The sequence below is a fragment of the Sorex fumeus genome, unplaced genomic scaffold (assembly GCF_029834395.1).
Source record: "Sorex fumeus unplaced genomic scaffold, SorFum_2.1 ptg000035l, whole genome shotgun sequence".
Classification (NCBI taxonomy): domain Eukaryota; kingdom Metazoa; phylum Chordata; class Mammalia; order Eulipotyphla; family Soricidae; genus Sorex; species Sorex fumeus.
Window position 1 is genome coordinate 11,413,309 of NW_026606092.1, and position 72,089 is coordinate 11,485,397.

General features: G+C 39.7%; 1 protein-coding gene, 1 non-coding gene and 1 pseudogene across 2 annotated transcripts; 2 read left to right on the plus strand and 1 right to left on the minus strand.

Annotated features, from left to right (window-relative positions):
- Positions 1-39,325: 39,325 nt before the first annotated feature.
- Positions 39,326-43,383, minus strand: LOC130026840 (transmembrane protein 39A-like; the record flags this gene model as incomplete). The annotated part of the gene is made up of 2 exons (XM_056117549.1): positions 39,326-39,406; positions 42,394-43,383. Coding segments are annotated over 2 exons (1,071 nt in total), but the record flags the coding sequence as incomplete, so codon positions are not given.
- Positions 43,384-45,302: 1,919 nt separating this feature from the next.
- On the plus strand, positions 45,303-45,895 carry LOC130026841 (40S ribosomal protein S3a-like; annotated as a pseudogene).
- A 4,033-nt stretch (positions 45,896-49,928) lies between these two features.
- Positions 49,929-50,037, plus strand: LOC130027065 (U6 spliceosomal RNA). The gene has a single exon (XR_008793003.1). It is a non-coding gene; the product is annotated as a U6 spliceosomal RNA (small nuclear RNA).
- The last annotated feature ends 22,052 nt before the right edge of the window (positions 50,038-72,089 follow it).

Sequence of the window (72,089 nt, forward strand, 5' to 3'; positions counted from 1 at the left end):
AGTACTATGTAGCTGTTAGAAAAGATGAAGTCATGAAATTTACATACAAGTGGTACAATATGGAAAGTATCATGCTAAGCGAAATGAGTCAGAAAGAGAGGGATAGACATAGAAAGATTACATTCATCTGGGGGATATAAAATAACAAAATATGAGATTAATACCCAAGAATAGCTGAGATCAACACCAGGTGGATTACTCCATAGCTTAGAGGCCAGCCGAGTATTCTAGGGGAAAGCGCAGTTCAGATAGAGAAGGGAGCACCAAATAAAGGGTGTTTGGAGGATCCTCCCAGGAGGGGAGATGCATGTAGAAAGTAGATTATGGACCGAACATGATTGCCACTCAATGCCTCTTTTGTAGACCACAACACCCAAAAGGAGAGAGAGAACAGAGGGGATTGCCCTGCCACAGTGGCAGGGTGGGATGGGGGGATGGGTGGGAGGGATATTATCCATGGTGGTGGAAAATGGGCACTGGTGGAGGGATGGGCATTTGATCATTGTATAAACGAAACCCAAGCACAAAGATTTGTAAATCTACAACTGTACCTCATGGTGTTTCACTAATAAAAAAAATAAAAAAATAAGAAAATATAATGCTTGTCCCTTTTAAAAATTTGCTATGCACCTATTAGTCATGGCCTTAATTACTGGTTTCCCTGTACTTATGGTGTCTTATCACAACTTTTTAAGAGAGGCAGTTACGTCAGTGAAGTTCCAATCATGAATACAGAAACCTTTAAAACTCTAAAACAAATGTCATTTAATGCAAGAATGAGGATGGGGAGGGAAATCAACAAAGCAACAAATTATGAGAAACTGTGACCAGACTAAAGTAAAAAGCAGAGAGGTGTGGAGAACTAGAACCTAAGGTCTGCAGTAATTCTGGAAGAAACTGGGCTCATCCTAGTACTCCCCAGGGATAGTGGGGTCAGAAGAAGCAAGAGGAAATAGAGTTGCCACCAAAGGGCAGAAAAGGAGGAGAAATAGTCGGCATCTGGATTTATCCGACACTCCAAAGCTTTCAATTTGGCCTAATTCTAAACAGAAGCACCCTGCGTGGTCAGTTCTTCAGTCAAAGAGAAAGACTCAGACTAGAGAAGGATCCAAGAAGGAATCACAGTGCAAACATCAACATAGTACTACCCCTCCCTCCACTTCTCTTCAGTTGGAGAACCATTCCTCATCTACTCACTAGATGAATTATGTGCACATGAAATAAATTTGCACTCTTTCCTTCCATAATACATAGAGCTAGGATCTGGCTCAACGATAAAGCACATATTAACCATGTGCGAAGTCCTGAATTCAATCTTCACACACACACACACACACACACACACACACACACACACACACACATACACACACACACACACACATTGCATATAATTTTAAAAGACCATTTTGAGCTGCCCGGAGTTTCAAGTCTCACCTATACCAGAATTTAATATGAAAAATTCTTTTAAAGATATATACATTAATTTTGTCCAAAAAGACTCAGATCTAAAATTTAGGATAAGAATAAGTGAAACTGTCTAATTCTTGAGTGTATGGGTCCTTTCAATACAATAAAATTAGCACGAAAAATTCCAGATGCTTTTGTTATAGTCATTCATTTAACTATCACAGTAGGGACGCTTCTCTTTTTAGCTGTAGTTTCTGACCCATGCTCTGTTGTCCACCTCTCCTAGCGGGGGCTTGTGGCTCTTTGTCCCTTTGGCTTTCCTTTGGTTTCTGGCTATACTCACATGGTTGAGAACCACAGGTCCATCCATATAAGAGCAAAGGGTCAATGAGGAAGCTCCCTGAGCTGTGCCCCCTTTATGTGTTCTTCATCCCCACCACATTGCAATCTCTTTACAGATTTGACTGACTACACCTCATGCATATGAGATTTTTTGAATGACCAATTGTACTTTGATAACCTGGTGCTCCTCCCTTCCCTTTCTACTTCCCCATAATCCTGAGTTAGAATAAATTTGACATCATGTCTTCCTTTTGAATGAAAACAATTTAGCACTTGGTATTCAATAGCAGCAAAGGCAATGGGCATAACAAATCTTAATCACATCAACCCTTTTAGTTAATAACATGTAGGTAATTTTTATCTTAAAATTGCTGGAATGATTTTTATATGGAGTCTATAGATTCCTTCCTTCCTTCTTTTCTTCCTCTGCCACACCAAACTGTGCTGGATCGTTTTTGCAGTATGTCTTCAGTGCTTGGGGCACTGCTATAATTGAGTGCCAGATTGAACCAGGGTCAGCTGTGTGCAAGGCAAGCACCATACCCCTGCACTCTGCCTCTGTATAGAATAAATGTAATTCTTAAAACAATAATAGATGCTCAGATACTATTTTTAAATTATTAGTATACTAATTAAATATTTATTTTCTGGCTTTTCCCCTTTGCCTTTAACACAGCACAACAAAGTCTGGGCCTGGAATGTGACTCAAATGTTCAAGAAAAGGCCTGGCGTGGTATTAAGACCTAGGTTGGATCTGTTATGTTGTATATCCCATTTAGCACTGCTAGATGTAACGTGAGTGCCCCCCCTTCTGACCTCCAAAAGTGTCTCTGGTCCCCCAGAACACTACCATGTCTGATCCTGCACAAATACTAACAACAAAAAAGTATATGACTAAGCCTGCCAGAATTCAAGAAGCATGAGAATAATTTTCCCTAGCTAATTGACAATCTCAGAAAAGGTACAAATCAATTTTACTAATCCTCAGCAAACTATAAATTAGGAAATAAGGCTATGACAAGCTTATTGATTGCCTGAAAGCAGTTTTCTCTAATGTGCTGCTTCTATTCTGCAAATGAAGACAAGTCCACAGAAGGAAAAAAAGGAAAGAAAGAAAGAAAGAAAGGAAGGAAGGAAGGAAGGAAGGAAGGAAGGAAGGAAGGAAGGAAGGAAGGAGAAAGAATAAAATTTTAAAACAAATAGATACTTTTCAGGGGCTGGAGCAATGGCACAGTGGGTAGGGCATTTGCCTTGCACGCAGCCAATCCGGGTTAGAATTCCAGCATCCTATATGGCCCCCCAAGCACTGCCAGGAGTAATTCCTGAGTGCAGAGCCAGGAGTAACCACTGAGCATCACCAGATGTGACCCAAAAAGCAAATATATACTTTTCATTAAATGTCCTTTCCCCCCAATAATGCATTCATTTCGTCTGTTTTTACTTTTGCTTTTGTGTTTGGACAACACCCTATGGTGCAGTGCTTGAGAACCCATGCCATGCTGAGCACCAAACCAGGACCTCCTCATGTGAAACATGTGTTCCAAGCAGCTGATCAAGCCCACTTCACTATGAATCTGACACAGATTCATTATTCTCATAAGTTAAAGTCCTAGCACTATGTTCCCATCTCTGTGCAGAGGTGCCCCAGAATGCCTAAGTAAAATTAAAGGGGAACCACAAGCAATTTCAAATGTCATGGAAAATACCAACAAATTGCAACTGTCATGAAAACTATTACTTGGAGGTTCAGACTGCTGACAATTGACAACGATAATATTTTTTGCACAAATGTCCTGTCTTTGTGAAGTGGGCTTTCCAACAGTGATGATGATAAAAAGGAGGTATTCTTGGAAGTTAGTGTGCAGCAGATATTCTCAGAGAAGCAAACCCAATTAGATTCAGAGTTTAAGAGAGGTGCACAGTCCAAGCAGTACAAATTTGTTCGGGCAAAAACACTTATTAAGTCAGTTGTACTAATTACTTAGTATGCAAAATTGTTACGTATTCCCTTGGGCCTAGAGCACCTGTGACAAAATCCTAAGAAAGTAGTGGAACCTAGAAAGTTTAGGAATTCTATTCTTGCTAATTGTTAATTTTCTTTAAGAGCATTCTCTACCCTTATGTTTATCTTTTTATATTTCCATTCAAAATGTTGTCATAGCTTCTTGCAGTTTGTTTTTTTCTGCTAACCATAACTACATCAGTTTCCTGACAATTCTTTTTTGCCTGAATTCTATAATAAATTCTCTCCCTGCTATTCTGTAATGATTTCTAAATCTCTCTGTTATAATTCCTTTTGTGTTACTTTATGATATTACATGGTAAATAAAATTTATTTTAAAAATTGTGCAAATGAAAAATTTCTATTTATGTTGGTGTGTGCATGTATTAAAAGTGAATCATATGCTTCCGTCTTCTCTGAAAGAAGGTGTTCTAGTGACTTGATTGCACAATTGTGGAAATTGGTGGCCTGGCTTGATATTTGGTGTCGAAGTTCACAAGGCAGGCAGACAAAAAGGAAGATGGACATACAATGAAGGAAGCATGAGAAAAGCTGGAATTCACAAGGACACAATAAACCTATGCTTGTCTCTCCTCTTTCCTTTGGTCTTAATGCTTAAAGTCTTGCAAAAGCTGGTCCCTTTATCCTGAAGTCAAACATAGAAATTTACCCTACCCTCCCAAAAAAGGGATCAGAATATGGTGTAGTTGCAGATCTAATCAGCCCCCTCACAGTAATCAGTGAAGGGAGCAGATCAGCTACAGTCTATTTGAGCTGCAAATTGAGGTCACTTTAGATTTCTTTTACCAAATCTTCTTTTACTATCTCATGTGATTCGCTAACTGGAACCACATGACAAAAGGAATTCTGGGAAATTTAGTTCATTCAGCTAACTCAATGGGAACATAATAAACATACAAAAGTGTGATACCTAGTTCCTTTACCAAAGAAGCTTATAATAAAATAGGCACAAATATATGTACACTAAAACATAAGTCTCTTAACTTCAATACATAACAAATGTTAAATGACTAGATGCAGAAGAGGTGAGGAGATTCAGCACTAGTTAATAGGCCTGGTGCAAAGGAAAGGTTTCATGGAGATAACAAAGTAGGATTCCAATGAGGGACAATGACAATGTCCCATTACTAGATAATGAGAAATCAATTTAACAATGGCAAAATGTCTGTGAAGAAGAATGTTCATAAATAAACTCAGAACTGAAGGCTGGATCCAGACCAGATAGCCAAAGATTAACCTGTTTCCAGTATTAGGAGAAATTCTATGATTTTTCCTCTTCACTACTGTTAGTTCTGATTATTTCTTTCCTATTTATATCTTAGTTACTCTTCATTCTATCCTGCAAAATGATTCTTCATCTTTATATTGATATCATGTGTTTGTTGCAGTCAGACATGATATTACATAGAAAAATTAATTGGTTATGGATCATCTGTAAAGGCCTATGAATTGTGGAATGTAGGTAGGACTTTAAGATGACAACTCTGCTGAGATGATACAGAAGGACAGAGAAGGCAGAAGGAAACTGAAGACATAACCTTTTCTCTTAATGTCATTTCCCACAAATGAAAACTGGAGACTGGATTATTAGGAGATCTTGACTGAAACTCAGGATTTCAGACCTCTGCATATACTCAGACATATAGTTATTCCTTCTATTCAGAAGATGGTTCTCACCTCCATCCCCATTGGCCTATCATGACTATCTAAGGCTAAAATGTTAATCTCAAAAGATTGATGCTGGATTGAACAGGAATTGTAGCAGTAGAATTGTGGGATTCAACCAAGCCTGTTTTTTGTTTTGTTTTGTTTTGTTTTTCACCTCCATGTTATCTTCTTAGGAGTTTCTGGAACTAGGTCAGTTAACTCCTCTGGTAGGCATCTTGACAGCATCTCTATGGACAGAAGCATCTCCAGGAAACTGCATTCAGTAATTGCTCCTCTGGGTGCAATCGGCCACTAATAGTTGTTCCTTGGACAAATTTCCACTGTCTCTCCACAGTCTTTTGCTCCAGTGCCTCCAGTAAGAAAAATGAAGTAGGGACCCCTGCTAGCATACTTAATTGGGAAAACCCTGGGCTGGAATCCAAGAAAACTGGATTGTAATCCCTGTTCTGCAGTATACTAGCTCTGAAATCTTGGGTCCAACCCAAGATAAAGTCTCTGTGAGCTTTGTGAAATGAGCTGGTTAAATTAGATGCTCTCTAGAGTTTCGCCTAGATTTAATATTTTTCTTATTCAAAGACATAGTAATTAAAATGAGATCCAAATTTTACTTATCAAATTGGCAAAAATGAAGATTTTTACTATTCACTGCTGGCAATGCCTTTTACACTACAGATGAGAGAGCAAATTAAAAGGAAAGTACAGGCAAACATTTGCCATTATATAGAAAAATTATTAAAATATACATACTGAGGAATCCCCTTATCATGCTCCCTGAATGATTTATTTCAAGGATATATCCACTAAGGATATACAGCACTAGCATAACTACACCAAAGTATATCATAAGATCATTTGTAATAATGAAATCTTAAAATATCACAAATATCTTCTAACAGGAACTGACTAAAGAAATTATGGGAAAGTCATGCAATGGTATATTGCATAAAGCAACTTCAAAAGATACTTAGAAAAATATTTAATTAAATTAAAAATTAATATTGACACCTAAATTAGTAATATGCATAATATTTCATTGAAAGTCAGTATTTTCTCAATTCAGTTATATACACTACCTATTAGCATAATTTCTCAGCTATAACCTGCCTGTGCCTCCTAACTAAAGCTACACTGTCTTTTTTTTAAATTAAATCACTGTGAGATAGTTACAAAAATCATTGTTAATGGTTGGGTTTTAGTCACACAATGTTTCATCATCTGTCCCTTCACAGCGTACATTTCCCACTACCAATGTTCCCAGTTTCCCTCTCCCCATCCCCTGCCAGACTCTATGAAAAGCACTTTTCCTTCTCTCTCCTTTTCTGTCCCTCCCTCCCTTTCTCCCTCCTTCCCTCACTCATTCCCTTTCCCCCTCCCTCTCTCTCTCCCTCGCTCTCCTTTTAGGCAATTTTTTATTGGACCCCATGGTGTTTTACAGTACGCCCAAAGCTTACACTGAGAAACCTACATACTACTACAGAAAAATATTACTGTTACTGACCCTGATCATTACACATTCTTTACTCCAGAGTTGGTGAATCTTTTTACTCTCCCACAAAACATTTCCACAAAAATATAGAGCATTTTGAGCCATAAGACAGCATAAATCTACATAACATAGAAAACAAACATTCTTATTCTAAAGCAACCAATTCCATCAATAAAATATTAATTGATATCACTTACTCAATTATTTAACATCTCATATTCATGTATCAATGTCTGGGCCACTTCAATGGCCTAACAATGTATCTATTTTTATGCATATAAAACATAACTCATCAAGGGAGTTTTTCATAGATAAAAGTCACATATTATGGATGAAAAAATCTAATTACAATTCTGAAAATGGCATATATGAATTTCACAATTCATGATTCCTTCTCCTTGAGACATCTTTCTATATCCATAAATACACAAAGACACATAGACATAATTGTTCCAGGTTTGGCTGCTTCTTTGAATGTTCCTGGGCTCTGTCTTTTTCATAGTCTAAGGTATAGAATAGAATAGAGCAACATTGCATGGGCCTGAGGTTATTCTTCTTAAATAATATTTTCCAGGTCTCAGGGTAAATCTAGTGTTTCAGTTTGGCTACACAAATAAGTGAGTTTCTTAGACTCTGTGAGATAGCAAAGGACTAAGCAACTGCTTCTCTGAAACATTAGAACATATTGATTAAATAATAGGATGTCTCAGCTTCCCTAAGCTATCTTTAGTCTATTGGGAAAAAAACTAGCTTAGTGAAAAATCTCTTGGACAACGGCAGAAGTTGTGAATTTATGTATTCATTCGATTTTTTTTAAGCAAAAGAGAAAGTTCCTTTACAAAGGAAGTAAATATGGTAATCAAGATGCTGAACTATGGATATTTGAGCATGGTTACTAAAATGTTGAAAGACTGAAGTTGCTTTTTATTCCTAAAGATTTACCTTGAACAGAACCCTTAAAATTTGCAAGCAATTCATATTTAAATAATTACTTTAGCATCATATTAATATCTTGATACTATAATATTACATCTGTAAGGATTTGATGGAAACTAGATACAATTATAAAACATCAATCATATGGTACAATGTTGAAGAATGGGCCTCTTCTTCCCTAAGAAGTCTGAGATCTATTTATTCTCTTGCCACTAGAAGATACTCATCTCTATTAAACATTCTGTATTCTGGTTTTTTTTTGTCAGTAAAACAACCACTGATAAATTGTGTTATGGTTTCATGTTCCTTATATGAAAATTATGGAGAAATGTAGTAGATATTCCCCTAATATATATATTCCTATTATTTATATAACTGTTTAGATCTAGAAAGATTTGAAGACTGTTATAAAAATTTAGACCCAATGCTACTTTATGCACGAGACCCAAATGAAACAATTAAACTTGAAAAGGTATCTTTTAAAGAATAAGATTGGGAGGTATGAGGGAAATTGGGGTCTGTAGTGAAGGAACGGGGTCATGAGGTAGTAGACTTGGAGCCGGGAACTTTGTATGACTGAAAATATATTGTAAAGAAGGAGGTAAATCACAGTGTCTAAATAAAAACATAACATAAAACGCAAATATCAAAAAAGTTCTAAACCTTCATCTGTAACGAAACAAATTACTTTCCTGCATTTTAATGAAAATCATCATAATTTTCCTCAAGGATATGTATATGCTTCCAAAAAGTAAGAACAAACTCCCCAAATTTATTGTTTAATGAAACAGAACTAAAACATTATAGAAAATTATTATTTAGGAAATGAATATTTGCTAACCATAACTAACAATTACTAAGAAAGTGTGCCTGAAAAAATAATTTTTCATATAGACTTAAAAATTGTTGTACTGCACTGTTGCACTGTTCTCCCATTGTTCATCGATTTGCTCGAGTGGGCCCAGTAACGTCTCCTTTGTGAGACTTGTTTTTACCGTGTTTGGCATATCGAATACATCACAGGGAGCTTGCCAGGCCTTGCCGTGTGGGCAAGATACTCTCAGTAGTTTGCAGGGCTCTCTGATAGGGGCAGAGGAATCGAACCCGGGTCGGCCAGGTAAGCTGTGTGCAAGGCAAATGCCCTACCCGCTGTGCTATTCAAAACAGAAAATAAATAAATAAATAAATAAATAAATGCTTCTCACTGAAAATGTTCAATACTAAAGAAGATACCTCCAGATTATCATAAATAATTTATTTATTTAGGAACAAAGAATTCAATTTGTCTTTTACATATTATATATACACTCACTTCCATTAAAAATATGAGATACACTCACTTCCATTAAAAATATGAGCAATTGCTTGGATTGAACTCTATCTTCTTTTAATTTTTTGAAAAAATCCATAACAATTGCAATTTTTTTGTTTGCTTTTGGGTCACACCCAACAATGCTCAGGAGTTACTCCTGGCTCTGCACTCAGGAACCATTCCTGGAAGTGCAATGGGGTTCCATATGGGAGGATGCTGGAGATAGAACCTAAGTTGGACACATGCAAGGCAAAAGCCTCATCCACAACACTGTCTTTCCAGTCTCCATAACAATTGCAATCTTAAAATAAAATCTTAAACATTTTACACAGTAGAGTCATTTCCCACTTAGACAAGAGTACCTAATTTACATGTAGTTTCTGCTGTCCTTATGCTTATAAGATGTTGTCCTTTGTTCTCCCTGAGATATAAACATTCAAAATTATGCCCAGGTTGAAGGCATTGGTGTTGGCACAATATATGCCTGAAGCTCAGTCACAAATATCTTTGTAGCTTTACAATTCACAGTGCTTCAATTAAAACATTTTTAATTAAAAAATTATGTTAAAGAATTGAGTGGTGAAAGTAGTGATAAGCATAATAACCTGTCAGTGCCTGTATTGCAAACATAATGTCCAGAAAGAAAGACAGAAAGAGAGAAAGAAAAGTGCCTGCCATAGTGACAGGCTGGGGTGGGGTGGGGATGGGAGTCATGGCAGGAGGAAAACTGGGGACAAGGTGTTGGAAAATGTACACTGGTAAAGAAATGGGTACTGGAGCATCCTATGACTGAAACCCAATCATGAACAATTTTATGACTGTGCACCTCACAGTGATTCAATAAAAAAGATAATAATAATTAAAGAGAAAAATATGTCCAGGTGTCCTCTGTGGTTATTAGGTGATCAATGTAGCTAGAGAGCAGTTTATATTATTAGTCTACTTTGAAATAGTTTTGAACACTGTATGTTTAAGCCACCATACTAAGAACTAGTACATAAACAAAACTAAGCCATAGTCATTCTTTCAATGAATTCGAAATCTTTAAGAATGGAAATTTGTAGAACTGTATTCTAAGACATAAAGAACAAAAGAGACCTATGAGAAGGGCAAATAAATTCTTGTTAGCAAGTGGGAAGCAAAGAGTAGGTCAGAGGAGAAGGCCTCTCAGAGATACTCTTTGAATTAGATTTGGAAGTGTAGCAAGATTTTATAATACAGGAAATAAAGGCATTCCAGGCTGCAAAACAGCTTTTATAATGGCAAAAAGTCAGAAAAGTGCAGACTATAATAGCGAGACATGATTTCTTTGATTTGATAGAAAAATGAAACTGTAGAAGAAAGAGAAAGGAGCTTGAGGAAAATAAGTCTGGAAAGCCATATCTGAATAGCGCAAGATTTACATTAGGAATGTGTTAGTAATATTAGTCTTAATAATATGTTTTAGAAATATCAATAATGGTTGAGTTATTTGGGAAGTGAAGGAATACGATAGCAAACACTTTACAAACCAAAATTGGAAAACAGGGTAGTTGCTCAGGAATTGAGAAGGGACCATTACCCAAAACGTTGAAATAAAAAAGGAATGACCAATTAACATAGAAGAAGGTAATGAACTTTTCTCATTATTAAAAGATTCAAACTGGCATTGGAACTACAGTACAGTGGGTAGGCTGTTTGCCTTGCACTCTGTCAACACATGTTCAACATGGCATCCTATATAGTCTCCCAAGCACCACCAAGAGAGCCAAGAGTAACCCCTGAGCATCGCTAGGTGTGACCCAAAAACAAAAATAAAATGTAAATTTCAAACTGAAATGTTAAGAATATACCATTTCAAATCTCATCAGGTATGCAAAAATGAAAAACAATGTTAGTATGCCAGTATTACCAAGAACATGGGACAATGAGAATTCCCCAGTCTTGGAGGAGATTCTATCTTTTTTTTCCCTTTTCGTTCCTTTCCCTACTGGATCTGTAGTCCAAGTCACCTCCCTCCAAAGCCAGATCAAGCCCTAATCACCCTCAAGCTCCCACTGAAACAAAGAAAACAAGGAAAAAAGAAAACAATATCACAGGCCGCCACTAAATAGCTTTGGGTTCTGGCTTTCCTGCAAATGAGATAAGAGGCCAGACCTGTGTTCGACATCAAAGGGATCTTGGAGGAGATTCTAAATTGATTTAAAAAAATTGTTGTCCAAATTGAACACGTGCATTTCCTTAACCTACCACTCAGGTGTTCAGACATAAACATATGTGCATGAACACGCCTCAACACATCATTGTAAAACAATGGATCAAATCAACAATAAACATCACTGATTTGTAAGTTACAAATAACATTTGCCATAATTTTGTATAATATTAAAAATAAGAAAAATATGTATTTCAAAAGGATGTTATGATATTTCTACAACTAAGTATGTGTGTGGCTGCATAAGAGACAAATCGGCTAAAATGATATAATGCTAACTATACAACTGAATTTAGGAAGTGGGATAGGAAAATAAAGGCCATTAAAAAGTAAAAGCTTATACTTCATAACAATTTGGGACTCTTCAAAATATTATCAAAACAATATTGAATTTATCATTTATGAAAAATTTTAAATGTTTTAAAGAAGTAAACAAATAAATGGTTGTAGAAGGACAACATTAACATTAGGACTCTTTCAGAGGACCTCTACAAATACAAAAGCATGATTAATCACACTAGTAAATAAAATTTCTAGAAGCATTTCATCAAAGAGGAGAAATTCAATTTAATAATAAGTTAAAGCATAACAACTTCTATGGTTGAATAGTGTTTGTGACTTGATGGATATTCTATACACAAGAATGCCAAACTAGAAATGCCAAACCCAAGACAGCCCTCCTTGTCATCATTCAATGAAAGCAGGAGACAATTTGTAAAAATCGAAAGGAAAGAATTGCCACTTTACTGCCACTGCCATTCTACTCTGTGCTATTATGTATTGGACAGTTTCTAAATTTCCATATCTAATATATATCAAATAGTATTTGTTTTTCTTTTTCTGACTAATTTTATTTAGCATAAATCCTTAAAGTCTAACCTATTCTGTTGCAAAAGAGTTCTTCTTTTAGTTATATACTTTTCTGTCAGATATATGGAAAACTATTTACACACATATTTCCATCATATTTTCCATCATATAGCACAAACCAGATATTAGGGAGAATGTCACGGTCACGGTCCTCCCATTGTATTGAATAAATATTGTTTTAGGCTCAAGACTTGCAACTACCAAATAAATACTAGACTTTAAATATACAGCATAATGGGCATAGACAACAATGCTACATATTATAATAAATTCAACTTTTTGGCACAGATTTTTATGTGAATATTTTTTCTTTTTCTAAGATTGCTAAGAAACCAAATCTTAATTGCACTTAACTCACACACAGGAAATAATATTCATGCAACATAATAAATACATTAGCTAGCAGCAATCAGATTGTCATATATAAATGGATCAAATCAATATGAATACCTGAAACTTACATAATCTTATTCTCAGTTATACCATATATAAAAATATTTTATAAAAATGAGGAAAAATGTTTTCCGGGAAAGGGAAAAGAATATCATCCACAAAATTAAATACAAATCACAACTCTTGCATTATTTGAAGTGATGTTTCTAGTTTATAATAAAGAATTAGTTTTCATATGAGAATATCTTCTAAGTTCACTCTGGCTGTACAACTGCTCACAATATGTCATAAAAGATAAACAAAATATTTATCTTCTGTTAATCTGTAATGAAATAAGTATAATTAGAGCAAGTCAAAAAAGGGAAGAAAATCAATAATGAAAACCATGTCAGAAACAATTACTGGTGTCAGATTTCATACGTTTTGATATCACAGTTCATGTTTCAAATAGAAGATAATTATTTTCCACAAAAATTACCTGAAAAAAACTTTAAGTTATATCATAAATCTTCACAAATGCAGAGTAGGCATGTGTGAAACTGATCTAAACTAGTTAAAGACCAAACTAAAATGCTTCTGCAATGTAAAAGAAATGAGATCTCAGATAAAAAGATGCTACTAATTGAGAAAAAAAACACACATGAGACAAAGAGCTGATCTCAAAGCTTTATAAAGTGTTCTCAAAGCTCAATAACAGTAGAAGAAAAAATGAAAGAACCCTATCAAAAAATGAGGAAGGGAGATGAACAGAAAAATCCTCAAAGATGACTTAGAGATAGTTAAAAGTCATATTAAAAAGTTGATCAGTTTTATCAGGTAAATTAAAACTGAATTACAATGAGGTATCAAATCACCCCAGCAAGAATGGCTTATATCAAAATTTACAGAAACAATAGATGCTGCTGTTGACAGGGACATGATGCGAAAAGAACTCTTATTTATTGCTGGTGAGACTGTTGCTTGGGGAACAGTTTGGAGATTTCTAAAAACAAAAACAAAACCCCTAAAATAGAGCTTCCTTTTATCCTGCAATTCCACTCCTGAACATCTGCCCCCGAAACACAGAGATAATTCAAAAGGAATATGCACATCTATGTTCATCACATCTTTATTTACAATAGCCAAGACAGAGATACAACTCAAGTGCCCAAGAACAGATATGTGGATAATGAAATTGTGGTATCTATACACAAGTGCTTACTACTCAGCTTCAAGAAAGATGAAGTCATGCAGTTTGCTGCCACTTGAATGGAACTGGAAAAAGTCAAGGTAAGTGAAATGTGTCAGAAAGAAAAAAGATGACCTCACTCAAGTGTCAGAAAGAAAAAAGATGACCTCACTCAAGTGTGGTAAATAAAAAGAGGGGGAAGAAGACAATTTCTAGTGGAAATAACCCAAGTCAAAAAGTCATTGGAATTTTTAGATAATAGTGGAGGTTTCCAACACTCTCCTGGTAGGTATAGTGTAGCAACTGCAGGTATGAAACTGCATGTATAATATTAATCCTATTGCCAAAAATAAAATTTAAAATCAAGAGTAAATTTACAGGAGCTGGTATATGCAATTAGTCTTGCATGTTGTCAACCTGGGTTCAGTACCCAGCATTCCATATGTTCCCTCTAGCATAACCAGAGCACAGTCAGAGTAATTCCTGATTATCACTGAATGTAACCCCAAAAACTAAGAATAAATATACATTTGATTCAAATTTTAAAGAAATTCAAAATATGAATTGTCAATATTAAACCTGACAGATAATATATTCCGTACTTCCAATAAAGTTTATTTGGCAACTGCACTGTAGCACTGTAGCACTGTTCTCCCGTTGCTCATCGATTTGCTCAAGTGGGCCCAGTAATGTCTCCATTGTGAGACTTGTTGTTACTGTGTTTGGCATATTGAATACGTCATGGGTAGCTTGCCAGGCTTTGTCGTGCGGGCAAGATACTCTCGGTAGCTTGCAGGGCTCTCCAAGAGGGATGGAGCAATTGAACCCGGGTCGGTCAGGTCAGCCACATGCAAGGCAAATGCTCTACACAAGTGCTATCACTCCAGCCCATTTGGCAACTAAATGTCATGAAAAGGAAATGATAGAGTCGAAAGAGTACTTTAAAAATAAATTATAAGGGCTGGAGTGATAGTATATGTGGTAGGGCACTAGCCTTGCAGGTGGCCGTGTCTGATCCCCTGCACTATTTATGGTCCCCAGAGTAATTCCTGGAGTGATCTCTGAAGGCAGAGCCAGGAGCAAGCCAGGTGTGCCTCTCACCAATAATAATAATAATAATAATAATAATAATAATAATAATAATTACTTAAAAGTTCTATTCATTGAGGCACATACCAAGTAGTTTGCATGGAATTTTTCACTGGGACTTCCCAAGATTCTCTGAGTTACGCATTAAGTGATGCACAGATCACAGAGGCTAGGAATTCTACCTGTTATGAACTACATATTCCCAAAATGCTATCAAATCCAAACTTTTGACTCCAGAATTCATGATTTGAATGTTGCACTTAATAAGTTTTATATCAAAGAATTTCTCCTACATTTCATAAAAACAGTGCAAAAACAAGATATTTAAAAAAGAGAAGTGAAGTTTTCTATATTTAGCTGTTATTACAGCTACATAAAATTAAATCTAGCTAAAATATATTTTATCATTTAATCTTGATATTTAATTAATGCATGGACTTTTATATTTAAAAATAGATAAGAGTAAATACTAATTATGGGATTTTGAGGATTTAATAAAAGTGTAATTTTAACATTTTACTCATGTTGCAGTTCCAGTTGCCTGGTTGCAATGAAGCAGAGAAAACCATACTCAAGAATGGTCACAAGTCATCTCACAACAATAATCATTCTGTATTGCCCTTTTCTTCTTTACATACTTAACTAAAAAATAATGCAAATGATATGACAAATAATAGCCATATAATATTTAAACTAACAAATCCATTATTCTTTGTGGTGTCTTTTAATACCTTAAGATTTAAACTGTATGTATATCTTTAGTTTCAATGAGAAAAATGTTCCTAATTGCCCCAACTTGTTCATGGTTAAAGAAAGCCAGGGCTATAACCAATGATGCCTTCTAGTGCATGCAATGCTAAGGATAGAACTTACAATCTCTGCATTTATTCTAACCTTTTGAGTTGTTTCCCCAGCTCAATGTCCCAGTTGTCAAAAGTGTTATAGAGGTAAAAACAGGTCACAAAAGCGAGGAAATGACTTCATGGTGGAACATATTCCTTCCATGTTTGATGTCCTGCCTGTGATCCTAAGTTAAATACAAAAATGGTAAAAAAAAAATGAAATAAGAAACTTATAATCAAGGTAAGGAATATATAGATTGAGTTAATTTTGCATTCGAAGTCAAGTAATCAGGGGATATGGTGCCACCAGCGGGTCAATCTGTACCTGTGAGGCGAGTGTATCAGCAGCCTGATGGCACCTTCAGACTTCCAGATACCCCAAAATTGCTGTTGTGCCTTTGGCGAGGCTCCAAAAACTTGGGGCAAAGATTACCAAGAAAGTAAACGGCCAAAGGTTAGGTATGTGGGAGACACACCCACAAACCATCTCTGGCTCAGCTATATAATTGGAGGCATGGCCTCTCTGGTTCCTGATTGATCTGCTTAACGGCCATGCTCCCAGAGACTTGGAAACAAATCTCGAAACCCAGCAGCTTTTGGCAAAAATGCGTCAAGTTCCTGCAGTAGGTTACAGGCGCTGGGCCACCCCAGGAGGGAATAGGTTTTGTGCCTTGGCCTGTTCCCCTTGGAGGCCTGGTGGCCACCATCCTCCAGAGGCCACTGGAAAGTCAGGTTTGGGCCCACAGTGATGAGATACATGGGACCTCACGGAATGGGGGTGAAGCCGGCCCATTTCTCTTCAACCCAATGAGACCCCAAGTCGCCACCCACGAACGGCCTCTCTAGCTCCTGATCAAGCTGCTTAATGGCCATGATCCCAGAGACTCAGAAACAAATCTCAAAACCCAGCGGCTTTTGACCCCGCAATAGGTTACTGTCGCAGGGCTACCCTGGGGAGAAAGGGTGCTGTCCCTCTGCCTGCTCCCCCTTGGTGGTTCAGTGACCACCAACAGCCAGAGGCCATTGCACAGTCAGGTTTGGGCTCTCAGTGACAAGACACATGAGACCTCACGGATGGGTGTGGAGCCGGTCCTTTCCCTCCCACCCCAACGAGACCCCCAGTCGCCACCAATGAACGGCCTCTCTGGCTCCTGATCAAGCCATTTAATAGCAATGATCCCAGAAAGTCAGAAACAAATCTCAGAACAAAGCAGATTTTGGCAGAAATGCATCCAGTCCCTGCAGTAGGTTACCGGCGCTGGGCCAACCCAGGTGGGAATAAGTTTTGTGCCTTGGCCTGTTTTCCCTGTCAGCCCAGTGGCCGCCATCATCCAGAGGCCACTGGACAGTCAGGTTTGGGCCCACAGTGACAAGACACATGGAGCCTCACGGGAGGGGGGTGAAGCCAACCCTCTCATCCCTGTCCAAATGAGAACTCAAGTCACTATCCACGAATGCCCTCTGGCTCCTGATCAAGCTGCTTAATGGCCATGATCCCAGAGACTGAGAAACAAATCTCGGAACCCAGTGGCTTTTGGCAGAATAGCGTCCAGACCATGCAGTAGGTTACTGTTGCTGGCCCACCCCAGGGGGGAAAAGCTGCTGTCCTTCCACATGCTCCCCCTTGGTGGCTCGATGGCCGCCATTCACCAGAGCCCATTGGACAGTCAGGTTCGGGCCTACAGTGACAAAACACACGGGCACTCAGAGGATGGGGGTAAGCTGGCCCTTTCTTCCTCATCCCAACGAGACTCTGAGTCACTGTCCAGGAACAGCCTCTCTGGCTCCTGATCAAGCTGTTTAACGGTCATGATCCCAGAGACTCAGAAAGAAATCTCAGAACCCAGTGGCTTTGGCAGAAATGCGTCCAAGCACTACAGTAGGTTACTGTCACCAGGCCATTCCAGAGGAGAAATTGTGCTGTCCTTTCACCTGCTCCCCCTAGGCGACTCGGTGGCTGCCATCCTCCAGAGGCCATTGGACAGAAATCCCTCAAGATTTAATTGTTAAAATTTCGGAATTTCAAAATCACATGGCCACTACTGCAGCCATGTGACATCATATGTTATTCATAACCAGCAATAGAAAACAAATTGTCTACTGTTGCCTTTTCAGCAGATCTGAGTTTTGGGGTAAAATCCCAAATAATAATGGTGGGTCTGGTGTCGAAATATTGAATGTAATCAAAGTAGAGAGATTAATGCAGAAATCATATGCCCCACAGGTAGCAGGAGGGTGTGGGATGGGAGTATACTGTGGTTTTGGGGTGTGGAAAATGGGTACTGGTTAAGGTACGAGTGTTTCGATATATTACTGAGACTTAAACCCGAAAGCTTTGTAACTGCTCTCACGGTGACTCAATAAGTAAAATTATAAAAAATGAAAAAAAAGAAGTCAAGCAATCAATCTCAAAGGGAAAAAAATATATATAGATATATATTATATAATATATTATATATGTAACTAATTATGACTGTTGTGAAAAAATGGAACCTCAGGAATGTGCCCGTTTCTCATGAACATTGTCTTCATGAGATTCAGCTGTAGTCTGAGCGTTCCACACTCACGGTTGAAGTCGGCCAGCATTTGTGCCACTTGGCTAATGTTTGGCGTTATTAGAACAATGTCATCAGTGAAGCAGAGGTGGTGTAGTTGCGAACCGTCTATCTTCTTCCCATTCCTTCCCATTCCAGTTGTCACATGACGTTCTCGAGGATGGCACTGAAGAGTTTCAGTGAAATGATATCACCCTGCCGAACCCCTCTCTTTACATCAATGATCACTTTCTCATAGAATGGTGAGATTCCATTTGCTTTCAATGGAACGAACATCTCAAATGTAGCAGTAATGTGTACCTAGGATAAGAACTCAGCATAACAAACGACCTGGCACCTGTGTTGTGCAGGAGGAAGAGAGCAGCTTGGAACACCTTCAAGAGCATCGAAGAAATAGCTAAGAGGACGAAGAACCTCCAGCTCCAGGTATATCTCTTCAACTCCACAGTTCTTCCTGCATTAACATATGCCTCAGAGACCTGGGCCTTATAGAAGCAGGATGAGAACGCTATTCGGGTCACCCAAAGAGGAATCAAAAGAGATATGCTTGGAGTATCACACTTCACTCAAGTGTGAGAAGGAATCAGAGTACTAACCTCCGTCGACGGTCAAGAATCAGGGATACTGTCTCATTTGCCAAGGCGTCGAAAATCAGATGGGCTGGACACGTAATGCAATTTGGGACGTCCACTTGACTAGAGTCATTACCGACTGAATTGCAAGGGACATCAAAAGATCGTGTGGCTGCCCAACTACGAGATGGTCAGACTTCTTCGTCAAGACCCTGAACAAAGGGTTTGAGGTTCTTCGTATTCCTGGTGCGAGCAGACACCGTTGGGCTACACTAGCACTTGACAGGGACAAATGGAGATGTTACTGGTGCCCACTCGAGCAAATCGATGAGTCAAGTGATCAAGTGATCAAGTGAATAATGGGTGGGGTAACTGGAGACATTGGTGGAGGGAAGGTCACCATGGTGGTAAAACTGGTGTTGGAACATTGAATGCCTGAAACAACTACATTATAAACAACTTGGTAAATCACAGTGCTATAATAAAACAAGGGAGTTGGTTGCATTGTCCAAGAATTTGAATCTAATCATACTTTTCAGACATGTCGGTTACATGCAATAGGAGAAAACTTTAAAAATTCTTTTCTGTGTTATAACCTCTAAGGCTTAATGTAATCAGCAGCTGTACTTCCCACCACTTGGGGAATCCTATCTAAGAATAAAAATAAAAATGTAGAACTGAGAAGAGCATTTTTTAAAGCTATCTCTTCCCTTGTATTTAATGTCACTTAATACAACCAACTTCCTTCTTGCCTACATTAATTTGATCCATAAATTTACAAGTCAAAAGGAAAAATTGATATATAATTCTCTACCACTTCTTGAATTTCCTCAATTCACTTTATAACGTGGTTCTAGTTATAGTGTATTCGATATGCCAAAACCAGTAACTACAACTGGTCTAATTCACCTGACCCTGAAGGCTTCACCAACATGGCAGCACTGAGAAGGATGAGAAAGGAGAGGCCGACAAAATCTCAAGGCCGACCTAGGCTGCCACAACGAAGGAAGACAAAAATGATTGTCTATACTTTCAATGCACGTACGCTAGCATCAGATGCATCCATCGAGGACCTGATGGTACAAGCGTGGATGATCAAGTACGACATCATTGGTCTGACCGAGACAAGAAGGCACGAGTCTCACCATGCCGTTTTCAACACTGGAGAAGAATTGTTCCTCGGAACATGCGATAAAAGAGGTGTTGGAGGCGTTGGTGTCCTTGTCAACACAAACTTGGCCAAGAGCATTGATTCATTCGAATGCCTAACAACCTGAATCGGATGTTTACATTTGAATAGATGTTGCTCACTGCCTGCAGTTTCTATCTTCGTTGTCTACGCACCAACATCTCATTATGATGAAAGAGAAATCGAGAAGTTCTACATGGAGCTAGAGAAGTTCTATAAAGAAGACCACACCTTCTACAAGATCATTGTGGGTGATTTTAATGCCAAGATAGGACCGAGAAGATCAGCTGAAGAACTTCACATCGGGACCCATGGCCTAGAATGGAACGAACAGGGTGAGAGACTGTCTGAGTTCATCATGTCGACCAAGACCATTCATGGTAACTCAGAGTTCCAGAAGGCAGAATATAAACGATGGACATGGGAGTCTCCCGGTGGATGATTCCACAACGAAATAGATAACATCATATTCAATTGACGGTTTTCCTGACCGATGTTGCTGTTGTTCCAAAATTTCGAACGGGATCAGACCACCGTCTCCTTCGTGCAAAATTCTACTTCACAGAGCGGGGAGAAAGGGCTGCAAAGTTCAAAAAGAGAACTCCCAGAATGACCACCAACTGGGAACTCTTTGGTACTATTGCGGCAACATGGGAAGATGCCATTGTTGACAACATTGACGAGGAATACGATCGACTGGTTCAGCACCTCCATGAATGTGCGAGGAACGCCAAGAGAGAGATAGCCACAAAAAGTCGCCTATCTTCGAAAACTCTTGAGCTAATTCGCCAGCATGGTTTGGCGCATGCCTCAGGCAACCGCAAGCTAACGTCCGAGCTCGCAAAGCAGTGCAGAGATGCGATCAAGGAAGACCTCAAAGAGAGAAGAGCAGAAGTACTGGTAGATGCGGCAGAAGCCGGGAAAAGTATTCGTAACGCCCGCCTGTCCTTCGCCAACTACAAGACCAAGATGACTGCCCTCCGACATCCTGATGGATCCATCACATCCTCCAGAAGGGCAATGGAGAAGATTATCCATGACTTCTACTCAAATCTCTTTGATAGCCATGTCCACTTGCCGACATACCAAATTCCACAGGATGGATATGTCGTTCCCAACGTTCTCCCTTCCGAAATCCGACACATCATTTCGTCGGTAAAGAAACAAACAGCACCCAGCCCAGACAAGGTCAGACCTGAACACCTGAAGAACCTGCCGTCAGTACTCATCAATACACTGGATCGGCTCTTCACTCGCTACCTGTCTGAATGCAAGGTTCTGTCCCAGTGAAAAACCAGCAGGACCGTACTACTGTTCAAGAAGGGAGACATCCATGACATTGGCAACTATCACCCGATCTGCCTATTATCTGTCATCTACAAGTTGTTCACTCCAGTCATCCTAAATAGGATTGGCAGAACACTAGATGAAGGACAACCATGCGAGCAAGCTGGGTTCTGCAAAGGATTCAGCACCATAGACCATATCCACACGATAACCAAGCTCATTGAGGTTTCTCGGGAGTTCAAGATGCCGCTCTATTTAACGTTCATGGATTTAAAGAAGGCCTTTGATTCTGTTGAGACGGAAGCGGTCATTGAAGCTCTAGCCAATCAGGGCATTCAAGCCCAATACATCAGGATCCTCCGTGAACTGTATTGCGGATTCACTACCAGGATCTCACCATCCTACAAAGAAGTGATCATTGATGTCAAGAGAGGGGTGCGGCAGGGTGATACCATTTCACCGAAACTCTTCAGTGCCACCCTCGAGAACGTCATGCGACAACTGGAATGGGAAGGAATGGGAGTGAAGATAGATGGTCGGCAACTACACCACCTCCGCTTTGCTGATGACATTGTTTTAATAACACCAAACATCAGCCAAGCGGCACAAATGCTGGCCAACTTTGACCGTGAGTGTGGAAAGGTAGGACTACAGCTGAGTCTTACGAAGACAATGTTTATGAGAAACAGCCTCGTTCCTGATGCCCCATTCGCTCTCAATGGAACGACCATCTCCGAATGCAACAGCTATGTGTACCTAGGTCGAGAGGTCAACATGACAAATGACCTCCAAGCTGCGCAGGAGGAAGAGAGCGGCTTGGAACGCCTTCAAGAACGTCGAAGAAATAGCTAAGAGGACGAAGAACCTCCGGCTCCGGGCACATCTCTTTGATTCCACTGTTCTTCCTGCATTAACATATGCCTCAGAGACCTGGGCCCTACGCAAACAAGATGAGAGCGCTATTCAGGTCTCCCAAAGAAGAATAGAAAGAGCTATGCTTGGAATATCACGTTTCACTCAAATCAGAGAAAGAATCTGGAGTTCTGACATCCGTCGACGATCAAGAATCAGGGACGCTGTCTCATTTGCCAAGGTGTCGAAAATCAGATGGGCTGGTCACGTAATGAGATTTAAAGACGACCGCTGGACTAGAGCTGTTACCAACTGGATTCCACGGGATGTCAAAAGACCGCGTGGCCGCCCACCTACCAGATGGTCAGACTTCTTCGTCAAGATCATGAACGATCGGTTTGAGGCCCTTCATGTTCCCGGAGCAAACAGATACCATTGGGCAATACTTGCACGCGACAGGGACAAATGGATACGTTACTGGCGCCCGCTCGAGCAAATTGACGACTAACGGGAAGTTAAGTGATTAAGTGATAGTTAAGAGCCAGATATTTTGAAAATATGTTATTTAAAGGTAACTTTTATCTGTATAAACTCATTTTCTTTCATTTTTTTAGTCTTTATTTCTGGTCTTTTTTTATAGCTAAAAGATCAGAAGCAACAAACTTTTTTGACAAGGCTGTGAAGAAAAAGGAACCCCAAACACTGTTGGTAGAACATAATTAATCTAGATTCTATGAAAAGCATTATAGAGATTGCTCAAAATATTCATGTAAATCTACCATATAATCCATCAATAGCAGAATGGGGAAAATAACTCTATTTCTAGGTATCTACTTGAAGAAAATAATGTTTGCACCTATATTCATTGCTACTATTTATAATAGCCAAGTTCTGGAAACAATCGAAGTGGCCAACAACAGAACAGATAAAGAAAATGTAGGAGACACACACGGAGATATACTTATATATACATACTCATACATAATGCAAGACTACCCAGCAGTAAGAAAGGATGAATAATGCTTTTTTGTTGTTGTTTGTTGTTTTATTAATTTTGGGGTTTTGTTCTGATTTAGGTCACATCCAGCGTTGCTCAAGGTTTACTCTTGGCTTTGTACCTAGGGATCACTCCTGACTGTGCTATTAGGATCATGTATGGTACTGGAGATCAATCAAATAGAGATTGACTGTGTGCAAGGCAAATGTCTTACTCCCTGTACTATCTTTCCAACCAGAAATAACAGGAAAATAGAGATTAATAAGAACTGAGGAAAGAACGACCTGGATAAAGCACGTACTCAACACAGTTTTTTAAATAAGTTCTAAGAATGCAAGTTCCTTCATTAAGTCAGATAACATCACTTCTATTCTTCAAATATGTTTAGTTTCTCCCAAAGTGTGTGTGTGTGTGTGTGTGTGTGTGTGAGTTTTGGGGGGAAAAAACAGGAGAGAAATAAATTCTTTACAGAAATGACTAATATTATCTTACAGTCAGATGTCATGGTTTATAGAGACCAGAAGAGATCTCAGCACCTGATCTCAGTACAAGTACTGAGATCAAAAATAGGATGGATGAGAGAAATTTTGTTAAAACAGGGTTACAGAAATATAAGGGAAGATCTTTCAGTGACTAGAAAAAGAGAGGGTATATGAAATAACTATGACAAATAAAAGATGTTCTAGTATAACAAGTTGCTTGAAAGAATTAGGAACCATTTAAGACAGTACTGTATTTGAGCCTCCCTCTTCTAGTCTTGGACAGCTGTGTGTTTTTAACATAACTCTTAAACTCTATTAACCTGAATTCTTTTGGTATTCAATAAAAATAGTAACAGCCGCATTAAAAAGCTACACAAAAGATTAAAGGAGACTGTGTATGCAAAGCCTACTAGATTCTTTAAGATGTATATTTGCTTCTATTTTGCTTTAAAACTTTCAAAATTTATAAGGTTTACTGAGCTTTCATTTTCAGGTCAGCAAAAATATGAGATTTTTATCTGGTTAAAGTGTTATTGGCAAGATACAAAATTAACACATAAAAATCAGTAGCATTTTTACACATATATATAGAAAATTGTCTCGAATATTTTTAAAAGAAAAGTGATCTAATTTACAATATAATCAAAACCAAAATAATTCTTGAGAAGTATATCATTATACTGAAAGCTACAAGAAGACATAATGAATCCCACAGCCATATATCAGAAAAATTATTAATATTAAAATGTGGAGCTGGAGTAATAGTAAAGAAGGTAGTACACTTGTCTTGCATGCAGCCAACCAGGATTCAATCCCCAGCATCGCATATTGTCCCCTAAACCTCGCTAAGAGTGATGCTAAGTGCAGAGTCAAGAGCAAGCCCATAGCACTGCTGGGTATACCCCAAAACCCATGTGTTTGGAAATGTATGTCAAATGTACAGGATGTGGTCAAGAGGGTCAAAGAGGGGATTCCTTGCATCACTTTCAAGAGTAACTACTAAAATTAACTAGAAGGAGACAATTCTGAGAGAATTCTGCAGCTTGGCCATGAAGCTTAAGTATCATTTGCACCTCAGAAGTCAAAAGAGATTGCATTAGAGGGGACATGGAGAGATCTATGGACATCATACATGGACAGAAAATGTGTGTAAATGACAAAACTGGCTGGAATGCAGGCCTAGCAAGGAGCCCTGGGCAGACGAGGGGGTGTGGAGAGCAGAAATGGAGCAAAAAACACAAACTCTGCCAAAATAAGACCAACTGGAAGAGCGTCAGTGTGAGCTAAAACCTTGGCAAATAGGACAACACAGAAATACTCAAGATTCTATTACTGGGGCCAAGCAATAGTGCAATTGAGATAGGCTGGATCCTCAGCATCCCACTGGGTCCCCGAAGTGCTTCCAGTAGTAATTCCTGAGTGGAGAACCAGGAGTAACACCTGAGCATCGTTCGGTACACCCGCACCCCAAAAACAAAGACAGAAAGAAAGAAAGAAAGAAAGAAAGAAAGAAAGAAAGAAAGAAAGAAAGAAAGAAAGAAAGAAAGAGAAAGATTTCATTCCTCCTCATCCCAATTTGATCTCTTACAGGGCACCTGTGATGTGCACTGAGATGACAGTGTTATGCCTCAGCTCTGGGTCTCAAGAAAAGACGGATGTTGGCAGTGTGACAACGTCAAGACCCTGCAGCACATTCACCACTATTGGACAACCCCAAACACCCCTCATATCGCAGAAGGGTCTGTCATGTCCACAGCACACATGGGCCTAAGTACCTACAGAAGGCAGCAGAGCAAAAACACCTCAAAAACATCCACGGCACCACCTCCTGGAAAAGTCAAAGTGGTTAGACTCTAAGTTCCAGATCAGTAGATCAGTATTTTTTGAAAGAGAGAGTTATATAGCAAAAGCAAAAAACAGAAAAATCAAATAAAAAAGCAGTGCATGGCCATCTGACACTTCAAGGGAAATAGGCACAATCAGGAAAAATAAATCTGCCAGAATCCAGTCTCAAGAATGGATTTATTTGTCATCAATCCAAGTCATTATAATAAAGAAACTCAGAGTGGTATAGGAAAAGTCACAAAAGCAAGTCAAAACGATACAAGAAAACTCAGAGAAGTTGAAAAGCTACAACAAAACTTGGTGGGGGTGGAATATAATGTGCTCAGAAAAAAAAAATCACTGATCAAAAAGTAGACATTGAAACTTCAAGCATATAATCGATGTTCAAAATGTAATTGACTTGATAAGATCAAGAGTTCTATAGAACACAGGCCCTAGATCAAATGGAGGAACTAATCAATAATCTCAGATACAGTAAGCACCCAAAATTTTTAGTTAAAAAAGAAAAGCGTGTTAAATCATTCTGAAAAACCAATATAATTGTCCCAGTCATTTAAAAGGCAATGTAAGGATAATGGGTGCCCGAGAGAGAGTACAGCTAGTAATGTGTTGCACTCATCTGACCTGGGTTGGTGCCCCTGCACCACATATGGTCTGCCAGGCTACCACCAATAGTGATTGCTACACAGAACTAGGAGTAAGCCCTGGATACTTCCAGGTATGGCTCAAAAACAAAATAAGGGGAAGAGAAAAGAAAATTTATTCTAAGAAATAATATTGAAAACTTCAAAAATACAGAGAAAGAACTGAATATAGATATCAATAAAGTTCAGAGGACATCTGGTTATATAAATGAAGAAACCTAAATGAAGTCATTATTATAAATGAAAAAACCCAGGGTTCCAGACAAAGAAAGAATGTTGGAGGTGAACAAGGAAAACTAACAGATAACATAAAGATGTCCCCATTATATTTTCATCAGACTGTTCAGCAGAAACTGCCAGGCAAAAACAAAATAAAAGATTACATTTTTTAAAAAAAGAAAGAAAAAGCTTAAGTCACCCAGTCAAAATTATTATATACTAAAAGAACCTATTTCAGATACATAGGAGAAACAAAAGGCTTTCCAGACCCTGAAGAAGGTTCTTGTCTTAAATATTTTATTTAGTTTCTAGAGTCTTAATTTCTGAGACAATGGCTCTGTAAGTCTGAGGTAAAAATCAAGTTGCATTCACTTTCCACCAATACCCCAGGAAATATTAAGGCAGGTGATTCTAATCCCTCTTTTAAAGAACACATAGAGGTTAGACAAAATGCAGGCTGGGGTAGAGCAATAGTACATTGGTTAGGGTGCTTGCTTTGCTGAATTGAATTTGATCCAACACTCCATATGGCCCCCAAAGTCCCACCAGGAATAAAACCTGAGTGTAGAACCAAGAGTAAGCCCAGAGCACCACTGGGTATGACTCGAAATAATACACAATTACTTTTTTTAATGAAAATGTTTATTAAAAAATTACCAAGCCCTGGGGCCAGAGAGAAAGTAAGGTGCTTTCTTTGCATGTGCCCTACCCTGTTTTGATCCCTGAAATACATTAGGTGCCCAGATCCCAGAGCCAGGAATAAGCCCTGAGCACAGCTAAGTATGGTGGTGGGGGAGGGGGGGAATTCCCCAAATTAGGAAAACTTTTCTATCTTCAGGATCTGTATATGGAAAAGAATTTCCTGAAATTATACTAGAAAATTTCCCCAAGAATGTTAACTAAGTACATCTGTCTAATTCATCCCATTTGCCTTAAAGGAAGTCAAATTTCTTTATACATATCAACAGAAAATTACAAACCTGAAAATGTATGAAGAATTCTAGCCAGATCCAATTTGGAATACGATTATGTCTTTCAGAGAATTACCTTTCAGCAATGTTCAAATTGCATAGTTCAGATACCAAATAGCAGGTAAGTATAGTGCTTTCCAAGATGCAACATAAGTTCTTGGTCTATTTTAAGACAAAAAAGAGATTGGAAAGTATCCCAGAAATGTCATTGTGGGAGCAGGTTGAACAAAATTCACTAGTATAAAAAGAATTAAAAAGAAACAAAAACAATCATGCCACACATTTACTAAATTTAGGAAAGACAGTAGAATAAAAAGTGTTAATATTTCCTTAGGGAAAATATTCAAGTAAAACTAAGTTCTGGTCTATAATTTAATGTTACAGTTTAGCAGATGCCATTCAGAATCATAGAACCAGAAGAGACAAAAGGCATTTAATTGACTACCATCCAAAATTCTGCTGTATATTACCACCAAGTCACCTTTAATTAGCAAATATCATACCTTGATTTGAATGTCTGTAGAGGAAAAAAATTCATAAATCTCTCATTCACCTTTTATGAGCACCAAGCATAGGTTGGTCTTCACCCCATCACTACAACTATGCTCAAGGTCTCAACTCCACTGCTTCATGAATATTATCTGCAAAGACACCAATCTATGAATAATTTCAGGTACCTGGTGCCCTGCCTGAGAACCCCAGTGTTTTTTTTCCAGGGTGGATAGCCTCACTCAACCACCAATACTTCTTAAAGTCCTGGCAGCCATGCCCATTTCCCATAACTAAGTCAACTCTTTGGCCAGGATTATAAATCCTGAAGTCTCTGGACCTCCCAAAGCAAACAGCTGAATAAATTCATAGACAGGGGCCAGAGAGATAGTATAGCAAGTAGGGTGCTTGCCTTACTAGCAGTCAAGCTGAGTTCAATCCCCAGCATCCCATATGATCCCTCACCAGGGCAGCACCAGGAGTAATTCCTGAGTGCAGAGCCAGAAGTAACCTCTGAGCATCACCCAAGTGTGATCCAAAAATCCAAAATAATAATAAAAATACTTAAAATTTTTAATAAAAAAATAAATTCATAGACAAGGACTTAACAACCCCGTGATCAGATATAACAATGTTCAAATAAATTGATTTTCTAGATATATATTGTTTTTAATACTACAACGTTTTTATCTAACTAATTTGAATTCTAGAATTCTATCGTAGTTGTGGCTTTCTTATACATTAAAATAAATTGAAAGAGAAAAAGAAAAAATGGTAGACAATGTTTGGGATCCCCAATTGACATTACTTGCCACATGCCATAGTGATGGAGTCAGCAGAAGGCACAATTTGGTGGGTATCTGACATCTATATAGGAAAATATGTAGGAAGATATGTATTGAATCTTTAATCCTGTAATACATCCTGTAGAAAATATTGGAGGAAGGTTTCACTTACCCCAAGCTAAAAACTTGATTAACTGGGAATTAACAGTCACTTGAGTCTAGTAGACAGACTTACCTGATTCTCCCAGTATACTGACTGTAGTGGTCAGATCACAGCCTACAGTAAGAAAGCACCCTTCATAGGGTCAGAGCGATAGCACAGTGGGCAAGGCACTTGACTTGCATGTGGTTGACCTAGGTTTGATTCCAGATATCCCCTATAGTCTCCTGAGCACCACCAGTAGTGATTCCCAAGCACAGAGTCAGGAGTAACCACTGAGCATCACTGGATATGTACCCCCCTCCCGAAATAAACAAATATAAAAGAAAGTACGAAAGGAAGGAAGGTAGGAGAGAAAGAAAGAGAGAGGAAGGGAGGGAGGGAGGGAGGGAGGGAGGGAGGGAGGGAGGGAGGGAGGGAGGGAGGGAAGGGATAAAGGAAGAAAGGAAGGAGAGAAAGAGAAAGAGAGAGGAAGGAAGGAGGAAGGAAGGAAGGAGGGAGGGAGGGAGGGAGGGAGGGAGGGAGGGAGGGAGGGAGGGAGGGAGGGAGGGAGGAAGGGAAGGAGAAAGTGAGGGAAGGAGGGAGGAAGGGAGGAAGGAGCGAAGGGATGGATGGAGGGAGGCAGGGAGGGAGAGAAGGGAAGAAGGAAGAAAGGAAGGAGAGAAAGAGAGAAAGAAAGAGAGAGGAAGGAAGGAAAGAAGGAAGGAAGGAAGGAAGGAAGGAAGGAAGGAAGGAAGGAAGGAAGGAGAGAAAGAAAGAGAGAGTGAGGAAGGAAGGGAGTAAGGGAGGGAGGGAGGAAGGAAGGGAGGGAGGAAGGAGGGAAGAAGGAAGGAGAGAAAGAGAGAAGGAAGGAAGGAAAGAAGGAAGAAAGGAAAGAAGGAAGGAAGGAAGGAAGGAAGGAGAGAAAGAAAGAGAGAGGAAGGGATGAAGGGAGGGTGGGAGGGAGGGGGAAGGAGGGAGGGAAAGAGGGAAGAAGGGACAGAGGAGGGAGGGAGAGAGGGAATAAGGGAGGGAGGGAGGGAGGGAGGGAGAGAGGGAGGGAAGAAGGAAAACAGAGTAAGTTAACAAGAGAACACCCTTTGCCAATTGTGGTTCCATTCAATCCAGAGAGCATTCCAAAATGACTGAGATACAACCTCCTTTTTAATCCCAATTCTCACTCCCAATAGTTTCCTAGTCATGCTGTTGCCTATGTAACTACAGTAGGTCAGCCTGGGAGCTGTTAGTCACTGACCTTGAATCCTGAACTTCACTCATCTCCCTTTATCTTGGTGCACATGTGCCTCAGAGCACTCACAATCTTGACACCCAGGTTTCCTGCCCAACCCAGCAAAATTTTGTGAACAACTGGACCACTCAAGAGCTCCACATTCCTGCTCTTGTCTGCGTAGTTCCACTGGGAACTAGTGCACAGAAGTCTCTTGGAACTCAGAATATGGAACATCAGGTTGCTCCCCAGACTTATCTGAATTTGTCACAGATAAGTGGCTGGCATTTGTGACTGCAACTTGATTCATGGTCACGGTCCTCCCGTTGTTCATCAATTTGCTCGAGCGGGCCCAGTAACATCTCCATCATGAGACTTGTTGTTACTGTGTTTGGCATATCGAATACGTCACAGGTAGCTTGCCAGGCTCTGCCGTGTGGGTGAGATACTCTCAGTAGCTTGCCAGGCTCTCTGAGAGGGGCGGAGGAATCGAACTTGGGTCGGCCATGTTGGCCACTTATAAGGCAAACGCCCTACCGCTGTGCTATTGCTCCAGAGCAACTTGATTACCAACCTTTATTCATTGCGGTGCTTGAGGAATTGTATGCAATGCTGGGGATGAAACCAAGGCTGGCCTATATGCAAGGCTGACACCCTACCTATTGTACTATCTCTCTGATCCCAAGTTGTTCTACCCAAACTTGGTGCACTCACGACTCAAACTTGGACTGTGACACAACTCTGCTCAAGCAAAGGTGGTCCCAGCATCTGTGATCTTGTGCACTAGGTTGTTTTCCAGGCTCACTCAAACTAGATGCCAAAGAATTTGCAAAGCATTTGTGATCTCACACCACAGGATGCTACATGGATCCTTTGACATAGGCACTAACTACACATGCTCATACATGTTAGCAAATGCAAATTTCAAGGACAGCTCAACATGTCTGCTCCACATTATAGATGCTGCTGGGCACATGTGACCTTGAAATCATAGTCATTGTCCAGGCAGACTGCACTTTGACTCCAAGGCTGCTGCCAAGAATTGAACCTGTGAACCAAGGTCTCAATCCAGGCCCACTCAACCACAGTATTATAATTGCCACAGGGCACTCATGATTGTAAATTTCTAATGGTTTTCAGGCTCATAAAAATTTAAAGCAATTGTTACTTGTAGAATTTTTAATCCTGGATTCCTGATTATGCCCCAGGCCTGCTTAAATGGACCTTTGTCTCTAGTCTTTGAGTACCACCCAGTAAAATGAAAACTCTTTGGAAAATATACCTGCATTGATGGATAAAAATAAAATTTCTGAAAATACCCCAAGTATATTAGACCCTTCTCAACTACTTGATTAAGACTTGAAAGAAGTTATCCAAAATTGTTCACTAAAATAAGTAAATCAATGAAGAAGAACTTCAGCAAGGAAAGAGAAAGCTTGAGAAAAAATCTAAACACAAATCTCTGAACTAAATAACAGAAACTTGAATGGAAAAATATAATAGATGTCCATTAGTAGAATGACAAAATTAGTATAAAATTACCAGCTTGATGATAATATATAGGAGGCCATCAAAAAAGGAGAAAATAGAAAAGGGATAAAAATAAAGAGTTTTACATATAAAACAATGACTAATTGGCCTCAAAAGAGACAGTGACAGCAGCACAATAGTAGTAGAAAACTTTAAAACCCCATTCCCAAACAGACAGATCAGATCAACCAGACAGAAAGTTAAAACTGAAGCGTCAATCTTAAAGGAGGAGTTAGAAGAATTACACTCAATAGACAGATTTTCAACTCCCAAAAGTCAGAAGAATAGTCTTTTCTAGTGCATGTGAAACATTCTCATAGACAGACCACAGCTTTAGACACATGACTGTCAATAAAGTCAAAAAGATTGAAATTACATAAAGTAGCACTTTGGGGGTTGAGTTTTGGTTTGGGGGGGGTTGGTGGGAGATGGGGGCACACTCAAAAATGCTAAGGAGTTACTCCTGGTTCTGCACTTAGGAATTACCTCTGGCAGTACTCAGGGGACCATATGGAGGGCAAAATCAAAGCCAGGTCAGTTGTGTTCAAGGAAAATTCCATACTATCTCTCTAGCCTCTGAAGTATCAGTTTTGATGGCAATGATAAATCAACCCAAAATGCAGTTTGGAGAATTCAAATATTTAAAGATAAAATAACATGTTTTGAGTAAGTTTTTGATATAAAATGAAAAAAGGTATATTTTAATTAATGGTAGGCCCAAGACTGTGGACTCACAGCATCCCAGACCTCATATGATGGTTCAATGCAAGAGTAAAGGGCCAATAAATCTGCACAGTACGCTGCCAGTTCAAGACTGTATATGCACGTATGCATGCGTGCATGCTTGCACATGTGCTTATACACACATACACAAACACACAAGAACACCATATTTCCAGGCTTCAGTACAGAGCATCAGAGAAGGAAAGACTCAGGCAAATGGAAAGTGGATACCTACTGATATACCAGACACAAAACGTAGTAGAGAAACTCACCTGCATTAATGCATGATATCAACCCTTCCCAGTGAAGAATTCAAAGTGATAATGCTTAGGATGCTCATTTCACTTGATGACTTGATCACTTGACATCCCGTTACTCATCGATTTGCTCGAGCGGGAGCCAGTAAAGTATCCATCATTCATCCCTGCTTTGTGCTAGTGTAGCCCAATGGAGTCTGCTCGCTCCGGGAACACAAGAGCCTCAAACCAATCATTTAGGGTCTTGACAAAGAAGTCTGACCATCTTGTAGGTGGGCGGCCACACAATCTTTCGATGTCCCATGGAATCCAGTCGATAATGGCTCTAGTCCAGCAGTCATCTGGAAATGTCCAGTCCATCTGATTTTGGACACCTTGGCAAATGAGACAGCATTCCTGATTCTCAATCGTCAACAGAGGTCAGAACTCCGGATTCCTTCTCTCACTTGGTGAAGCATAGCTCTTTCAATCCCTCTTTGACAGACCCGAATAGCATTCTCATCCTGCTTTCATAGGGCCCAGGTATCTGAGGCGTATGTTAATGCAGGAAGAACAGTAGAATCCAAGAGATGTGCCCGGAGCCAGTAGTTCTTCATCCTCTTAGCTATTTCTTCAATGCTCTTGAAGGCGTTCCAAGTCACTCTCTTCCTCCTGCACAACTCAGGAGTCAGGTCATTCGTCATGTTGACTTCTCGACTTAGGTACACATAACTGTTGCATTCGAAGATGTTTGTTCCGTTGAGAGTGAATGGAACATCAGGAACGAGTCCGTTTCTCATAAACATTGTCTTTGTGAGTTCAAACATTGTCTTTGTGAGATTCAGCTGTAGTCCAACCTATCCACACTCACGGTCGAAGTCAGCCAGCATTTGTGACAATTGGATAATGTTTGGTGTTATAAGAACGATGTCATCAGCAAAGCTGAGGTGGTGTTGCCGACCGTCTATCTTCACTCCCATTCCTTCCCATTCCAGTCATCGCATGATGTTCATGAAGGTGGCACTGAAGAATTTCAGTGAAATGGTATCACCCCGCTGAACCCCTCTTTTGACGTCAATGATCACCTCCCTGTAGAATGGTGAGATCCGGGCAGTGAATCCACAATACAGCTCACGGAGGATCCTGATGTATTGAGTATGAACACCCTGTTTTGCTAGAGCCTCAATGACTGCTTCAGTCTCAACAGAATCAAAGGCCTTCTTTAGATCAATGAACGTTAGACAGAGCGGCAACTTGAACTCTTGAGAAACCTCAATGAGCTTGGTTATCGTGTGGATATGGTCAATCATGCTGAATCCTTTGCAGAATCCAGCTTGCTTGCATGGTTGTCCTTCATCTAGTGTTCTGCCAATCCTATTCAGGATGACTCGAGAACAGCTTGTAGATGACAGATAATAGGCAGATCGGGCAATAGTTGCCAATGTTGTGGATGTCTCCCTTCTTGTACAGTAGTACAGTCCTGCTGGTTTTCCATTGGGACAGAACCTTGCATTCAGATAGGTAGCATGTGAAGAGCCGAGCCAGTGTATTGATGAGTATTGAGAGCAGATTCTTTAGGTGTTCAGGTCTGACCGTGTCTGGGTCTGGTGCTTTATGCTTCTTTACCGACAATCTTCTTTACTCAAATCTCTTCAATAGCCACGTCCACCTGCCCACATACCAAATTCTGCAGGATGAATATGAAAAGAACATACAAGAAAATTTCAACAAAAGCCAGAGAGACCGTGCAACGAGTTCAGTACTTGCTGTTCACAAGAGGGGCCTGATTTGATCCCAGACATCCCAACCTTGCCAGGAGTGATTGCTGAGCTCAGAGCCAGGAGTAAGCCCTGAACACCAACAGGTGTGGAAAAAGATTCTTCAACAAAAATTGAAAAAGTATAAGAAAACTTTAATCAGAAATCAAGAACTAAGTTGCATAGTAGGAGAATTGAAAAATATTGAAGGGAACAGGCAACAGATAAACAGAAGAAGAGATGGAATCTGTGTTCAAGAACACTGATTTGGAGGCTGGTGTGACAGCGTAGTGGGTAGGGTGTTTGCCTTGCATGTGGCCGACCTTGGTTCAATTCCCAGCATCCCATAATCCTATGTGGTTCCTCGAACACCACCAGGAGTAGCTCCTGAGTGTAGAGCCAGGAGTAACCCCTGGGCATCACCTGGTGTGACCCAAAAAGCAAAAAAAAAAAAAAAAGAAAGAAAGAAAGAAAGAAAGAAAGAAAGAAAGAAAGAAAGAAATAACACTGATTCTTTGTACACAGCCAGGACTAATCTCTGGCATTTCAAATGGTCCCCCAGCCAGGAATGATTTCTGAGAGCCAGGAATAAACTCTGAGCATTGCTGCTGACTGAGACCCCCAAACAAACAAACAACAAACTCCCAAATAAACTGACAAAAATCTGACATTTATGGACAACCTTAACAAAGAAAACTAAATCTTTTCTTTGTTTTGTAACTTGAAACTGGCAATGCTTAGGGCTTACTCCTGTTTTAGGGGTCACTCACTCCTGGTGGTGCTTGGGGGATTCTATGCAATGCTAGGAACTGAAATGTGATCTGCCCCATGCAAGGTAAGCAGCTACACTGCTAGTCCAGTCCCTCAATATTCAAAGATAACCCACTACCTATCCTTCTTTCCTAAGGTTTTACAAAGCATAATCAAATGGAAATTCTTCCAAATGGCTACTGTTAAGGCCATCACCCTGACACAAAAAGCTCAAAGTTTGCTCACAAATAAAGCAAACTCAAGACCAATATTCCTCATGCACATAGATACAAAGATCCTCAACAAACTCTTACTGAATTAAATCCAATAGTATATTTAAATGATCATACATCAACCAAGTGGGACTTATTCCAGGGATGCAAAAGTAGTTCAACATGTATAAATCAATTAATGCAATACACCAAATTAATTAAAGATCATTTAATTATATCTATAGTTAAAGAGAAAACTTTTGACACTATAAGAATCTTCATATGTTTAAAATAAAACCTCTAGGATCATAGATATAGTACAGGATGTTTGCTTTTATGTGGTTGACTTCTGTTCAACAACCTCAGTAACCAGCAACACATATTTTACCCCAGGCATCATTAAGTATGACCTTTGAACACAGAGTTAGGAGTAGGACCAAGACACCCACCAAAAAAAAAGTATTAAAACTCTCAACAAAATGGGGATATAAGAAATATATCCCAACTTTGTAAATACTAATACCCCCCACAAAAGGACAGACTAAAATTAGACTCAGTGGTGAAAAACTGAAAGCTTTTCCTCTAAGGAAGGTCAGGCAGAAACACAGTATGTCTCCCTGCAGCACTATTATTCAACATAGGTCTAGAAGTCTTACAATCAATAGCAATTTATTTTTGATAAAATAAAATATAGAATAAAATTGAAAAATAAAAATAATTGAAACTGGAAGCGTTCAGCCTAAGGACCACATGGAGGGTGCGGGAACCACAGATCCCGGAGGGGGAAAAAAAAAAAAAACAGGTTCCAAAAAGAGCCGAGATCACCGGCAAGTTCCAGATGGAGTAGGTGCCGCATCCCGCCTCCCCCAGATGGAACCCCGGTGACCAGAAGCCTCTACAAACACAGCTCAAGTATGCGGGAACAGGGACTTTTTCTCAAAACCGCGCGGCCGCGTAAGCGGCCGCGCGACATCTCTCTATACACAAAGTGATCAATGAGAAGTAAACCACCCAATCTTTCTCCCTGAAAATCAGAGTTAAGTTTGGAGCACGGCCACAGCCCCAGAAACACAAGGACTTAATGCAGAACCCGGCAGCTTAGAGCAGAAAAGTGAACGGACGATGCTTTAACCCAGGCCATCATTTCTGCCCAGAGGGGAAAGGGTGTTGCCCCATTCGCCCTCTCTTCTCTGGAAAGAAGGATGGCGGCCGCATGGGAGCCTTGTGGACAGCAGGTATGAGCCGGGAGTGTGGGGGCGACTAAAACCTCCTGGGAAGGGGGGCGTTGCGGTCCGTCCTTCACGCCCTACCGAGGTCACCAGTTGCCCCCCACGAGCGGCTCTCCAGCACAGCCACAGCCCCAGAAGCACAAGGACTTAATGCAGAACCCAGCAGCTTGGAGCAGAAAAGTGAACGGACTATGCGTTGATCCAGGCCATCAAGTCTGCCGGAGGGGAAAGGGTGTTGCCCTATTCGCCCTCTCTTCTCTGGAAAGAAGGATGGCGGCCGCATGGGAGCCTTGTGGACAGCAGGTATGAGCCGGGGGGTGTGGGGGCGACTAAAACCTCCTGGGAAGGGGGGCGTTGCGGTCCGTCCTTCACGCCCTACCGAGGTCACCAGTTGCCCCCCACGAGCGGCTCTCCAGCACAGCCACAGCCCCAGAAGCACAAGGACTTAATGCAGAATCCAGCAGCTTGGAGCAGAAAAGTGAAAGGATTATGCGTTAATCCAGGCCATCATGTCTGCCCGGAGGGGAAAGGGTGTTGCTCCCTTCCGCCCTCCTCCCTCTGGAAAGAAAGATGGCGGCCACATGGGAGCCTTGTGGACAGCAGGTATGAGCTGGGGGTGTGGGGGCGACTAAAACCTCATGGGAAGGGGGGCGTTCCAGTCCGTCCTTCACGCCCTACCGAGGTCACCAGTTGCCCCCCACGAGCGGCTCTCCAGCACAGCCACGGCCCCAGAAGCACAAGGACTTAATGCAGAACCCAGCAGCTTGGAGCAGAAAAGTGAACGGACTATGCGTTGATCCAGGCCATCAAGTCTGCCGGAGGGGAAAGGGTGTTGCCCCATTCGCCCTCTCCTCTCTGGAAAGAAAGATGGCGGCCACATGGGAGCCTTGTGGACAGCAGGTATGAGCCGGGAGTGTGGGGGCGACTAAAACCTCATGGGAAGGGGGGCGTTTCGCTCCGCCCTTCACGCCCTACCGAGGCCACCGGTCCCCCCCGCGAGCGGCTCTCCAGCACGGCCACGACTCCAGAACACAGAAACCAATTTCTTAACTATCTGACTTTCAGTAGAAATACTTCCAGGGTCAATAGGTAAAATAGCAGAAATCCAAAACCAACATTTAATTCTTGAACCCAGCTGTAGAAAGCAAATCACTTCACAATGCTTTTTCAGCATGTCTGATTTGGGGGGGGGGTAAACTCTAAATAATAGTGGTGAATCTTTTATTGAAACAATGAATCTAATCAAAGCAGATAGAGTGTTAACTAGAATTCATCTGCCTCACAGGGACGGGGAGGGGTGGGGGGTGGGGTTTTATTGGGGTTCTTCATGGTAAAAAATAAGTATTGGTAAAGGGAAATGTGTTTGATATTTGCATGACTGAGACATAAACCTGAAAGCTTTGTAACCTTTCCCACAGTGATTCAATAAATAAATAAGAAAAAAAATGAGAAGAAATGAATAGTAGTTTCCTCAAAAAAGAAATACAAATGGCCAAAAGGTACATGAAAAAATGCTCCACATCACTAGCTATCAGGGAGATACAAATCAAAACAACAATAAGATATCATCTCGTACCACAGAGACTGGCAGGCATTCAAAAGAACAAAAGCAACCATTGCTGGCGTGGATGTAGGGAAAAAGAGACACTCACTGTTTGTGGGAATGCCCACTAGTCCAGCCTTTCTGATAAACAATATGGACAGTCCTTCAAAAACTAGAAATTGAGCTTCCATATGACTCCGCAATACCACTTTTGGGAATATATCCCGAGGATGCATAAAAGCACAGTAGAAATGACACCTGTACCTATATGTTTATTGCAGAACTGTTCACAATAGCCAAAATCTAGAAACAAGCCAAGTGCCCTAGAACAAATGACTGGTTAAAGAAACTTTGGTACAACTACACAATGGAATACTATGCAGCTATCAGGAGAGATGAAGTCATGAACTTTGCTTATAAATGGATAGACATGGAGAGTATCATGCTCAGTGAAATGAGTCAGAAAGAGAGGAACAGACATAGAAGGACTGGACTCATTTGTGAAGTATAAAACAACATAACATGAGGCTGACAGCTAAGGATAGTAGAGACACGGGAAAGACAGATTGTTCCACAGCTGGAAGCCTCCCTATAAGCAAAGGGGAGAAGGCAGCTGGAATAGAGAAGGAATCACTAAGAAAATGATGGCTGGAGGAATCGGTTAAGATGGGAGATGTGTGCAGAAAGTAGATAAAGGACCAAACATGATAACCTCTCAGTGTCTGTATTGCAAACCATAATGCTCAAAAGTAGAGAGAGATTATGGGGAATAATGTCTGCCATGGAGGCAGTGGGAAGGTGGGAAAGGGGGGTGTACCAGGGATGTTGGTGCTTGGGAATGTGCACTGGTGGAGGAATGGGTGTTTGATCATTGTGTGATTGTAACCCAAACATGAAAGCTTGTACTATCTCATGGTGATTCAATAAAATTAAGAAAAAAAACTGCAAAAAAAATAAAATAAAATAATTGAAACTATGAAATTATGTTAATGTGTAATTAACATCACACAGACATAAAAATACTAAAGATTTTATTGACAGTTTTAGAATTATACCAGTACAATAGATTTAGCAGATACATTTAGCAATACATTTTAAAATGTCATATTTCTATATGCACTAATAATATACAAATAACAAACTAGAAGAGAAAAATCTAGAAAACCATCCCATTTACAAAAATAAAGTTCTTGGGAATTAATTCGACTATGAAGTTGAAACATTTATACATCACATCAAAAACCTTGCTACTATTTTAAAAACAAAATACCCAAGAAAGTAGAAAAATGTTCTATGTGTAAGACTCGAAAGAATTAGCAGTGATAGAATGACTCAATAATCCAAAGCATTTCATAGAGTCAATCCAATACAATAAAAATCCCAATGCCAACCTTCAAAGACACATAATTAACAGTATTAAAATGTGTGCATTCTACTCCCTAAAAAAGAGGAGATTACTTTTCAAATTTAAACTACATTATAAAATGATGGTAATAAAAAGTCTGTAATGGTATATAAGCAGACATAAAGACCAACAGAACAGAGTTGAGCCCAGGACCACACAATGGAGAAAGAAAAATCTATTCAGCAAATGGAGCTAAGAAAGTTGAATACTACTTGCATACGGCTGAAACTAAATTTCTACCTAAACCTATATATATGCATGTGTGTAGGTATATATGTGTGTGTATTATAATATCTTAATCCAGCTATCTTCCCATAGATGTTAGTTGTTCATACCTTATCTATTAAAAATAATGCTTCTATGAACAAAGTTATGTATATATGTCTTTAAATTAGTATTTTATGTTCATTGGATTCCACCTAAGAGTGGAATTCAAATCTTATGTAGATACCTTCTATTTTATTTATTTTTTTCAAATTTCTAAATTTTTTTCACAAAGACTGAATTCATGTTCATATTCCATCAACAGTGAAACAAGGGTTCTTTTTCTTTTGTCCACATTCCTACTAATATTTTTATCTGTGTGTGTTCGGATCTGTGGGTGATGACCACAGCCCATCTGGATGCAGGCGGAGGAGTGGGAAGAAATGAGCAAAGTGAGTGGGGGGCCCCACCCTGGGGCACCGGGTACCGGGATGCCCAAGGCTTCTGCCCGACTCCCTGCACTCGCCCTGCCCCTCACCCCCCCACCCCAACATGCATGTTGGCTTCCCCAGCCCAGCCGCACCTTCTGCCCTGCCAGCCTGTGCCCCGACATCACTGGCCGTTTCACGTCTGGCTTCCCCTCCCTCTGTCCTCCCGCAGGGCCAGCACCGAGAGGCTGGGACCCCCTATGCCAAGTACGGAGGGTGGTACAAGGCCTGCAAAGTGAGCAGGTGAGCGCCCCCAGAGATGTCCTCCACAGGACAGATTCCAGATTCAGATTCCAGTCCCGGGGCTTACCATCTTCCCTGAGGCTTCTCTCTCGCCTGTTTCTTTTTCTTTTTCTTTTTTTCCTTTTGGGTCACACCCGCGAAACTCTGGGGTTACTCCTGGCTCAGGCACTCAGGAATTACTCCCGGCGGTCCTCGGGAGACTATATGGGATGCCAGGGATTAAACCGCTGTTGGCCACATGCAAGGCAAATGCCCTCCCCCCCCCCCCCCCCCCCACTATCACTCCGGTTCCATCTCACCTGTTTCTTTTCTGTTGAATTTCTTTCTGGACCATACCTGGTAGCAATGCCCAGGGGTTACTCCTGGCAGTGCTTGGGGGCCCACTGGGGTGCCAGGGCTAGAATACTGGCCAAACACAGTAACAATGAGTTTCACAATGGAGATGTTACTGGGCCTGCTCGAGCAAATTGATGAACAATGGGAGCATCGTGCTACCGTGCCCTGTCATGTGTATGTGTTCTCATTTCTCATCTCACTCACCTGCGTAGAAACTGCCCATGTAAATTGATTTTATTACCTTCACTTTCTCTACCGTAACATCTTTGGTTCCTGAACAAGGAAACTACAAGGTCTAATTTATTTTTGGAATTCATAAACTGAATTGAAATGGTAACATTTGTGCCAGTATTTAATGTTCTTCCTATATTTTACTAAGATAGACATTGTCTGAATAGGAGATGGAGAGTGGCCATTAGTATTTATTAACAGTTTTACAGGAGTCTATGTTCAGGATCAAAAACTAGAAATATTAGTGACGTTTAAAAACATAGAGAGATTAGTCCTTTTAAAAACATAGAGATATTAGCCCTGAGCAGCACCATGGCTATAGGCAAAAATAAGCACCTTACCAAAAGATGGAAAAAAGGGAGCCAAGAAGAAAGTGGTGATCCATTTTCTAAGAAAAACTGACATGCATGAAAACACCCGTGAAGTTTAATATAAGTGGGCTCAGATCTCTGACTAACACCATGTACAAAAGTAAGATCAAAATGGATTAAAGACCTCAAAATCAGCCGGAAACCCATAAAGTTCATTGAAGACAAAGTTGGCAAAACCCTCCATGATATTGAAGCTAATGGTATCTTCAAAGATGTCATGCCACTGGCCAAGCAAGTGAAAACAGAGATAGACAAATGGGACTATCTTAAACTTAGAAGCTTCTGCACCTCAAAAGAAACAGTGACCAAAATACAAAGACAGTCTACAGAATGGGAAAGGATATTCACCCCATATGCATCTGATAAGGGGTTGATATCAAGGATATACAAGGTACTGGTTGAACTCCACAAGAAGAAAACATCCAACCCCATAAAAAATGGGGCAATGAAATGAACAGAAACTTTTTCAAAGAAGAAATCCGAATGGCTAAAAGGCACATGAGAAAATGCTCTACGTCATTAATCATCAGGGAGATGTACATCAAAACCACAATGATATATCATTTCACACCACAGAGACTGGCCCACATCCAAATGAACAAAAGCATCCGGTGCTGGCGCAGATGTGGCGAGAAAGGGACCCTCCTTCACTGCTGGTGGCAATGCCGACTGGTTCAGCGCTTTTGGAAAACAGTATGGACGACTCTCAAAAAATTAGAAATTGATCTCCCATTTCAGCCAGCAATACCACTCCTGGGAATATATCCCAGAGAGGCAAAGAAGTATAGTCGAAGTGACATCTGCACTTGTTTGTTCATTGCATCACTATTTACAATATTTACACCACTATTTACAATAGCCAGAATCTGGAAAAAACCTGAGTGCCCGAGAACAGATGACTGGTTAATGAAACTTTGGTACATTAACACAATGGAGTACACCTAGCTGTTAGAAAAGATGAAGTCATGAGATTTACATACAAGTGGTACTACATGGAAAGTATCATGTTAAGCGAAATGAGTCAGAAAGAGAGGAATAGACATAGAAAGATTGCATTCATCTGGGGAACATAAAGTAACAAAATAGGAGACTAACACTCAAGAGTGGCCGAGCTTAGTACCAGGAATTTTGCTCCATGGCTTGGAGGCCGATTTATGTAGCAAGTCACAGTATTTGGATGGCAGCAGTTGTGTGGTGAGCATGACAAAAGCATTGATCCACACCATAATGAGGTGCTCGCACGACCAGCGCATGTCATAGTACTGGGTACTCTTCACAAAACACAGGGGGAGGAAGGCAACATAATAGGCACTGAAGAGGGAGTTGAAGAGAACTTCCTTGATTCGGTGGTTGAAATCTGCTTTCAGACATTCTATTTCATTGCGAATGAGGTCTGGAGAGAGGGGGCAGCTGTGGGTGGGGATGGGCGTGGCGTTATTAAACTGTTCCTTCAGCGACTCCAGCAATAAGGAGAGGAAGTCCTTGGACTTGGCCAAGCCACCCACATTTGAGGCACTTTCCTCTACTGCCTGGTGCTGAACCACGTAGTTATAGTCCGTGAGGAGAAGGTGAGCTCTACTGTCTTGGTGGAAACAGCAGAGAGGAACATAAACACCAAACGGGTAGCCAAGGAAAAGAAGATTGAGGACTGAATGGCTTCGAAAGAGGTTGACAAGGGTCCAGCAAAGCACCCATCCACACAAAGTGAGTAGCACCAAGCGAGCTGATATCAGGACCATGTAGTGAATCATAGATGCTGCGCCCACCTTAGTGGCCTCTGAGATGAGGGCCCAGACAAGTCTCCTCGCAAGCATCACTGTGATGAACGCTGCCAGGTAGTAATCAATGAGATGAAAATTTAGTGAAGTACAAGACGCAGGATAGTTGTAAGGGTACCACCACACTGTTTTGTAGATGTTGATGTACTGAATGAACAAGGCCACCAGCAAGTAGATGAAAAAGAGAAACTCAAAGAGCAGGCTCCCATCCACAGGCAGATCAGGAATTTGGCAATGACGAACAGGACCTGGGGTGATTAGGGCTGTGATAGGTGGGACCGGAAGGCCAATAGCACTACCATTCCTGTTTCTCAGGCCTGCTCTATTGCCACAGCCCCCACCAACCAATCCGACACGCCATTTCGTCGGTAAAGAAACAAACAGCACCCGGCCCAGACAAGGTCAGACCCGAACACCTGAAGAACCTGCCGTCAGTACTCATCAATACACTGGCTCGGCTCTTCACTCGCTACCTGTCTGAATGCAAGGTTCCATCCCAATGGAAAACCAGCAGGACCGTACTACTGTTCAAGAAGGGAGACATCCATGACATTGGCAACTATCGCCCGATCTGCCTATTGTCTGTCATCTACAAGTTGTTCACTCGAGTCATCCTGAATAGGATTGGCAGAACACTAGATGAAGGACAACCATGCAAGCAAGCTGGGTTCCGCAAAGGATTCAGCACCATCGACCATATCCACACAATAACCAAGCTCATTGAGGTTTCTCGGGAGTTCAAGATGCCGCTCTGCTTAACGTTCATTGATTTAAAGAAGGCCTTTGATTCTGTTGAGACAGAAGCGGTCATTGAAGCCCTAGCCACTCAGGGCATTCAAGCCCAATACATCAGGATCCTCCGTGAGCTGTATTGCGGATTCACTACCAGGATCTCACCATTCTACAAAGAAGTGATCGTTGATGTCAAGAGAGGGGTGCGGCAGGGTGATACCATTTCACCGAAACTCTTCAGTGCCACCCTCGAGAACATCATGCGACGACTGGAATGGGAAGGAATGGGAGTGAAGATAGATGGTCGGCAATTACACCACCTCCGCTTTGCTGATGACATTGTTTTAATAACACCAAACATCAGCCAAGCGGCACAAATGCTGGCCGACTTTGACCGTGAGTGTGGAAAGGTAGGACTACAGCTGAATCTTACGAAGACAATGTTTATGAGAAACAGCCTTGTTCCTGACGCCCCATTCGCTCTCAATGGAACGACCATCTCCGAATGCAACAGCTATGTGTACCTAGGTCGAGAAGTCAACATGACAAATGACCTCCAAGCTGCGCAGGAGGAAGAGAGCGGCTTGGAACGCCTTCAAGAACGTCGAAGAAATAGCTAAGAGGACGAAGAACCTCCGGCTCCGGGCACATCTCTTTGATTCCACTGTTCTTCCTGCATTAACATATGCCTCAGAGACCTGGGCCCTACGCAAACAAGATGAGAACGCCATTCAGGTCTCCCAAAGAAGAATAGAAAGAGCTATGCTTGGAATATCACGTTTCACTCAAATGAGAGAAAGAATCCGGAGTTCTGACATCCGTCGACGATCAAGGATCAGGGACGCTGTCTCATTTGCCAAGGTGTCGAAAATCAGATGGGCTGGTCACGTAATGAGATTTAAAGACGACCGTTGGACTAGAGCTGTTACTGATTGGATTCCACGGGATGTCAAGAGACTGTGTGGCCGCCCACCTACCAGATGGTCAGACTTCTTCCTGAAGATCATGAACGATCGGTTTGAGGCCCTTCATGTTCCCGGAGCGAACAGATGCCATTGGGCTACACTAGCACGCGACAGGGACAAATGGAGACGTTACTGGCGCCCGCTCGAGCAAATCGACGACTAACGGGAAGTTAAGTGATTAAGTGATTAAGTGGCTTGGAGGCCAGCCACACATGCTAGGGGAAAAGGGAGCTCAGATAGAGAAGGGAGCACCAAATAAAGGGTGTTGGGAGGATCCTTCCAGGATGGGAGAAGCATGCTGAAATTAGACTATAGACCAAACATGATTGCCACCCAATACCTCTTTTGCAAACCACAACACCCAAAAGGAGAGAGAACAAAAGGGCTGGGTGGGATGGGGGGAATGGGGGGTGGGAGGGATACTGGGACCCATGGTGGTGGAAAATGGGCACTGGTGGAGGGATGGGTACTTGATCATTTTATAACTGAAACCCAAGCACAAAAATTTGTAAGTCTACAACTGTACCTCATGGTGTTTCACTAATAAAAATTAAAAAAATTTAAAAAAGACTTGTTGGGAAAATGCTTGTCAGTAGAACACAAAAAACCAAAACTTCATCCAAGTTCTCAAGGGTAATATAATCAAAGTGTGCCTTGTTGATTTTCAGAAAGTCTGCATTTAGAAAATTCAAGCTGATTATAGAGGATGATCAGGGCAAAAACTGCCTGACCAACTTCCATGGCCGACCCGTGACAAAATGTGCTCCATGGTCAAAAAATGCCAGACCATGATTGAAGCTCTCATTGATGTCAAGACTACCAATGGTCATTTGTTTTGTCTATTGTGTGCTGTTTTCACAAAGAAACACAATTGTCAGATTCTGAAGACTTAGGATACTTAGCATCAGCAAGTCTTCTGGAAGAAGAGGATGGAAATCATGACTCAAGAGGTGGTCAATAAATTGATTCCAGACAGCATTGGGAAAGAGAAAAAGCTTGAGACATGCCTGTCTACTTACCCACTGCACCATGTCTTTGTTAGAACAGTAAAAATGCTGAAGAAGCCTAAATTTGAAACGGGGAAACTTGTGCAGCTTCATGAAAAAGCTACTGGGACAGGTGCTACAATTGAACTGGTTAATGGATATCAACCACTAGTGCAAGAATCTGTTTAAAATTATTCAGACATTCATTGGTAACAAATAAAAAAGCGCTATTTGTGGTGGTTTAATAAATAAATATATAAGGTAAGAAAAAATATAAATCTTTTATTTTTGTATACATTTTTGTATATATGTATATACATATATAAATATATCACCAGCAAGTCTGATATATTTGTATATAAATATACAAATTTGGGGAAGAAAATGGAGAAAACAAAAAGCAAAATCATCTTATAGCTATTCATCTAAAAGTGTATGGATTTTGTAAAAAAAAAAAAGTGGGGGGGCATGTTGACAAATTTTTGTTTAGAGCCAAGATCAATAGGGGTTGAAGATAATAAAGCAGGTTGGGCTATTGCCTTACACACAGTCAACCAGGGTTGGATCCTCAATGTCTCATATGATATCCCAGCATACCAGTACCACCAGGGATGATTCCTAAGTGCAGAGACAAGAATAACCCCTGCATATCATCAGTGTGGTCCCAAAACAAAATATAACAAAATAAAATCAATATATAAACATCAATGTTTCCATATCAGTAACAAACAGTAAATTGTCAAGAATTATTTGCTTATTTCATACACTTCAAAAAAATAGTAGTTTGTAATAAATTTAATTTTAAAAAAATTTCAAACCCCATGAAGGTAATTTTCAAACTTGTGAGAACAAACCTAAATTAATGTGCAGATATATATCAGATCCAATGTAAACACAGATTTTCATGAACTTTGAGAAAAAGATAAAGAAAAAACCTTAAATGGAAAGATGAAGGACTAAGAATAACTAAAATACATTTGAAGATGTAGATGAATGCTGACCCATGAGATGTCAAGATATTCTGCAGATAGAACAAGGAACTATACTATTTATGTAAAGAAAAACAGACCAATCCACAGAATCAAGAAACTGAATTAACAGGTCCATCTAAATTTAAGCCCTTGATTTACGACAAAGTTAGCATGCCAAAGGGGACTTTAATATATACTGTCCAAAAAAATATTACAAAACTGGTTATAGTTGCAAAAAGTGGAAAGCGATGTAAAATCAGATGAATTAAAGGCTTGGAGAGGTAGTACCGTGAGCAGGGCACTTGCCTTCCATGCAGCTGACCCAGGTTTGATCTCTGGCATCCCATATGGTCTCCCGAGCTGGCCAGTAGTGATCCCTGAGCATAGAACCAGGAGTAAGCCCTGAGCAAAGCCAGATTTGCCTCCCAGCCAAAAAAATTTAAAAGATTAAAGAAAATCAGATAAATCATGAAGTGTCATACTAGAGTGAGAATAAACTATAGCTACTTATCACCAGTTACATGCATCTAAAAAGCTAATATTGAGCAAAGGAAACAATGGGCCTGGGGTTGAGCACTGGGCCACATATGGCTGTTCTCAGGGATTACTACTGGTGGGACTCAGGGATCATGTGCAGTGCTGGGGACTAATCCTCCATCTGCTGCATGCAAGGTAAGCACCATCTTATTTGCTGTACTATCTCACCAGCCCCAAGAAACAATTTAAAAAATATCCAGTGTATTATATAAAACAATGTACAGGAAGCATTTTAAAACTTTAAATGGCATTTTCCATATGCAAATTTGATAATGTTGTCAACAAGAAAATTCAAAAGATAAATTTTCATTTTACTAATGATTTATTTTTATTAGATATAATTTCTATCCTATGATGAATAAAGGTGGTTTGGGATTTATTACAGATTTATGACTGATTTTTACTATATATCTGTTTCATAGGGAGCACAGAATGCTTGCTAAAAAAGAAAACAGAAAGCACTTTAGAAGATTTCATATCAAATTCTTATTACCACAGAAGTTAAAACAAACAAGCACACTATTTTTTGAGGATGATGAAAGTTTAAGGAACCAAATACTTAACTGTTGAGTATTATCTATTTTTATCCTAATAAGTTGAAAAATCCTCTAAATATTTTTAATATCCTAAGTTGAAGCAAGGTAGCTGATTCATCTAATAATTTCCATAAATTGCCTTTCTCCACTCAACTATATGAAAGAAAATTAATTATAATTTTAACATTGTAATAGCATAACTTTAATAGAATCAGATATATTTTAATAAATGTTTATTATTCATTCATGCATAAATTGCCAACATTTCAATGTCTGAGAAATTTCTCTTCAAAAACTGAATAATAAGAGTTATTTGAACTTTTTAAATGGCAGTCCATAGCTTTTTAAAAAAGAATCTAAAATGCAATTTTCACTAATTATAGCTTCTTTGGAAGCAAAGAGGTCTATATTAAATCTTGTCACATTTTAATCTACATTTAATTATCATAGATCAGTCTTCAAATGCCTGTTGATGAGAAAGAAAATCACACAGCATATGGTAACTAAGGAGCACTGTGGAAGTTGCAAAGCCTCTCTTCCTTTGCCTCTGTGGTTAAATGAAACAGTATTCTTAGGAAGACTCTCAAAATAGATAATTTTATGATACAAGAAATCATCCCTTCAGGGTAGGTTAGGAGACAAGAACCTACACTGATTGATATTAATTGCTCTCAAAGTTTTGTTTTCTTTTGGTATCAATTTGAAGCAAAAATGTTCTCAGAATGTTTGTACTGGTGCAGTGTAAAGCAGATGGTAATTTAGCTCCTCCTTACAACCTCTAGATTCTGTGATTTGCTACCATAATCTAGTCAGCCATCTCTTTCAAGGAAACTGCCCCGTGTGTGGTTCCTGCTGGAGAAATTGAAGAAATTAGCTATGGATTTTTCTTCTACATGAAAACTAGTATTCTTTATTATATCACCCACCTGCCAACCCTCCCTTGGGTCACACCTCATTGGAAAGTGGCAAAACATCTGACCTAAGCAGTTAACTGTTTAAAATCTCTGGGAACTTGAACATACACTGAGAATGTGAAGTCTACAGTGGAACTACAAAATAAAAGAAAATCAAATGCAAACCATGAGGTGAAGGAAAAGGTGTGATAAATTGCATCAAATTATGAAGAAGGAAATGGGAGTGTGTGGAGGATGTTGGATGAATTTCAGTTAAAAAAAAAGCAAGTTTCTGTTGGAAAATCAATATTGATAGTGATGAGCTAAGCTCTGGGAGGAAGATGCAAAACTCCATCCTGAGAAATCTTTACCTTACCAATATTGTATACACCAAGCATCAAGCTTTGACTTTTTTCACATGGAATATTCTCTTGTGGCCACGGAGATTACTTAAAATAATAGCCTCTTAAATTCTTTAAAATAATACCCTTTTGTGGACAGGGAGATTACTTAAAAGGTTCGAGTGCATATTTTGCAAATGGAAGCCATAGCTATGATACCCTGTAAAACAAGGTATGTGCACCCTGTAAAACCAAATGTGCAACCTGTAAAACCAAACTTTATATATATATATATATATATATATATATACATATATATATATATATTTGCTTTTTGGGTCACACCCGGCAATGCACAGGGGTTACTCCTGGCTCTGAACTCAGGGATTACTCCTGGCAGTGCTTGGGGGACCATATGGGATGCTTGGAATCGAACCCGGGTCGGGAGCGTGCAAGGCAAACGCCCTACCCACTGTGCTATTGCTCAAGCCCCAGCTTTATATATTTTTTAATGTAGGAGTACTTCTATTTATTCAGCCACTGATTAGCTGATTGAATTGGGCATGAACTCCACCTTACTTTTTTTCCATACCTTTATTTATTTTTTGTCTTATATTTATTTATTGAATCACTGTGGGAAAAGTTACTAAGCTTTCAGGTTTAAGTCTAGGTCATATAATGATTAAATACCTCTCCCTTCACCAGTACTCATTTTTCCCCACCAAGAACCCCAATATACCCCCCTCTCCCCCTCCCAATGCCCACTTGAAGTATATCAAGTGGTATAGAAAGGCAAAATATAGCAAGCATTGTAGAGTTTGTAAGACTACACAAAATATGTAAATTATTATGAAATTGTATTTTTGTTTCAAAATTACAGTTACCTTCTTTTTAAAATTTTCTTTCCCCTTAGAATCTCCAATGTGCCTTTAATATAAACTTTGGTGCTCACTTCAGCCACACAAATACTAAAATTGGAGCAATACAGAGAAGATTAGCATGCTCTCCCCACAAGAGGATGACATGCAAATTCATGAAGGGTTCCATAATTTTCCTCTCAGTACCTGTATTGCAACCCATAATGTTCAAAAGGAGAGAGAGCAAGAGCAAGAGAGAGAGAGAGAGAGAGAGAAGGAAAGTGTCTGCCATAGAGAGAGGCTGGTGGCTTGGGGTGGGGGAAGGGAAAGGGAGGTAACTGGGGACAATGATGGTGGGAAATTTACACTGGTGAAGGGATGGTTGTTGGAACATTGTATGACTTAAATCCAACTATAAACATCTTTGTAATGGTGTATTTCACCGTGACTCAATAAAAAAAATAAGTAATATCAGAAACAAGAAAATATAAATAAAGTAAATTTGTAGGGCTGGAGCGATAGCACAGCGGTAGGGTGTTTGCCTTGCACACAGCAACATGGCCGACCTGAGTTCGATTCCTCCGCCCCTCTCGGAGAGCCCGGCAAGCTACCGCGAGTATCTCGCCCACACGGCAGAGCCTGGCAAGCTCCCCGTGACGTATTCAATATGCCAAACACAGTAACAACAAAGTCTCCAATGGAGACGTTACTGGGCCCGCTCGAGCAAATCGATGATCAACGGGAGGGCCTTTACCTTTACCTTTACCTAAATTTGTAGGGAAAACTGGGGACATTGGTGGTGGAAATGTACGTTGGTAAAGGGATGAGTGTTGGAACATTGTATGACTGAAACCCAGTCATAAGCAGCTTTTTAAACTGTGCACCCTTGTATGTTTTTGCAGCACTATTTATAATAGCTAGAATATGGAAAAAAACCAAGTGTCCTAGAGCAGATGACTGGTTAAAGAAACTTTGGTATATCTACACAATGGAATACCATGCAGCTGTTAGAAAAAAAATGAAGTCATAAAATTTGCATATAAGTGGATCAACATGGAGAGTATTCCACTAAGTGAAATAAGTCAGGAAGAGGACTTATATAGAAGTACTGCACTCATTTGAGGAATATAAAGTAACATAATAGGAGACTAACACCTAAGGACAGATAAAATAAGAGTCAGAGGGACTGCACCACAGCTTGATAGCCAATCTCATGTACTGGGGTAAAGGTAGCTGGGATGGAGAGAGGAGCACTAAACAAATGATGGTTGGAGGGATCACTCGGGATAGTAGATCATGTTGAAAGTAGACTATGGACCAAACATGATGGCTGCTTGTTACCTGTATTGCAAACCATAACACCCAAAAGGACAGGGAGAGTAGGAGGGATTGTGCCTGCCACAGAGGCAGGAGGTGGGAATGGTGGGGTGGGGGAGGGATACTGGGAACATTGAAGGTGGAGAATGGGCACTAGTGGAGGGTGGGTACTTGAACATTGACTGAAATGGAATCATTAAAGTCTGTAAGTCTGTAAATGTATCTCACGATGATTCATTAAAACAAAAAATAAATTTAAAAAAATAAATAAATAATAAACTGTGTACCTCAGGGTGATTCAATAAAATAAATAAATAAATTTTGGTATTTACCACTTTTTTTTTGCTTGTCAACTTAATTCAAGTGTAAAATACAATTGCAAACAAGAAATTTGAAAAGTCAATGTAGTATTATAATACCCTCACACCCCCTTCATCATTCTCGTATCATGTAAATTTTTATCCTGAAAATTATAATACAAATAAGCAGTAACTTATATATAAAATTAAACACCTCTTGATTTCATTGCAGACAAGATCATTGTCGTGACACTTATAAATAAGAGAAAGAAGTACTCGGACTCTGTTTTTGATCTCTAAGTATTTTCCAATTCTTATCCATATTACACCACATAATCAGAACACCCTGATTTTTGAGTCTCAAAAAAAGGTTTATAACCTTCCACTGTATAATTATTGATAGGATAGGAATAAATGATTTGTTTGTTTGTGTGTGGTCATACCCATTGGTGTTTAGGGAAAACTCCTGGTTTTGCACTCAGGAATCACTGAACAAGCAGTAAGTCAAGGAGGAAATCAGAAAGCAAAAAATTCCTGAAGCAAATGAGAATGAAAACATGAGCTTCAAGATCATAAGGAACACAGCAAAAGCAATTGTTAAGAATGAAGTTCGTAACAACGCAAGTGTTCATTAGGGAACAAGGAATTGCTCATTGTACAGCTTTGGCAGCTAAAAAATGACAAAGGATACCCAGAACAAGCAAAAGGAAGGAAATAATAAAACTTAGAGCAGAAATCAATAAAACGGGAACTTTTAAAAAATATCCAAAAAAATTGATGAAACCAAAAGCTAGTTCTTTAAACAATAAACAAACTTGACGAACATTTAGGTGAATTCAAAAGAGAGAAGTCCTTAATAAGCCGAACATAAATGAAAGGGAGATACCACAACAGATCAACAGATGGTTCAGAGATTCAAAGTACCACCCAGGATTATTATGAAATTTTCTATGGAGTGAAATTAGAAAACCTCAAAGAAATAGATAAACTTTTTAACTCCTAAACTTCCAAGACTCCCAGGGCAGGAAAGAGAAATAGTACAGTGGATTGTGTGCTTGTCTAGTAGATAGAGTGCTTGCCTTGCTCACAGTCAACCTATTTGATTCCTGACTCCCCATGTGAAATTCAAGCACTTCCAGGAGTGATTCCTGAGTACAGAGACAGGAGCAGGCCTTGAACACTGCCAGGTATAGCCCCATCACCCTCCTGCCCCTGTACACACACACACACACACACACACACACACACACGCACGCACGCACGCACGCACATACACACGCAGTTAAAAATCATCAGAAGTCACCGAAAAAGCAGAAGCTAAGGTCCAGATGAGTTCACTAACTGAATTCTTTCAAATCTTAAAAAAAAAACACTTTACTTTTAATTTTTTTTATGCTCTCCCATAAAGTCAAAGGAACAGGACCCCTCCCCAACAGTTTTCTCAAGGCAAACAATAACCTGATACCTAATGCAGAGACACCACTTTAAAAAAAATCATAGACCTATATCCCTGGTAAATATAGATTCAAAGATTATAAACAAAATACTAGCAAACCAAACCCAACAATACATAAGAAAGATCATATACCATGACCTAGCAGGAGTAATCCCAGGGGTGCAAGAATAGTTTAATATATACAATTCAATAAACAAATTTATCATCTCAATAAAAGAAAAAATGAAAGGTATTTAATCATATCAAATGATGCTAAGAAAGCATTTGAGACAAGATCCAACTCACATTTATGAAAAAAAAAACTATAGCTACAAATCATTGTAATAGCCTTTAAATAGGTATGTGTGTGTGTGTGTGTGTGTGTGTGTCTATGTATGTATGTGTTTTAAGAAATGAGCAAGGAGGAAGGCAATGTTTGTGCTAACAGCAGGGTCTGAGTTAGTTTTTTAAAAAGTTCTTTGTTTTAATAATCTGAAAATTAAGAATACTCCAGTAATTGAAATAAAAAGGTTTCTTTGCTGTTTTTGTTTTTCGGTCATATACTGGGCAAGGCATTCATGCACTTGTCCCTTTGTGTTACCTGTCCTACTCCAGAAATTTCGTCTTAAAAGTCGCTTTTCTGTGTCTTAATTATTTGGACTTTTAGTACTTAATATAACATACATAATAGGTATGTCACAAATACCTATGTCACAAATAGTTGTTACTGTTTTCTATACTGTTTTTACAATATACACTGCAACAGTTTTTCTCCTGTTTCGATTTTGCTAAACTGATTAATGGTTCTAGATTCTGTTATTAACTTGTTAGTATTAATTTTTAAAAATTCTTATTTCCCCCTTAGCGAAAATTCATTTAAAGACACTCCTCCCCTTTTGTTGCACAAAAGCAATCATCTATGTCAACTCTTTCAATGAGCTAACATGCCATGATAAATTTAATTCACTGTACCATTTTAATCATTAAATTATACTTTATGTTCACATTTTTTGAGTGTCAATAGATCACTGGTTTAATGGAGTGTAATAAATTAGTTCTTAATTGATTATTGTTCGCATTAATCATTGCACTTTCACAAAGATCTGTGAAATGTACAGACATAATTTGATGCTCCAGAGCACAGAGTAAAGAATGGATGCCAAGCATAAAAAATATGATTTTGAAAAGCCAGAAAAAAATAAACCTAGAGTGTCAAATATTAGAATGATGTTTATAGTTGGAATCTTTTTAACCCAGTCAGAACAACAAAGATGAATTTCATTTTAAGAAATATCTATAATAAAAGATAGTTCCTCGAGGTGTAATTTTCTTATCAAAACAGGTTTTTGCCTAAAATCAGCAATAATGTTTTAAGAGATCCCAGGTATTTGACTGACGGCCACAATGTTTCAAACTGTGACTATGCACTGCACTATTATTTCTGCAAGATACAGTGATGGTTATTTTGTATAATGCAAACATTAAACAGTCCATGATAAAATGATATAGTTCTTGGAAGTAACTGTATGTTCCACTACCCTTACTAAATAACCAGTCAAACTCTTCTAAATTATATCTTCTTTGAAGTGCCCTTGTAAGTGAGCAAAGAAGCATGCCACTTTATTCTAAGTAGTTGACAAGAATACTATTAAATATCAAGAAAAATTGAACTCATCTCTTCTGAATAGTAAATCAAGTGCTTCAGATAGCTTTTTTTTGTCATTGTAATACAATATATTATGGTGTGCATTTAAAAGGATACTTACAATCTAAAAAATTCTAAGGGAACCAAAAAATAAAATTTTTAGTTATAAATTAATAAAAAGTCAACAGACTAGAACAGTGCAAAAATAGAAGACAAATTATAAGTTAGGCTCCCTAATTAAATGTTCCTTCCATTATATCTTCCTGTATTATTTACTTTAAATACAAAATACACTAAAAAGTAATCCTCCTTTCTCAATACTTCCTCTTTGTTTTCAAAGTCTGAACTTCTAACCCAAAGTAATGTGCAGATTCAATGCAATCCCTATCAAAATTCCAACAGCATTCTTCAAGGGAATGGAACAAACATAAACTAAAATTTGTATAGAACCACTAAAGACCCTGAATAACCACAAATCAATGCACTAGAATTTAGACTTCTGAAACAAATCCACACATCTATGGACAGTCATTTATCACAAAGCAGTCATAGCCAAGAGCAAGCAATAGAGGAAACAAAGTCTCTTCCAAAATATTGCTGGAAAAACAGAATAACCACATGTAAAAGAATAAAACTGGAGCACTATCTAATGCCATAGAGAAAATAAAGTCATTCAAAATGGATACTGGTATGACAACCAATACCATAAGTTATTATAACTTATATTAAAACTACAAGTTTTAATATAAATATAACATATAGTTTTATATATTAAAACTATAGGTTTCTATGACACTGACCTTAGAGTTGGCTTTGGGGGTGCAACTCCAACAGCAAGGGAACCAAAAGGAAAAATAAATAAATGAATAGATTTGCATTAAACCAATTAGCTTTCTGCACACAGAGAAGGAATTATCATTAAACAAAAAGATATTCTACTGAGTGGGAGAAAGTATTTGTACATCATGCACTGACAGGGTTTTATATATAAGGAGCCCATACATCTCAATCACAAAATAACCAATGGGTGGAAAATAGGCAAAAGATCTGAACAGACACTTGACAAAGAAAATATAAAGATGGTCAACGATGTATCTAAGCCAAGTGAATTTGAGCACCATGCTAAAAAGATGTATGAATGCCACAGCTAGTAAATGTGACCTCTGGAAAGCACATGTCTGAGCATGCAGTTGCCCTGGTGGGCACCATTATCATAACCTGTGTACCTCAACTAACAGTGCAAGCCCCAGAAGGCTAGAGGGCTAATATAGCAAGTAGGGTGATTGTCTTGAGCGTGATTGATCCAAGCTCAATCCCTAGCATGCGAAGTGGTCCCCCAAACACCATCAGAAGGAATTCTAAGCACAGAGACAGGAGTAAAAACTGAGCATAGTTAGACGGGACCCCAAAACAAAACAAAGTCCAACCCGTAGCAAGCACCATAGTTTTAAAAAATGCTAACTTCAATAAGCATGCAAGCACCATGGCCAAACATATGTGAAAATCCCAGTATTCATAACAACAATAAAGAGAAGGTAGTAATGGAGGAGACAATAATAAAAATAAAAGATGGAAATTAGGCATTAAAAATGTTTATCGGCAGGACGGGAACTGAAGCACATCCCACGGAAACAAAGCTGAACCACTCCGGCATTCTCTCCTCATTCAAATAGGTACCGCCCGGTGCCCAGCACCAGGGACCCTTTCTGGGCATGCAGAGCTAGCTTGATCCCCGAGAACATCCGGTTTTCACCCTTGATCTTCGCGGGACGGGAACTAAGGCACATCACACAGAAACAAAGCTGAACTACTCCTGGCATTCTCTCCTCATACAAACAGATACCGTCCAGCACCCAGCGCCAGGGACCCTTTCCGGAGCCAGGGCTGCTAACATGGCCGTGAATTATTCTCCAACTACATATCCCATGGGAACCATGTTACCCTCTTAGATGGAAACTTCTCTAGGTTAGCTCAACCACTAGAAACACATTAGCCAATAATTCTTTAAGCCTATCTCAATTCATTCTGCATATCAAGCAGAATAGTTTCAGTGAACGTGAAGGTCTAAACCACACTGGTCACTATGGTAAAGCAACGCAAAAGTCCACCAAACTTTCTTATTGAAGAGGCTAGCCCAGAAGACACCAATAGTACTGTAGTATTAGACAACCTCCCTGACAAGGAATTCAGAAGGGAGCTTCTTAGGATGCTTAGGGAGCTAAAAGAAACAACAGAAAGCAATGCCAATAAAAGACAAGAGGATTTGAAGGCAGAAATGAGGAAAATGCAAACGGAAATGTCAGACCTGAAAAACCTGGTAGGCGAATTAAAAAAATCAGTGGAAGGCCTCAGCAGCAGAGTAACAGCTGCTGAGAACAGAAACAGTGAGCTCGGAGATGAAGTTCAGAGACTCGCCAGAAAAGAGCAGAAAATGGAAAAGAGACTCACAATTCGGGAACAGATGGCAAGAGAAGATCATGATGAAGCCAGAAGGGTAACAGAAGAATTATTAGAGTCCCAGAGGGACAGGAAGAAAACGCTGATGAAGAAGAAACTGTCAAAGACATCATTGCTATGACACTTCCAGAGCTGAAGAAAACATGCGACCACATTCAGGAGGCCCCAAGGGTACCAGCTAGAAGAAATCCGAATAAAAATACCCCAAGACACATCCTGATCAAAATGACCAAAACCTTCGATAGAGATAAAATTCTGAAAGGAGCAAGATCAAAAAAAGAAATTTCCTACAAACGAGCATCCTTAAAAAACACAGCTGATTTTTCTGATGAAACCCTCATGTCCCAAAAACAGTGGTGGAATATAGTGAAAAAAATTCAATGAAATAAATGCCTCACAAAGTATACTTTAGCCAGTGAGTCTTTCATTCATAACAGAAGGAACAACACACAGTTTCACAGACAAACAACAGCTCAGGAACTTCATAGACTCAAAACCATGGTTAAAACAACAACCAAATTGGCTACATTAAGACAAGACAAGCCCCTCAAATACACGAAATTTCAACAGAAAAATGGGACAAAACCCCATAACAATAATCTCTTTCAATGTCAATGGGCTAAACACACCGATTCAAAGACACAGAGTAGCAGGACGGATTAGAAAATTAAAACTAACATTCTGCTGCCTGCAAGAAACACATCTCAATAGTGAAAGCAAACACAGACTCAGAGTCAAAGGCTGGAAAACAATCTTACAGGCAAACAGCTCCCATAAAAAATCTGGGGTAGCCATTCTAATATCAGACCACATCGATTTCAGAGTGAAGAAGGTCACAAGCGAGAGTGAAGGCCATTTCTTATTGATCAAAGGATCTGTACAGCAGGAAGAATCTACAATACTAAATGTATATGCACCTAATGAGAGACGAGCAAAGTACTTAAAACAACTACTCATAGACTTGAAGAAAGACATAAATAGCAACACAATACTAGTGAGAGACTTCAACACCGCTTTATCACCTCTTGATAGATCAACCAAACTCTAGCTTAGCAAGGACATACTTCATCTGAGGGAAACAATGGAAGAAAGGGACTTAGTAGATATATACAGGACACTTCATTCTCAAATAGCTGAATACACATTCTTCTCAAGCGTACATGGAACATTCTCCAAGATAGACCACATGCTGAGCCACAAAAAATACCTCCATAAAATTAAGAAGATAGAGATTGTATCAACAATCTTCTCAGACCATAATGCATTGAAATTAGAAGTAAATCACAAACAAAAACAGAAAACTAAATCAAACAACTGGAAATCAAACAGTGCACTATTGAACAACGAGTGGCTTAGAAAGGTAATCAAAGAGGAAATCAAAAGATTTCAAGAAACGAATGAAAATGAGGACACGAGTTACCAAAGCTTATGGGACACAGCAAAAGCTGTGAAAAGAGGAAAGTTTATAGCTCTACAAGCATTCCTCAGGAAGGAGGAGCGAGCCCACATAAATAACCTAACCTCACAGCCTAAGAGCTTAGAGAAGGACCAACAAAAGGAGCACAACTCAAACAGGAGGAAGGAAAAAATAAAACTCAGAGCAGAGATTAAGGAGATGGAAACCCAAAAAACAATCTGAAAGATCAATTAAACCAAGAGCTGGTTCTTCCAGAAAATTACAAGATCGATAAGCCTCTAGCAAAACTCACAAAGAAAGGGAGAGAGAAAACCCTAATAAACCGAATCAGAAATGAAAAGGTGGTCATTACAACAGAAACTAGAAAAATTCAAAGGATCCTCAGGGAGAACTTTGAGAAGCTTTATGCCACGAAACATGAAAACCTCGAGGAAATGGATGAATTCCTAGACTACTACAGACTCCCAAGGCTGATCCAAGAAGACCTGGAATACCTGAACAGACCTACCACCATCAAGGAAATTGAAATGGTAATAAAAAGTCTCCCCAAGCACAAAAGTCCTGGCACGGATGGATTCACTAGTGAAGTCTTCCAACTCTTTAAAGAGGACTTACTCCCAATACTCTTTAAGCTTTTCCACAAAATTGAAATATCAAAAATACTTCCGAACAGTTTCTACGAAGCAAATATTACCGATACCAAAAGCATACAGAGATACCTCAAAGAAAGAGAGTTACAGGCCGACAAGGAGTTGATATCAAGGACATATAAAATACTGGTTGAACTCCACAAGAAGAAAACATCCAACTCCATAAAAAAATGGGGTAATGAAATTAGCAGAAACTTTCTCAAAGAAGAAATCCGAATGGCAGAAAGGCACATGAGAAAATGCTCTACATCATTAATCATCAAGGAGATGCAGATCAAAACCACAATGAGATACCATCTCACACCTAAGAGACTGGCCCACATCCAAAAGAACAAAAGCAACTGATACTGGCACGGATGTGCTGAGAAAGGGACCCTCCTTCACTGCTGGTGGCAATGCCGACTAGTTCAGCCCTTTTGGATAACAGTATGGATGATTCTCAAAAAATTAGAAATTGAGCTCCCATTTGATTCAGCAATACCCCTCCTGGGAATATATCCCAGAGAGACAAAAATGTATAGTCGAAGTGACATCTGCACTTGTTTGTTCATTGCAGCACTCTTTACAATAGCCAGAATCTGGAAAAATACTGAGTGCCCAAGACCACATGACTGGTTAAAGAAACTTTGGTACATCTACGCAATGGAGTACTATGTAGCTGTTAGAGAAGATGAAGTCATGAAATTTACATACAAGTGGTACTACATGGAAAGTATCATGCTAAGCAAAATGAGTTAGAAAGAGAGGGCTAGACATAAAAAGACTGCATTCATCTAGGGGACATAAAGTAACAAAATAGGATATTGATACCCAAGAATAGCTGAGATCAGTACCAGGAGGATTGCTCCATGGCTTAGAGGCCAGCCGGTCATTCTAGGGAAAAGGGCAGCTCAGATAGAGAAGGGAGCACCAAATAAAGGGTGTTTGGAGGATCCTCCCAGGATAGGAGATGCATGTTGAAAGTAGACCGTGGACCGAACATGATAGCCACTCAATGCCTCTTTTGCAGACCACAACACCCAAAAGGAGTGAGAGAACCAAAGGGAATGCCCTGCCACAGAGGTAGTTTGGAATGGAGGCAGTGGTGGTGGGAAGGATACTGGGATCCATGGTGGTGGAAAATGGGCACTGGTGGAGGGATGGATATTTGATCATTGTGTAATCGAAACCCAAGCACAAAAATTTGTAAGTCTACAACTGTACTTCCTTGTGTTTCACTAACAAAAATTTTTTAAAAAAAGTAAAAAATAAACTTTATCATCAGTTGTTATACTGCAAATCAAAAGCATAGTGATATATCTCCACACTGGTGACAATTGAATATATAAAAAAGACCAAGAAAAAGTATTGGGATGGTGTTTGGAAAAAAGAATCCTCACATGCTGTTGGTGGGAATCTAGATTGTTCTAGCCTCTTTGAAAAATCCATATAGAGGTTCCTTTAAAAAATGAAAAATAGATATGATCCAATTATTCTACTTCAAGGTATCTGTCTGAAGAATATAATAAGAGCAATTTAAAAAATATATGTACCATAACATTGACATGTATATGTCAATGTTATATGTACCATATTATTTACAATGGACACAACACCAAATCAAACTGAAGTGCCCAGTGATAAACAAAGATGTAGCACAGCAGCTCTGTCCTCCCATTGTTCATTGATTTGCTCTATCAGGCACCAGTAACGTCTCATAACAAATTCTGGGACTTGTTGTTACTGTTTTTGGCATATTGAATACGCCAGGGTAGCTTGCCAGTCTTTGCCGTGCGGGCAGATACTCTTGGTAGCTTGCCGGGCTCTCCGAGAGGGGTGGAGGAATCAATCTGAGGTCGGCTGCATGCAAGACAAACACCCTACCTACTGTGCTATCGGTCCAGCCCAAAAGCAAACAAAGATGTAAAATAAATGTGGGGATAGATAATTTTCGATGAACAAGAGGACAGTGACAGTGATAGTGACAGTGACAGATATATAATTGAGTACTACACAACCAAGTGTGACCCATGGACCTGCAACAACAGCAAAGGAAACACAGAGCAGGAAACAAAAAGATGAAATGTGCTCATTTTAGACAACATGAATGAAACTGGGTATTATGCTAAATGAAATAACTCAGAAGGAGGAAGACAAGTAACCAATGACTTTACTCATGTATAGAATGAAAAATAAAATGCAAGGGAATAGACAAAACCCAAACCTTGGATTTTCAGAGTAAAACTCTAGGAGGAAGATGAGGGGAGGGATAGCAAAGGCCATCAGGGGTCCCATAGAAAATGGTAAAGTATTATATTGGTACTTGGTGTTGGCAAGGTGTGATAACATACATTTGAAGAGGTATAAACCTATACTCCTAAAACACACGCACAATGTGTGTTACCTCAATATATAAATGCCTTCAAAATATAGTTTTTATAATTATGTTACATTTTAAAGAACAAGACATATTCACAAAAGTACAAAAACTCCTTAACCCTTGGTTACTATATGTAGCCTGAGTTCCCGATTGAGAATACAGAGAATCATTATAGCTGAGTTTTTAATCTTTCTTCAGGACATTTAGAAAATCCTTGATAAAACACTTTGCTTACTTCATATAATTTGCTTAATGACTTATTATAAAAGCTTTACATGCCATATAATAAATGGCATGTGAAACTGTGCTAATGCTCTTTCCATAATACACTGTAAATATAAATTTTAGCACTTGCCCTCCTGGGACTTTTGTGGTCCTGTTCTAGGCACTTTGAAGCTGTCAACAGCAAAGAACACTGATGAGTCAGGCTTTATGAATGTAGAACATCTCCAAGCTAACAAGGAAAATACTGTAGGACTCAAATCTTTTATCTGTAGGGGCTGGAGCCATAGCACGGTAGGTAGGTCGTTTGTCTTGCATGCAACTGAGCCCTGGGTTCAATTCCCAACATCCCATATGCCCCCCCCCCCCGAGTAATGCCTGAGTTCATGAGCCAGGAGTAACCCCTATGCATCGCTGGGTGTGACCCAAATGTTAGGTCTATCAAATAAAGAAAAGCCCCATGAAATAAAACTACCGTTAATACAATGACAGAATAAAGTCAGTTTTCTGTTTACTGTTTATTCTTCATCTTCTGGCCCTCCATTTCTAAAGATTAAAGTGGGAAATAATGCTATAGAGAAATTGAATGTTCCTTGGAGTGTTGCTATGAATTCAAAATAAAGGCTGTTTGAAAAACAATTCTTTTTTGTTGTTACTGTTTGTTTTATAGTCACACCTAATAGCGCTCAGGGATAATTCCAGGCTCTGCTTTCGAGGATCACTCCTGGTGGGGTTTAGGGGACCATATGAGATGCAGGAGGATCAAACTCAGTTTAGCAAAGTTCCAATCAAGTGCCCTACTCACTGTATTATTGCTCTGACCCTGAAGATAAGCCTCTTGCTTTTATTAAAAATAAATCAATTTATTTTTTAATTTATTATTTGGCCCTTAATTATTATTATTATTATTATTATTATTATTATTATCATCTTGCTTTTTGGGTCACACCCAGCAATATACGGGACTTACTGGTGGGCTACTCCTGGCTCTTCACTCAGGAATTACTCCTGGTGGTGCTCAGGGGACCATATGGGATGCTGGGAATCCATCCCAAGTCAGCCGCGTGCAAGGCAAACGCCCTACCCGCTATGCTATCGCTCCAGCCCTGGCCCTTAATTATTTAGAAAACAAATAAAGTCCTAATTACTTTTTTGACTAATTGACTTTAAATGAATCAATGTGAAAGCTCCTGCTGAAATTCCAGTAATGAACTGTACTGCAGATGGGTACATACAATGCAGAGGTGATCAGTCAATATCCAAACTCTAGCACAGCTGTAGGGCGTTTGCCTTGCATGCTACAGAGAGTATTTCACCCACAGGGCAAAGCCTGGCAAGTTACCCATGAGGTATTCAATATGCCAAACACAGTAACAGTCTCAAAATGAAGACGTTACTGGGCCTGCTAGAGCAAATCGATGAACAGTGGGAGGACCATGACAGTGACCTTATTCAAGATCTATGACCATAACAGCCTACTTTGGGAAGACTTTTACATTTCAGTCACTTGCAACCAAAACATACTCAATTATTGGAGAAAAAGAATTTTATAGTGCTGTAAAATGTATAGGCTTTGTTTGTCAAAAATAAGTGTGAGAACTTGCCCAAATTATTCTGTTTCAGCTGGCTTCAATTCAGTGTCTTTGCCATTCTTTGCTATAACTTTCAACTCAGTTCTTACTACACTTATGTTAAAGAAGCCAGTATGGATGACTATTATATGAGAATAAAATAAAGTTTAAATAAAAAAACAAATTTATCCAAATGTAATTGCAAAGGCCATGGAAGAAATAAAAAGTCATGAGACAGAAGTTTACCTATAACATGAAGAAATCCTTTTCTGACTCTAAAAATAGAAAAGCATATTGTGAAACCATTCTTCTATTTTTTACTAATAAGCACTGTTGTATATGTCCATGAATATAATTTGATTTCAGGGACTTTGTGTTAATCAGCATATAACTTCAAGGATGATTAGTTTTTCATAACAAATATAAAATTATTTTATGTCAAAACTAGGTGAAGCTTTTTAACAGCTTTTTCTGAAAAATATTGCATTCATACCCCCCTAAAAATATTCCTTCACCTTTAGTTCATCACTCAAGAACTGTGTCATCATGCCCCAATCATGTTAAAAGATTATTTTCACAGAAGAGCTCGACATCATAAATTTTAGTCCTTGAATAATCCTTTTATGTTACAACTCTATTTTAGAAACTTTGATCCATAACAAAATTATTTTCAGGTTATATTCACTTCGTTTAAGATGAATGACAGTATTTATTTCAGTTCCTCATTGTGCATTCAGATCTCTATTAAATAGGGAAATAAAGATTCTCTTTTTCTCAGATTAGTCTCTTTGATCTTATTTTTAAGAGGCATGCTCACAATAAGGAAAGCTATTTCTAAATATTACAAATATTCAATATGATTTCCTTCTATTCCCCACCATTAGACAAACTACAAAAAGAGAGATAGTGCTGGCTATGGATCTCCACAAGGAGAAAAATTTTAGTTATAAAAGAAAACCTAAACAGAATTTTTCCTGCTGAATACAACATAGAGAGTGGTAAACGGAGTGATTTCTTCCAAATTTTTCTCATCCGGGATTAGGGTAGAGATACTGGCTTCCTCCTACATATAGGAATTCCAAATCTAAAAACATTACCTAGAAAAACAGTTCCTCCAAACTTGCTAAATAATCTTTTATAATTTCAGAAAGAAGTCTCAGATTAATAATAATTATAACAGAGATAGGAAAACAAGACAAAAATTCTATATTGAAGAGAAGATATTCTGTCTAAATGTGAGAACACTATGTACTATTAATTGCCCCTCTGATAACAAGACTCAGACTTTATACAGTCTGAGTCTTGTTATCATGAACTTGTAATATATTTCAGAACTGCAACTTTTATCCAAGTTCTCACCTAACATTCATTTTATTGTATAATGAAATCATATCCTTCTCTGCTAGCCCAGCTATAATCCAAACTTCTCCAATGAGATTCCTTTAGTTTCCACAGTCTATGTCATCTAGGGCTTTTTTTTTTCCTGATATATGATAGTCTTTGTTACCTCTTTGCCATGACTCCTTTCTTTATTACCTGTTATTTGATATCTGTTATTCTTATTTATGGTCATGCTTTATCTTTCTAATAAATTCTGAACACCCTTAAACATGGTTCTCACCTTCAACCAAATTACCTTAGCCAACAAGTACATTCTACAATATAAAACACTGAATAAATATTTGCCATGAAATATTGGATGAAGAATATGTTTAAGACCAGCAGTTAGCAAATATTCTATATATATGTGTGTGTGTGTATATATACATATATATATATATATATATATTTACTAAACTCGGGTCGGCCATGTTGGCTGCGTGCAAGGCAAATGCCCTACCGCTGTGCTATCGCTCCAGCCCGGCAAGCTACCGAGAGTATCTCGCCCACACGGCAGAGCCTGGCAAGCCACCCGTGATGTATTCGATATGCCAAACACAGTAATAACAAAATCTCCAATGGAGACGTTACTGGGCCCGCTCTAGCAAATCGATGAACAACAGGAGGGCCTTTACTTACTTAATATTTACTAAAACACTGTGATTTTATGGGGTATGGTGCCGCCAGCAGGTCAATCTGTACCTGTGCATCAGCAGTCTGATAGCACCTTCAGGCTTCCAGATACCCGAAAATTTCTGCTGTGTCTTTGGCCAGACCCCAACAACTTGGGGCAAAGTATACCAAGAAAGTAAATGGCCAAAGTTAGGTATGGGAGACACACCACACACCATCTCTGGCTCAGCTATATAATTGGAGGCAAGGCCTCTCTGGTTCCTGATCGAACTGCTTAATGGCCATGATCCCAGAGACTCAGAGACAAATTTCGGAACCCAGCAGCTTTTGGCAGAGTTGCATCCGGTCCCACAATGAGTTACCAGCGCTGGACCACCCAAGGGGGTAAAGGGTGTTGTCTCTATGCTTGCTCCCCCTTGGCAGCTCAGTGGCCACCATCTTCCAGAGGCCACTGGACTGCAGGTTTGGGCCTGCAGTAACAAGACACACAGGGCCTCATGGAATGGGGGTGGAGCCGGCCCTTTCCTCCCCACCCCAATGAGACCCCGAGTCACCACCAATGAACAGCCTCTCTGGCTGTTCTCAAGCTACTTAACATCCATGATCCAAGAGACTCAGAAACAAATCTCGAAACCCAACAGCTTTTGGCAAAAATGTATCCGGTCCCTGCAGCAGGTTACTATTGCTGGGCCATCCCAGGTGGGAATAGGTTTCATGCCTTGGCCTGTTCCCTCTGGCGGCCCAATGGCCACCATCCTCCAGAGGCCACTGGACAGTCAGGTTTGGGATCACAGTGACGAGATACATGGGGTCTCACAGGATGGGGTTGGAGTCGGCCCTTTTTTCCCACCCCAACGAGATCCTGAGTTGCCTCACTAACAGCCTACCCCTCCTTGGTGGCCGCCATCCTCCAGAGGCCATTGGACAGTCAGATTCGGGCCCTCAGTGATGAGACATGCCTCTTGGGATGGGGGTGGAGCCAGCTCTTGCCTCCCCGCCCCAATGAGACCTGAAGTCGCTGCACACAAACAAACGGCCTCTCTGGCTCCTGATCAAGCTGCTTAATGGCCATGATCCAAGAGATTCAGGAACAAATCTTGGAACCCAACAGGTTTTGGCAGAGATCCCTCCAGAATTAATTGTCAAAATTTCAGAGTTCCAAAATCACGTGGCCACTACTGTAGCCGCATGACATCATATGTTATTCATAACCAGCAATAGAAAACAAATTGTCTACTGTTACCTTTTCGGCAGATCTGAGTGTTGGGGTAAAATCTCAAATAATAATGGTGGGTCTGGTGTGGAAATATTTAATGTAATCAAAGTAGAGAGAGTAATGTGGAAAGCATCTGCCCCACAGGTAGGGCGATGGTGTGGATGGGGGTATACTGGGGTTCTTGGTGGTGGAAAATGGGCACTGGTGAAGGTACGGGTATTTCATTGTATGACCAAGACTTAAACCCAAAAGCTTTGTAACTGCTCTCACGGTGATTCAATGAATAAAATTATAAAAAATATTTTTAAAAATTAAAAAAAACTCTGATTTACAAAGTTGTCATTATACAGTCATTTCAGGCATTTAGTGTTCCAACCCCTCCACCAATGTCCCCATTTTTCCTCCCTTGCCCAACCTGCACACTTAGGCACATAACAAATTTACATTATATTACTTGTTCCAACATAACTTTAAGAAAAGGCAAGTAGAATGAAAAGAAAAAAGTTAATAAGAGCCGATCTATGATTACTATATGATTTTAGCCTATGTAAATAAGGGAGATAAAACCTATAATACAATATAATAAGATGATTATTTTCATATACATAAGTTTTTAACTCTAATCTGAAGTATATTTCACTAAGTTTTATTTTATATTTGGATCTCAATAATCATGACATACTTGTCTTTAATAAGACTTTTAGAGAAATTCTAATATTTTGGAGTTTACATGAAATAGATAAAACCTATTTGCGTAAAATAGCAAATATTTTATTACAAAGCAAGTATATATGAAGTAACTGTACAGTATGTAAATACTTTATACTCTGTAGACTAAGACAAATTTGATGTTATTTAGGTACTTATAGAAGTACTTAATATCTAACAAAGATAAAATATAAGTAAGAATATAGTTTTTTAAAAATTTACCCCAACTTAAAAAAATTTATGAATTTTTTTATCACAGTGGGATACACAGTTACAAAGCTTTTCATGATTGGGTTTCAGTCATATAATATATCAACACCCATCCCTTTACCAGTGTACATTTCCCACCACCAATGTACTTAACTTTTCACCCAGCATACCTCCCACCTGCCTCTATGACCTTCCTCTCTCTTCCTCTCTCCAACTCTCCCTCCTTCCCTTGCCCCCTCCTCCCTCCCCATCCTCGAGAACATAACAAACAAACTCTGTCCTCCCGTTGTTCATCGATTTGCTTGAGTGGGCCCAGTAACATCTCCGTTTTGAGACTTGTTACAGTGTTTGGCATATTGAATATGTCATGGGTAGCTTGCCAGGTGGGCAAGATACTCTCAGTAGCTTGCCGGGCTCTCTGAGAGGGGTGGAGGAATCAAACCTGGCTTGGCTGGGCTGGCTGCAAGCAAGGCAAATGCCCTACCGCTGTGCTGGAGTATTAGCACAGCAGTAGGGCATTTGCCTTACATGCAGCAGGCCCGGCCGACCTGGGTTCAATTCCTCTGCCCCTCTCAGAGAGCCCTGCAAGCTACCGAGAGTATCTCGCCCACACAGCAAAGCCTGGCAAGCTACCTGTGACATATTCAATATGCCAATACAGTAACAAGTCTCACAATGGAGACGTTACTGGGCCCGCTCAAGCAAATCAATGAACAAGGGGAGGACTGCGCTATACAGTGCTATCCCAATAAAATATACCTCGAGAACATAAATAATTCTAAAAAAATAATAAAAACACAGAGGAAGGCACGGAAATAATTTAAGAAAATAACTAAGCAGGTTTAAGCTATTGAAGCTGTAAACAAGAGAAGTTATAGTAGGAAATGGGATATTTCTTACCAGTCACTTTGTTGTAACCACATTATTATTGTCGAAGCTGTTTTTATTATTATTGCTGGTGTATAATAGAAATATATACTGCTTAAACAAAAATGCTATTTCCTTAGTCTTGGACTCTTTGTGTTCTCAATAAGCACGTCTGACTTTGGCTGTTCTGATATGATACAGCTTTCAGCACCCATTCTAGTCCCTACATCTGGCTTTTCCACCACTCAAGTGCTTATGTTTAGCACCTTTCTTCATTATCAAAATAAGCCTCTCTTCTTGTCCATGAGGATCCTGCCTAGGATCCTTTTAATTTTACCATATAAATCCATTAAAAGGAATATGAGGCTGCCAATACATTAATATTCTATCTCTCAAAGGTATAGTATTTTCATTATAATAAATGTCTACTTGGCAAAACATTTCAAGGGAATGACAGAAACTTCTATTTTATTGACAACAATTAACCCACATGGGAACAGAATAAAATGTGTTGGAACAGGTTCAGGTAAACGAAAGATCTGTGTAATCTTTAAAACATTAAATATCTACTACCTAAAGAAAGTAAATGACATACTTATTGCAAAAGTTTAGAAAAATGAGAATAAATGAAATGTTTATTGCAAAATTTTAGAAAAATTGGAATAAATGCTTATTGAAAACTTTTTTAAAAAATGAGATATGACTTGTATATCATCCTGAGCACTTTTGGAGATTAAAGAATGGTATCAATACTTTTTTAGGTAGAGTCATAGGTTTTGACTTCTAGGCCTACCCAGGTGTATGATCATCAACTCTCTTTTGAAATAAAAATCAAATGGTAAGAATTTTTGCAAAATAGATGTTTGAGTGACGATACAGAGGATAGAGTGTTTATCTTGCAAACAGTGAACCTGTGTTCAATCTTCAGCATCCCACACGGTCTCCTGAGCACCACCAGGAGTGATTCCCAGAGTGCAGAGCCAGGAGTAACCACTGAGCAGCGCCAACTGTAGCCTCAAAACAAACCAAAATAATTCCAAAATACATAGATTATATATTTATAAGCCTGGCAAGCTACCCGTGACGTATTTGATATGCCAAACACAGTAACAACAAGTCTCATGATGGAGACGTTACTGGGCCCGCTCGAGAAAATCGATGAACAACGGGAGGACCGTGTCAATTTCATATTACATAATATGAAAGAATGAAAAAAGAGGAAATGGGGGGGGAATGGAAGAGGAAGCAAAGAAAGCAGGGAAGGTGAGAAACTCAGGAAATGATGAAGCTATGCCAACGAAGGTCACAGAGGAAGAGTGCCAAATGCAGAAGAGAACTTTTTTTAAAGGCCTTTTTCTAATGTGATCTAAATCATCAGTCTTTTCCCTTTTTAATTCTCTGAAAATGGCCCCTGGTAAAAGGTGAACTTCTCTAAAGATGACTAATTTCTACCTCAGCTCTGATCACCTTATAGCTCAATATAAGATCATCTTACTCCCTCACTTCATTGGGATTCATTCATGATCCAAATTTTTCTTTTACTTAATTTTTCAGACAGACAGACACAGCAGTACATAGGGGTGGGACCTGGGGCCTCTGCTAGCAATGCTCAGTTGGAGGTGTGGTTCTGGGTACGCCATGAGCCATTTCACTTAATTTTTCAGACAGACAGACACAGCAGTACGTAGGGGTGAGACCTACCCACCCAGGTCTCCTGCCTACTGCCCAGATCTCCTGCCTCCGTGCCTGGCTGTCCTCACCAGGGCCCCTTGGAGGAGGGTTGGTTGAGTTCTCTTTGCTATCAATGCTCAGTTGGAGGTGTGGTCCTGGGTACCCCATGAGTCACACAGGGGTTATCAAGAAACCATGCAATGCAGCTATGTGCAATGTCCAGTGTATGAAGATTTGTGTTCTACATTGGACTATCTTTCCAGCACAGTTAATTAAAATTTAAAATGGGATATATGGGTCGGAGAGATCGTAAGGCATTTGCCTTGTGTTTGGTTGACTCAAGGTTTGATTGCCAGAATCCCTTATGGTCCCCTCAAGAGTGCCAGGAATGATTCCTGAGTGTAGAGCCAGAAATTAGCCCTGAGCACAGCTAGGTATGTCACCCAAATAAACAAAAAACAAACAAACAGAAACAAAATAAAATAAAATGTTGGGCTGGAGGGATAACACAGGGGGTAGGGTGTTTGCCTTGCACAGGGCTGACCCGGGTTCGATTCCCAGCATCGCATATGGTACCCCGAGCACCGCCAGGAATAATTCCTGAGTGCAAATCCAGGAGTAACCCCTGTGAATCACCAGGTGTGACCCAAAAAGCAAAATTAACATAAATAAATAAATAAATAAAATGTCATATTTTATAGTTGTCACATGTACCTATACATTCAAATCATCTTCGCAATTTATCATTCTAAACTATAATTCTTGCTTCCTGTTCATGCCCAATGCTGTGCCGGGTCTTCTTCCTCCCCCAGGTTGTTACCCCCCAATCCCCTCCAGGTACCCATAGGGAGCGTGGCCTCTTCAGAATTGGGCGTGGCCTAATATTGGGCAACAGAGAATTTATTCATACCAGCAATCTGGTGTAACATCTAAGTCTCCATACCTCCACACCAACATAAATCACTGTATCACTGTCATTTTGTTGATCATCGATTTCCTCAAGAAGGCACCAGTAACGTCTCCTTCATCCTAGCCCTGAGATTTTAGAAAGTGCCACATTCGAAGTTCTTTCAGGGTCAGGAGAATGAGACCCATCATTATTACTGGTTTTTGGTACATTGAATACACCACAGGAAGTTTGCCAGACTCTGCCATGTGGGCAGGCTACTTTTGGTAGTCTGCCCAGTCCTCCAGAGAAAGAAATAGATGATAAGATGTCACGCAGCTGCTAATGTGGCTGTGCACTTCCAGAAGCTCGGTTTTATAGTCTCTGGGTCTTGGCCATTGATGGGATTAAACGGGGCCGGAGGCAGTTGGTGGGTATAACGCCTACATACTGGAAGATGGGGGATCTGGGTAGAGGAGGCCCAGTCCCAATCTGAGCAGGCTTGGAGATCTACGACCCGGGTCCTGCAGGACAGCCAGGCACGGAGGCAGGAGACTCTGCACTGTTCTCTTCCGGGAGCTGGATTTTATAGTGTTTTATAGAGTCTTTATAGGTCTTATAGAGTCTCCTGCCTCCGGACCTGGCTGTCCTCACCGAGGCCACTTGGAGGAGGGTGGGTCGAGTTTTCCTCCCCACCCAGAGCAGAGCCCCGGCAGCTGAAGACCTCTGGTTCCAGCCACAGACATGCTTAAGACCACTATCCACATGTTCAGATGAGCCTCACACATGAAGGAACCGGCAGAGGAATCCAGGAGTGTGGGACCCAGGGCATAGATCTCCAAGCCTGGTCGTATTGGGACTGGGCCTCCCCCACCCAGATCCCCCATCTTCCACTATGTAGGCGTTACACCCACCAACTTCCCCCGGTGCTGTATAATCTCAACGGCCAAGACCCAGAGACAATAAAATCAACATAAAGAAATAATGCAAATCCCCACAATGAAGGGAGTACAATGAAAAGAGTCCAGAAGCCTCAGTAGGTGCTACTCACCTAAGGAAACTCTCTGAGAAATAATTCAGATATGAAATAATGAAGATGTTCAATGAACTTAATGAAACAGTGAGACAGATAACCAGTAAATTAAGGAGGACATGAAAGAAACAATCAAGAAAATACAGAAAGAAATGAGAGCAGAAATTGGAAGGCTACACACAAAAATGTCACAAATAAAAGATTCCATAGATGAAATAAAAAAAACTCAGTCTGTGCCCTCAACAGTAGAATGGTCACAGCTTAAAGACAGA